At 47.3% G+C, this 72,089-nt stretch overlaps 1 protein-coding gene and 1 long non-coding RNA gene across 3 annotated transcripts; one reads left to right on the top strand and one right to left on the bottom strand.

The window, feature by feature from the left end:
• Positions 1 to 22,409: 22,409 nt before the first annotated feature.
• On the bottom strand, positions 22,410 to 49,878 carry LOC123494179 (uncharacterized). Of its 2 annotated transcripts, XR_006664406.2 has the most exons (3): positions 48,552 to 48,979; positions 45,240 to 45,281; positions 44,990 to 45,154 (listed from the first exon to the last, which is right to left on the bottom strand). It is a non-coding gene; the product is annotated as an uncharacterized lncRNA (long non-coding RNA). The 2 variants fall into 2 exon arrangements; XR_012185067.1 differs by lacking the exons at positions 44,990 to 45,154; positions 45,240 to 45,281 and adding an exon at positions 22,410 to 22,886 and having other exon boundaries at positions 48,552 to 49,878.
• LOC109762058 (putative disease resistance RPP13-like protein 1) lies at positions 43,643 to 48,082 on the top strand. The gene is given in 4 exon segments (XM_073500527.1): positions 43,643 to 44,976; positions 45,119 to 46,937; positions 46,940 to 47,533; positions 47,619 to 48,082. Coding segments are annotated over 4 exon segments (2,811 nt in total). The 5' UTR covers positions 43,643 to 44,667; the 3' UTR covers positions 47,708 to 48,082.
• Positions 49,879 to 72,089: the final 22,211 nt, after the last annotated feature.

Genomic DNA, 72,089 nt, shown 5'->3' with positions numbered 1-72,089 from the left:
AGAATTGTATTAACCGGAAACTTAGTACATGTGTGAATACATCGACAAAATTGAGTGTCCCTTGTATGCCTCTACTTGACTAGCTCATTAATCAAAGATGGTTAAGTTTCCTAACCATAGACATGTGTTCTCATTTGATGAACGGGATCACATCATTAGAGAATGATGTGATGGGCAAGACCCATCCGTTAGCTTAGCATAATGATCATTTAGTTTTTTTGCTATTGCTTTCTTCATAACTTATACATATTCCTCTGACTTTGAGATTATGCAACTCCCGAATACCGGAGTAACACTTTGTGTGCTATCAAACGTCACAACGTAACTGGGTGATTATAAAGATGCTCTATAGGTGTCTCCGAAGGTGTTTCTTGAGTTGGCATAGATCAAGATTAGGATTTGTCACTTCGAGTATCAGAGAGGTATCTCTGGGCCCTCTCGGTAATGCACATCACTATAAGCCTTGCAAGCAATGTGACTAATGAGTTAGTTACGGGATGATGCACTACAGAACGAGTAAAGAGACTTGCCGGTAACGAGATTGAACTAGGTATGATGATACCGACAACCGAATCTCGGGCCAGTAACATACCGATGACAAAGGGAATAACGTATGTTGTTATGCGGTTTGACCGATAAAGATCTTCGTAGAATATGTAGGAGCCAATATGAGCATCCAGGTTCCGCTATTGGTTATTGACCGGAGATGTGTCTCGGTCATGTCTACATAGTTCTCGAACCCATAGGGTCCTCTGATACGTCTCCAACGTATCTATAATGTTTGATTGTTCCATGCTATTATATTATCCATCTTGGATGTTTATGGGCTCTATTATGCACTTTTATATTATTTTTGGGACTAACCTATTGACCCAGAGCCCAGTGCCAGTTCCTGTTTTTTCCCTTGTTTCAGTGTTTCGAAGAAAAGGAATATCAAACGGAGTCGAAACGGAATGAAACCTTCTGGAGAAGTTATTTTTGGAAGGAAAGCAACCGGGGAGACTTGGAGTCCACGTCAAGGAAGCAACGAGGAAGGCACGAGGCAGGGGGGCGTGCCCACCCCCCTGGGCGCGCCCTCCACCCTCATGGGCCCCTCGTGGCTCCCCTGACGTACTTCTTTCACCTATATATACCCATATACCCTAAAACGATCGGAGAACAGAATAGATCTGGAGTTCCGCCGCCGCAAGCCTCTGTAGCCACCAAAAACCTCTCGGGAGCCCGTTCTGGCACCCTGCCGGAGGGGGGAACCCTCACCGGTGGCCATCTTCATCATCCCGGTGCTCTTCATGACGAGGAGGGAGTAGTTCACCCTCGGGACTGAGTCTTTAATGATTTGAGAACACTTGATGTATGTCTTGCCGTGCGTATCTGTGGTGACAATGGGATATCACGTGATTCACTTGATGTATGTTTTGGTGATCAACTTGCGGGTTCCGCCCATGAACCTATGCATAGGGGTTGGCACACGTTTTCATCTTGATTCTCCGGTAGAAACTTTGGGGCACTCTTTGAGGTTCTATGTGTTGGTTGAATAGATGAATCTGAGATTGTGTGATGCATATCGTATAATCATACCCACGAATACTTGAGGTGACATTGGAGTATCTAGGTGACATTAGGGTTTTGGTTGATTTGTGTCTTAAGGTGTTATTCTAGTACGAACTCTAGGGCTGTTTGTGACACTTATAGGAATAGCCCAATGGATTGATTGGAAAGAATAACTTTGAGGTGGTTTCGTACCCTACCATAATCTCTTCGTTTGTTCTCCGCTATTAGTGACTTTGGAGTGACTCTTTGTTGCATGTTGAGGGATATTTATATGATCCAATTATGTTATTATTGTTGAGAGAACTTGCACTAGTGAAAGTATGAACCCTAGGCCTTGTTTCAACTCATTGCAATACTGTTTACGCTCACTTTTACCACTTGCTACCTTGCTGTTTTTATATTTTCAGATTACAAAAACCTATATCTACCATCCATATTGCACTTGTATCACCATCTCTTCGCCGAACTAGTGCACCTATACAGTTTACCATTGTATTGGGTGTGTTGGGGACACAAGAGACTCTTTGCTATTTGGTTGCAGGGTTGCTTGAGAGAGACCATCTTCATCCTACGCCTCCCACGGATTGATAAACCTTAGGTCATCCACTTGAGGGAAATTTGCTACTGTCCTACAAACCGCTGCACTTGGAGGCCCAACAACGTCTACAAGAAGAAGGTTGCGTAGTAGACATCAAGCTCTTTTCTGGCGCCGTTGCCGGGCAGGTGAGTGCTTGAAGGTATATCTTTAGATCTTGCAATCGAATCTTTTTGTTTCTCGTTTTATCACTAGTTTAGTATATAAAAGAAAACTACAAAAAAATGGAATTAAGGTTGCCTCATATTCTTCATCTTTTTAATGTCTTTCGTGAAAATGATGGGAAGGAAAATTGTGCTCAAGTACTAGAAGAAGAATTACATAGAATGCATGGCATAAAATATGTGAATGAGGAGCATGATTGCAATGTTGTTAGTATTAATTCTTTGAATACCCATGATTCTAATGATATGCAAAGCCACAAGCTTGGGATGCTATGTTTGATGAAGATGATATGTTTAGTCCCCCAAGTTTTGATGAGAAAATTTATTATGATGAAAAAATGCCTCCTATTTATGATGATTATTGTGATGACATGTATGCTATAAAGAATAAAGATAACCATGAAACTTTTCATCATGATTTTAATTTTCAATTGGATTATGCTTCACATGATAATTATTTTGTTAAGTTTGCTCCCACTACTAATGATGAGAATAAATTTGCTTATGTGGAGAGTAGTAAAAAATTTATGCTTGTGGCTCATGAAAAGAGTGCTTTATGTGATAGTTATATTGTTGAATTCATTCAAGATGCTACTAAAAATTATTATGAGGGAGGAACATATGCTTGTAGGAATTGCAATAATATCAAGTTCCCTCTCTATGTGCTTAAAGTTTTAAAGTTATGCTTGTTTTGCCTTCCTATGCTAGTTGATTATTGTTCCCATAAGTTGTTTGCTCACAAAATCCCTATGCATAGGAAGTGGGTTAGACTGAAATGTGCTATTCATATTCTTCATGATGCTCTCTTTGTGTTTCAATTCTTATCTTGCGAGCATCATTGAAATCAAAATGCCTAGCTAGGGGCGTTAAACGTTAGCGCTTGTTGGGAGGCAACCCAATTTTATTTTAGTCTCTTGCTTTTTGGTTCTGTTTAGGAATAAATAATCCATCTAGCCACTGGTTATATTTGGTTTTATGTTTTAATTAGTGTTTGTGCCAAGTAGAACCTTTGGGAAGACTTGGGTGAAGTCTTTATGATCATGCTGTAAAAAACAGAAACTTTAGCGCTCACGAGATTAGCTTCAACCTTTTACTGGGGAGTGCTATTTAGTTGATTCTTTTTGCATATGATTACTAGACAAATTCCTCAGGTCCACCAATTTATTTTAGAATTTTTGGAGTACCAGAAGTATACGTTTTATACAGATTACTACAGACTGTTCTGTTTTTGACAGATTCTGTTTTCATTGTGTTGCTTGCTTATTTTGATGAATCTATGGCTAGTAGAAGAGTTTATAAACCATAGAGAAGTTAGAATACAGTAGGTTTAACACCAATATAAATAAAGAATGAGTTCATTACAGTACCTTGAAGTGGTGTTTTGTTTTCTTTCGCTAACGGAGCTCACGAGATTTTCTGTTAAGTTTTGTGTTGTGAAGTTTTCAAGTTTTGGGTAAAGATTCGATGGACTATGGAATAAGGAGTGGCAAGATCCTAAGCTTGGGGATGCCCAAGGCACCCCAAGGTAATATTTAAGGACAACCAAGAGCCTAAGCTTGGGGATGCCCCGGATGGCATCCCTCTTTCGTCTTCGTTCATCGGTAACTTTACTTGGAGCTATATTTTTATTCACCACTTGATATGTGTTTTGCTTGGAGTGTCATTTTATTTTCTTTAGCTTTGCTTGCTGTTTGAATAAAATACCAAGATCTGAAATTCTTAAATGTTAGAGAGTCTTCACATAGTTACATAATTATACAACTACTCATTGATCTTCACTTATATCTTTTGGAGTAGTTTGTCGTTTGCTCTAGTGCTTCACTTATATCCTTTTAGAGCACGGCGGTGGTTTTATTTTGAAGAAATAGATGATCTCTCATGCTTCACTTAGATTATTTTGAGAGTCTTAAATAGCATGGTAATTTGCTTAATCCTAATATGCTAGGTATTCAAGACTAGTAAAAACTTTCTTGTAAGTGCATTGAATACTATGAGAAGTTTGATTCTTTATGATTGTTTTGAGATATGAAGATGGTAATATTAGAGTCATGCTAGTTGAGTGGTTATGAATTTGGGAAATACTTGTGTTAAAGTTTGTGATTCCCGTAGCATGCACGTATGGTGAACCGTTATGTGATGAAGTCGGAGCATGATTTATTTATTGATTATCTTCCTTATGAGTGGCGGTCGGGGACGAGCGATGGTCTTTTCCTACCAATCTATCCCCCTAGGAGCATGCGTGTAATACTTTGCTTTGATAACTTGTAGATTTTTGCAATAAGTATATGAGTTCTTTATGACTAATGTTGAGTCCATGGATTATACGCACTCTCACCCTTCCACCATTGCTAGCCTCTCTAATACCGTGCACCTTTCGCCGGTATCATACACCCACCATATACCTTCCTCAAAACAGCCACCATACCTACCTATCATGGCATTTCCATAGCCATTCCGAGATATATTGCCATGCAACTTTCCACCATTCCGTTTATTATGACACGCTCCATCATTGTCATATTGCTTTTCATGATCATGTAGTTGACATCGTATTTGTGGCAAAGCCACCGTTCATAATTCTTTCATACATGTCACTCATGAGTCATTGCACATCCCGGTACACCGCCGGAGGCATTCATATAGAGTCATATTTTGTTCTAAGTGTCGAGTTGTAATTGTTGAGTTGTAAGAAAATAAAAGTGTGATGGTCATCATTTTTACAGCATTGTCCCAAGTGAGGAAAGGATGATGGAGACTATGATTCCCCCACAAGTCGGGATGAGACTCCGGACAAAAAGAATAAAAAAAGGAGAAAAAAAGAGGCCATAAAAAAGAAAAGGCCCAAAAAAAGAGAGAAGGGACAATGCTACTATCCTTTTACCACACTTGTGCTTCAAAGTAGCACCATGATCTTCATGATAGAGAGTCTCCTATGTTGTCACTTTCATATACTAGTGGGAATTTTACATTATAGAACTTGGCTTGTATATTCCAATGATGGGCTTCCTCAAAATGCCCTAGGTCTTCGTGAGCAAGCGAGTTGGATGCACACCCACTTAGTTTCTTTTGTTGAGCTTTCATATATTTATAGCTCTAGTGCATCCGTTGCATGGCAATCCCTACTCACTCACATTGATACCTATTGATGGGCATCTCCATAGCCCGTTGATACGCCTAGTTGATGTGAGACTATCTTCTCCTTTTTGTCTTCTCCACAACCACCATTCTATTCCACATATAGTGCTATGTCCATGGCTCACGCTCATGTATTGCGTGAAGATTGAAAAAGTTTGAGAACGTCAAAAGTATGAAACAATTGCTTGGCTTGTCATCCGGGTTGTGCATGATTTAAATACTTTGTGTGGTGAAGATAGAGCATAGCCAGACTATATGATTTTGTAGGGATAACTTACTTTGGCCATGTTATTTTGAGAAGACATAATTGCTTTGTTAGTATGCTTGAAGTATTATTATTTTTATGTCAATATGAACTTTTGTCTTGAATCTTTCGGATCTGAATATTCATACCACAATTAAGAAGATTACATTGAAATTATGCCAAGTAGCATTCCACATCAAAAATTCTGTTTTTATCATTTACCTACTCGAGGACGAGCAGGAATTAAGCTTGGGGATGCTGATACGTCTCCAACGTATCTATAATTTTTTATTGTTCCATGCTATTATATTATCCATCTTGGATGTTTATGGGCTTTATTATGCACTTTTATATTATTTTTGGGACTAACCTATTGACCCAGAGCCCAGTGCCAGTTCCTGTTTTTCCCTTGTTTCAGTGTTTCAAAGAAAAGGAATATCAAACGGACTCGAAACGGAATGAAACCTTCTGGAGAAGTTATTTTTGGAAGGAAAGCAACCGGGGAGACTTGGAGTCCATGTCAAGGAAGCAACAAGGAAGGCACGAGGCAGGGGGGCGCGCCCACCCCCTAGGCGCGCCCTCCACCCTCGTGGGCCCCTCATGGCCCCCTGACGTACTTCCTTCACCAATATATACCCATATACCATAAAATGATCAGAGAATAGAATATATCTGGAGTCCGCCGCCGCAAGCCTCTATAGCCATCAAAAACCTCTCGGGAGGCCGTTCCGGCACCCTGCCGGAGGGGGAACCCTCACCGGTGGCCATCTTCATCATCCCGGTGCTCTTCATGACGAGGAGGGAGTAGTTCACCCTCGGGGCTGAGGGTATGTACCAGTAGCTATGTGTTTGATCTCTCTCTCTCGTGTTCTTGATTTGGCACGATCTTGATGTATCGCGAGCTTTGCTATTATAGTTGGATCTTATGTTGCTTCTCCCCTCTACTCTCTTGTAATGGATTGAGTTTTCCCTTTGAAGTAATCTTATCGGATTGAGTCTTTAATGATTTGAGAACACTTGATGTATGTCTTGCCGTGCGTATCTGTGGTGAAAATGGGATATCACGTGATTCACTTGATGTATGTTTTGGTGATCAACTTGCGGGTTCCGCCCATGAACCTATGCATAGGGGTTGGCACACGTTTTCGTCTTGATTCTCCGATAGAAACTTTGGGGCACTCTTTGAGGTTCTATGTGTTGGTTGAATAGATGAATCTGAGATTGTGTGATGCATATCGTATAATCATACCCACGGATACTTGAGGTGACATTGGAGTATCTAGGTGACATTAGGGTTTTGGTTGATTTGTGTCTTAAGGTGTTATTCTAGTACGAACTCTAGGGCTGTCTGTGACACTTATAGGAATAGCCCAATGGATTGATTGGAAAGAATAACTTTGAGGTGGTTTCGTACCCTACCATAATCTCTTCGTTTGTTCTCCGCTATTAGTGACTTTGGAGTGACTCTTTGTTGCATGTTGAGGGATATTTATATGATCCAATTATGTTATTATTGTTGAGAGAACTTGCACTAGTGAAAGTATGAACCCTAGGCCTTGTTTCAACTCATTGTAATACCGTTTACGCTCACTTTTACCACTTGCTACCTTGCTGTTTTTATATTTTCAGATTACAAAAACCTATATCTACCATCCATATTGCACTTGTATCACCATCTCTTCGCCGAACTAGTGCACCTATACAATTTACCATTGTATTGGGTGTGTTGGGGACACAAGAGACTCTTAGCTATTTGGTTGCAGGGTTGATTGAGAGAGACCATCTTCATCCTTCGCCTCCCATGGATTGATAAACCTTAGGTCATCCACTTGAGGGAAATTTGCTACTGTCCTACAAACCTCTGCACTTGGAGGCCCAACAACGTCTACAAGAAGAAGGTTGCGTAGTAGACATCATCCGCACGCTTAACGTTCGATGATGATTTATATTATGAGTTATGTGTTTTGGTGACCAAAGTTTGTTCGGAGTCCCGGATGAGATCACGGACATGACGAGGAGTCTCGAAATGGTCGAGAAGTAAAGATTGATATATTGGAAGGTTATATACGGACACCAGAATGGTTCCGAAGAAGATCGGGGATTTTTCGGAGTACTGGGAGGTTACTGGAACACCCCGGGAAAGTTAATGGGCCTATTGGGCCATAGTGGAGGAGAGGAGGCAGGCCACAGGAGGAGGCGAGCCCCCCCTTGCCTAGTCCAAATTGGACAAGGGGAGGGGGCGCGGCCCCCCTCTTTCCTTGTCCCTCTCTCCCTTCCGCTTTCCCCCTCTCCGTTGATTGGAAGGAGGGGGACCGAATCCTACTTGGACTGGGACTCCAAGTAGGACTCCCCCCTTGGCGCGCCCTCCTTGGCCGCCGGCCTCCTCCTACCCCCCTTTACATAAGGGGGCGGGGGGCACCCCAAAGGCACATCAATTATTCTTTAGGCGTGTGCGGTGCCCCCCTCCACAGTTTACCACCTCGGTCATATTGTTGGGCGAAGCCCTGCGCAGATCACATCACCAACACCGTCGCCACGCCGTCATGCTGACGGAACTCTCCCTCGACCCTCTACTAGATAAAGAGCTCGCGGGACGTCATCGAGCTGAATGTGTGCTGAGCACGGAGGTGCCGTACATTCGGTACTTGGATCGGTTGGATCATGAAGACGTTCGACTACATCAATCGCGTTAACATAACGCTTCCGCTTTCGATCTACGAGGGTACGTGGACACACTTTCCCCTCTCTTTGCTATGCTTCTCCTAGATAGATCTTGCATGATCGTAGGAATTTTTTTGAATTACTACGTTCCCCAACAATTCTATCTGGCATCAAGCTGCGGCTCGTCGAACCGCTCGTCCCTTCACCCGACAACTGGCTCGACGAGTTGCCAGCCGTCCTCTGGAGTCTCCGCACCACGCCAAACCGGTCGACCGGGTTCACCCCGCTCTTCCTCGTCTAGGGAGCCGAAGCCATCATCCTGACTGACATCGAGTTTGACGCACCGCGCGTCGTGATGTACACCGAAGACGAAGCCAAAGAAGCCCGCGAAGACGGCGTCGACCTACTCGAAGAAGCACGCCTCTTGGCGCTCAGCCGACCAGCCATCTATCAGCAAGGCCTGAGGCACTACCACAGCAAGAAGATCAAGCCCCTCGCATTCCGCGAGGGAGACCTCGTCCTCCGACTCGTCCAGCAGCAAGCCGGCAAACACAAGATGTCCTCCCCATGGGAAGGCCCCTTCATCGTCAGCAAGGCCTTGTGTGACCGCAACGCCTACTACCTCATCGACGCCTGCAAGTCAAACAAGTGCAAGAGAGACACCACCGGTGAAGAGACAACCCGGCCATGGAACGCAGAACTCCTCCGCCCGTTTTACAGTTAGCTGTGTGCACGTATGTATCACTGCCTTTTGTAAGCATATGAAACTATGGTGTCGGTGGGAAACGACACCTATGGGATCACAAGAATCCCTACTATGGTTGCCGGGGCGCAGGGTTGTGAGAAGAGCAGGATTAGTAATCAGCACAAGGATCGTTTACCCAGGTTCGGGCCGCAAGGATGCGTAAAACCCTAGTCCTTCTTTGGTGGGTGTATTGAGTGTTCTTGAGCTCTTGAACTAGCTGCGGTGGCTGCGTGGTTCAAAAGAGCCGAATCCCCCTCCAGTACGCCATGGGCCTCCTTTTATAATCGAAAGGGGCTGCCATAGTGGCATACAGGAGGTGGAAAGGCGTACAGTGCTACGAGCTTATCGCTCATATTACAGGACAAGACGCATTTAATGCGCCGCTGAGGTGTCCCCTAGCTTTACAGGGGGCGGGAGCGAGGCCCGTCCCGTCCGTCGCCGCTCCTCCTCGCTTCGACACATGCCCTGGCCAACGACGCATGCGGCGCCATGTAGGCAGGCAGGCAGCTGAGGTGTCGCGGTGGTAGGGTCTTCATGAAGATCTGCATGCCGCCACGCATGCACTTGCTGATCTGGTCTGGGACCTGCATGTTGCCACGCAGGTGCCAGCCCAGCTGGTCGAGCTGGCAGCTGCATGCGAACGGCGGTGGAGACTTGGCTGGTGCGGGCCTGGCAGTGGCCCTGCTGGCGTCCTCGGTGAGGGTCTTGCCGTGGTGCGCTGTCGTCCCCGGCAAGGATCTTGCCGGGGGTCTTGTGGCTCTCCTCGGCAAGGATCTTGCTGAGGATCGTCGTCTTTTAATCCTCATCTGATCTTGAATATTCCTTGGTCTTGACAAAGATCTGCATGCCACCATGGAGGTGCCTCCCGAGCCCTAGTTTCAACGTGGTTGGTTGAGTTGGAACCCGTGGGCTCGAGGGTGGCTCACTCCGCTGGTGTGGGAGAGCCGCCCCAGCAAGGGTCTTGTCGGGGCTGCTGAGGCTGCCCCGGCAAGGGTTTTGCCGGGGGAGCCTGCTTCGCCTACCTGCTTCTTTGTGATTCTTGGCCTTGGTGTTGCCTTAGCTGTCTTGTACTTCGGCTTCTCTCCGGCTTCCCTCCCTTGCCCTGCTTCGTGTAGCCGCGGCGCGTGGCTCTGACTGCCCGTGCACAAGTAAAGGGGTCAAAAGGAGAACCCCTACTTTTGTACACCGACATATGGAGTCCCCGAACGATGCTTGGGGGCTGCCCTTTCCGACCAAGTTATTGTGTCCCACGCACTTGTGCAAATTTTCTTTAAAAAAACCCCTCACCGCCGGCTCGACTCGCTCAACCTGGGGTCTCGGGGGCTGACCGGCTTGGTCGCCACCCGCCACCTTCCTTAGCAACTCTTGGCGTGTTCAGGTCGCCGTGGTCCTCCACTTCGCCCTACGCCACAGAACCGGCTTCGGCTGTAGGCCGGCAAGCAAAATGGCCCAATGCACCAGCATGCCACGAACACTAAGTTAGATCTGCCGGATCGCCCAACCTGGCCCCGCCACCTTAAGTTGTCGCACGACCGGCTGCTCACCAACCGGCTTCCCCGGATTGCCGCTAGCCAGACCAGTGGGTGTTTCGCTCGCGCTCAATGTTGGAAAAGCCTAAGTACTGCTCATCCCTCTCAAGGGCCGAACTCCTTGTCACGGATCGGAGCTCGGCCGTTCGACTCGCGAGGGGAAGCCCAAGAAGGAGGCAAGCAAGAAAACGGCTCAGAAAATAGAAAGCAGGGGCGCAAACACTCACAAAATATTTACATCATTAGTTAAATAGGCCCAAGGCCAGAGTTCATTACACCCAAACACCCCTAGTGGGTTGGTGGACCTGCTACCTAACAGAATTTTTTACTAAGATCAACAGGGCAGCCTCAGACATCTCCAGCGCCGGGTCGCGCAGCTGCCGGCTCCCCCTCGGTGGCCTCCGGTTTCACCGAGGTGCCGGTGTCTCCCTCCTCTGCGTCCCCATCGTGTAGGCGCCCATCTCCTCGGAGCTGCCCTTCGGGTCATCCAGAAGCAGGCCGAAGTCGTCAACAGGCACGACTCCGCCATCGTCTGTTCACTCCGGCTGGAAATCGTCGTGGATGGCAAACCCGACGATGTAGCTGGCCCGAGCGGCGATCCGTCCGACCTCCGCCTGCAGTTGGCGCTCCGCGCCGACTCGCTGGCCCATCAGCGCATCCAGCGCCAGATCCGAATGCCAAGACATCACGAACCTAAGCGCCATCTCGGCGCCGGCACAGGCGGCAGAGACACGCCACGCGTGGAGCCGCTCCGGGCCCGCCTCCAACCACTGCCCCAGCCGCGTGAAGCTGTTCGGCGTAACGACGCAGGCCAGAGGGCCGCCGTCATCGCCGCACCGGCCTCGGAGAGCTGCCCCATCTGCTCGCCCAAGACTCGCAGATGAGCTTCGCAGGTAGTCACGATCTCCGGGAAGGTGCAAGCAACATGCGGATCAGTCTCGGAGCCCACTTCTCCCTGCGGATCCTGCTGGTAGCGGACGGCCTGCTCCGCCAGCATGCGCATTTCTGGGAAGTGCCCTATAAAAAATGAGAGCAAGACAAATCAATAACCAAGGGAAAGAAGCCGGCATTCCAACCCGGCAGAATCCAAAGAAAGCACTTACTGGAGAAGGACTCTTCCAAGTGCTGCGCTTCAAGCAACGTACCACGCCGCTCCCTGGCAATGGTGCGGTCGCGCTCCTGAAGCGTCTTCTCCAAGTTGGCAACCTTGGCAAGGGCCGCCTTCAGCTCGGCATCCTTGGCCTCGGCCGCCTTCTCGTACTCCTGGCGGCACCGAAGTTCCGCCTGGTGGGCCTCCCCCATCGTGGTCCCCAACACCTTCAGGCTTTCCACCTTGGCCTGAACCAAGCCCTTGTCGTCGGCCAGCTTGTCGCATTGCTGGCCGGTCTTGGCAAGGGCCCGCTGGGCCTCCATGACCTTGGCCGCCTCCGCCTTGAGGCGGTCCACCTCGGCCTCAAGCCGGCTCTTGTCGCCCGCCAGCTGCTCCTGCAGCCGGCCGGCTTTGTCAAGCGCCCGCCAGGATCCTGCCGCCTCCGCCTTCACCTCCGCCACCTCGGCCCGAAGCCGGCCGACGTCAGTGATGACCTGGTCGTACTGATAGCCGGCTCGGATCAGCCGGGTTCTCCAGGACGCCACCTCGGCTGCAGCAGCCGCGCGACGAAGACTCAGAAACAAAGGATTACTTTAAGATTCGACCCAACTGCTACGCAGTTGGCCCGAATCTTGGGGGCTACACCCAGTGGGTGCGCTAGCGCGCCCCCACCAAAAGAGCATGCAAGAAAAGATACCTGTGGCGACGCGGAGCGCCTCCTCCTTGGCGGCGAGCTGCTCCTTGAGCTGCCGATACTTCCCCAAGAGCCGGTTGAAGACACCGACCCGGTAGGATTCCAGTTGCTGCAAGGAGCAATGATTGGCAAAAGACAGCAGTTTAAGATTTGACCCAACTGCTACGCAGTTGGCCTGAATCTCGGGGGCTACACCCAGTGGGTGCGGTAGCGCGCCCCCACTAAAAGAAGCAGCGAAAACGAAGATAGAAGACGAAGGGAGAACTTAAAAACACGGCACGCTCCAGCTCCCACGTCCCCTCCAACTCGGCCTGGGCGAAGGCCTGGATCCCGTCCGCGCGGCCTCGAAGGCGCTGGCTCATAGCGGCCATCACCGCCTCCTCCTGGGTCAAGGGCCCGAAGAAGATCTCGCTGGGCCCAGCCCGAGTCGGCTGCGACCCAACGGCCCGACGGCTCCCCGCCCTGGGCACCAGGGCATACTCGCCGCAGACCGCCTCCTCCATGACCGGCGCCCTCTCCGGTGCCCTCTCCAGCATTCTCTCCAGCACGGCGGCCGGAGTCGCCTACGGCGCCCCACCCGTCAGCGCCCGAGGCACCTCCTCCAGCGCCACCCGCGGCGCCTCTTCCAAGGCGGCGTCGCCACCCCCTCCCTCAACTTCCACCCGCTCAACCACGTCGGTCCGCGGCGGGGTGTCGTCCTCAACCACCACGACCTCCCGGTCGAGGTCCACCACGTCCGCGCGGCCGCTCTGCCGCGCTCCCCCTCCGACAATGGCATGAAGACCATCGCCGCCGGCTCCATCCCCGCCGGCCCCATGTCGGTCCGTGCCCACGCCGCTGCGGCGCTGACCCAAGCCGGGGCCGACGCCGCCTCCAGCTCCTCCTCGGCCCTGTTCCGGTCCCGCCAGGCCAGGCCCTCGGTGTCGGCCGGGTCGAGGCCGAGGTCCGGTTCGGCCATCTCCTCGTCCCGGTTGATGGCGCTAGTCCAGGTCTTCCGGAACATGGTGCCCCCGCTGGACGCGGCATCCCCCGCCGCCAGCGCCAATGAAATCGGCGACCTGAAGCTCGACGGAGTAAACAAGCAAAGAACCAAGTGAAGCCGCTCGGCGACTTAAATTCGACAAAAAGAAAACTCACCCGGGCACCACCGGGACGGTGGGTCTCGCCAGCGTCGTCTGTGGAGCGCGACGCCTCCTCTTGGTGGGCGGTTTCGCTCCCGCCGCCGGCTCCGCCGCGCGCTTCACGGCCGGATCTCGGGGCGCCACGTCGCCCTTCCCGTGCGGCCGGCTTGCCGCCGCCGTTCCCCGAGACGACCCGGCTCCGACCACGCCGCCGCATCGTCCACTCGGCACCGCTGCACCAACAACTCACGTCAAAAATCCCCGCACCGCCTCGCGACCGGCAACTCAAGAAACAAAGAACACCAAAACTTACCCGCACGATGCCCTGCGCCGGCATCGGCATCCGCCTCCTCCGCCCCCTCACCGTGGGCCACGGGCTCCTCCGACCCGGCCAGCACCACCTGCGTCGGCGCCTGGTCATATGGGTGCCGGATGGCATTCAAAAGCACCTCCCGCGTCGCCTCAGGATGAACAAGAAGATGGGCGGCGGCAAAATACAGAGACCAAGGACTCACAGGCGGTGCCGAGTTCGCCTGGCTGTACGGAGGCTTCTCGAACTCCCAATCCTCCCTCAGCACGGCCATGGAGATGTCGTTGACCCGGCGGGCGACCTGGTCCGCTCCCAGGCGCAGGTTTGACATCCGGTTGGGGTCCTGAAGACCGGCCATCAGGCCAATGATGTGGGTGCGCTGCTGCAGCGGTAGCACCCGGCGCTTGATGAAGGCGGCGATGAGGTCGGTGCCGGTGAGCCCCTCCCGCTCCCTCATCTCCGTCACGCGCTGGCACAAGTTAAGCACCTCCTGCGACGGGTGCTGGGGGAAGTATTTCCAGTTCTGCTTCCCCTGCAGCGTCGTGTCGATGAAGGGCGGCAGGTTGATGCGGTATGCGCCGAGGTTGCGGACGTAGAAGAAAGAATTCTGCCACTTCTTGGCAGAATCCTCTAGCGGCATCTTGGGGCAGCCCCCGCCTGCCCGCTTGTCGATGACGGCGGCCCTGCAGGCGGACATCTCCCCGTCCTTTAGGCCCTGCTGCTTCAAGGCGAAGAAGCGCACCCAGAGGTCGATTGAGGGCTCGACCCCCAGGTACCCCTCGCACATGGTGATGAAGCCGGAGAGCTACAAGATGGCGTTCGCACCAAAATGATGGGGCTGGAGCCCGAAAAACTCCAGGAAGTTGCGCAAGAAGTGGCTCGCAGAGAGGCCAAACCCGTGCTTGAAGTGCGGGTAGAAGACCACGCGCTCCGTCCCCTCCGGCCGCGGCTCCTGCTCGCCCTCCGGCAGGTGCACCACGACCTCCGTTTCCCTCGGCAAGCGCCTGGTGTCGCGGAGGTACGCGACGTCCTCCGCGGTGATGGAAGAGCCCATCCACGAGCCCGAGGGGAGCGCCATCGGCAAGACGAAGCAAAGAAAGAAAAGAGAAGAGTGGCGGTGAAGCTCCGCTCGAAGCGGCGGGCGTCGCAGCACGCAGCGGTCGCAAGAAGCAGAGGGAGGACGAAGAGACGGGGGAGCGCGAGCGAGAATGATTTCCGCCGCCCCCTCCTCCCAATTTATAAGCCACGGTTCGAAACGTGGGGAAGTGGGATCGTTTGCGCTCGTCCCTCCCACTTCCCTGCAATAAGTGCGCACGTACGCATGCAATAACTGCCTCAAGAATGGCAACCGACTCGCGGACACCGCAATAAATCCGCGCGCATGCGCCGAGGGCACGCAGTGGTGGGCCCCACCCCGTCGCCCTGTCCCGTCACGCGCGTGGCCTATTAGGTCCCTTCGGCTCCCGAGCGCCACATGGCGCCCGCGCAGAGCCCAAAAGATTGCCTCAAGATTCAACGGGCTCCTCGGTTTCCCGCTCGTGCCGGGATGCCGCGATCCGGCTTTCGGAAGCCGGCACACAGTGGGTGTTGCCGGACCCGGCGGTCACAACTTCGCCTCCTCGGGGGGGGCTGCGAAGGCCCACCCACTCGAAGATGGCGGACCTTCACAGCTTCAGGGACTACTGTCGGGGGGATGAACCCCGGGCAGGCAACGGAACCCGGATCCTTTTCAAAAACATCGGGGCTAGCCACACCCCTCAAACCGGCTTGTACTCGGCCGGGTTGCTCAACCCGGCCGAGTCCCACAACCCAGCCAAAATCCTCAACCCGGCTCCAACGGCAGGCACGAAACGGCTGAACCCGGCACAACCAAGACTTCTCCAATAAGCCAGCTCCCCCTTGGCGTATTCCTCAACCCGGCCACGGGTTAGCTCCCGTCTCATCCCGGTCGTACGATGGGACGAGTCTCCATCCAAGGGTGAGCAGGGCAACAGTGCCCCACCAACTCCTCTGGTCAGCCGAGGCATGGCAATAGTGCCCCACCTACCCTGCTGACCAGGGCCGGCGTGGCTACAGTGCACCCGTCGTCACTGCTGACGAGAGCAAGCAGCAACCTGACGGTGCGCCACTGTAGCGGACTCGACCCGGCCACTCCGTGAAGATCGACAAGACGGCTAACAGTGCCCCCTGGTGCACGGGGCCCACGCCCGGAGAACCCGGTGAGTCCTGACACCCGGCGGGTCCCGGCACCTGTTGGGGAACGTAGTAATTTCAAAAAAATTCCTACGCACATGCAAGATCATGGTGATGCATAGCAACGAGAGGGGAGAGTGTTGTCTACGTACCCTCGTAGACCGAAAGCGGAAGTGTTAGCAGAACGCGGTTGATGTAGTCGTACGTCTTCACGATCCGACCGATCAAGTACCGAACGCACGGCACCTCCGAGTTCAGCACACGTTCAGCCCGATGACGTCCCTCGAACTCTGATCCAGCCGTGTGTTGAGGGAGAGTTTCGTCAGCACGACGGTGTGATGACGATGATGATGTTCTACCGATGCAGGGCTTCACCTAAGCACCGCTACAGTATTATCGAGGTGGACTATGGTGGAGGGGGGCACCGCACACGGCTAAAAGATCAAACGATCAATTGTTGTGTCATTGGGATGCCCCCTGCCCCCGTATATAAAGGGGCAAGGGGGGAGGTGCGGCCGGCCAGGAGGGGCGCGCCTGGAGGAGTCCTACTCCCACCGGGAGTAGGACTCCCTCCCTTCCTTGTTGGAATAGGAGAAGGGGGGAAAGAAGTGGAGGAGAAGAAGGAAAGGGGGGCGTCGCCCCCCTCTCTTTGTCCTATTCGCACTAGGGGGGAGGGGCGCGCGGCCCTTGCCCTGGCCGCCTCTCCTCTTCTCCACTAAGGCCCACTATGGCCCATTAACCCCCCGGGGGGTTCCGGTAACCCCTCGGTACTCCGGTAAAATCCCGATTTCACCCGGAACAATTCCGATATCCAAATATAGGCTTCCAATATATCAGTCTTCATGTCTCGACCATTTCGAGACTCCTCGTCATGTCCGTGATCACATCCGGGACTCCGAACAACCTTCGGTACATCAAAACTCATAATATAACCGTCATCGAAACTTTAAGCGTGCGGACCCTACGGGTTCGAGAACTATGTAGACATGACCGAGACATGTCTCCGGTCAATAACCAATAGCGGAACCTGGATGCTCATATTGGCTCCCACATATTCTACAAAGATCTTTATCGGTCAGACCGCATAACAACATATGTTGTTCCCTTTGTCATCGGTATGTTACTTGCCCGAGATTCGATCGTCGGTATCCCAATACCTAGTTCAATCTCGTTACCGGCAAGTCTCTTTACTCGTTCTGTAATACATCATCCCGCAACTAACTCATTAGTTGCAATGCTTGCAAGGCTTAAGTGATGTGCATTACCGAGTGGGCCCAGAGATACCTCTCCGACAATCAGAGTGACAAATCCTAATCTCGAAATACGCCAACCCAACAAGTACCTTCGGCGACACCTGTAGAGCACCTTTATAATCACCCAGTTACGTTGTGACGTTTGGTAGCACACAAAGTGTTCCTCCGGTAAACTGGAGTTGCATAATCTCATAGTCATAGGAACATGTATAAGTCATGAAGAAAGCAATAGCAACATACTAAACGATCGAGTGCTAAGCTAATGGAATGTGTCAAGTCAATCACATCATTCTCCTAATGATGTGATCCCGTTAATCAAATGACAACTCATGTCAATGGCTAGGAAACATAACCATCTTTGATCAACGAGCTAGTCAAATAGAGGCATACTAGTGACACTTTGTTTGTTTATGTATTCACACAAGTATTATGTTTCCGGTTAATACAATTCTAGCATGAATAATAAACATTTATCATGATATAAGGAAATAAATAATAACTTTATTATTGCCTCTAGGGCATATTTCCTTCAGCACCGGCTTCCCGGACAATGACAACCCAGCCCCACGGCCTTGTAATATTACCATTGTATCCCTGGGGGGTTGACCTATAAAACCCCCCAGGAGCCCCCATGCATACGGGCACGAGAACACTTGATCAAACCACTCACACACACACTAGGAGAGAGAGCAGCCTAAGCCTTGGCCTGCCTTCCTTCTTCCTCCATACAGCTCAAGGAGCAACTCTGTACTGTTACATATAAACCACACTCGGCAGGACTAGGGGTGTTATCTCTCCAGAGAGCCCCGAAACTGGGTATGTCTTGCGTCCCTCGCTCGCTCATGCCTACCTCGCCTCTGGAGCCCACCGGTGCCCTCGAGCCTCCTCCTCTCTTTAGCCATCCCTTGGCATAAACCGTGCGCCCACCACGACAATCATGTAAATCGACATACCTGTAATCGTCAAAGCAACTGTGAGTCCACAAACAACATGGGAACAAGGAGATTGGGAAAATGTCAGATTGTACACTCGCGCATCATGTCATCGACAGAAGTCGCGCTGCTTGTACGGGGGCGGTAGCAGACTATGCTTTGAACCGATTGTAGCCCCGCACTAATGTGATCAGGTTCAGTAAGAGAGGCACAAAGGTACCGCATCCACCTTCCTTGAACAACATCTTTGAAGGTGTGGGTACTCTTCCCACAGAGACGGCGGCGTAACAAGAGCCCCCAGGGTTTTCAGTTTTTCACGGTCCATGCAAAGCCTACCATTCTACTCAAAGTCCTAGTGCTAATGTGACCATTTGCGCCAGTTCTAGCACCGGTGGTGTAATCGATTCTTACGAATAAATGAAAAGAAGAGGGAAGGAACTAAACAAACAGAAAACTTGCATGATATGATAAAAAAATAAAATAACTTGATAAGTACGTAATTGCTCCAAAAACATCATCATAGCTTCCTTGAGACAAATGAAAATAAGAGAGTTGCGAAAGAAAATAAACCAAAATGGAAATAGCGGGAGAAACTAAAAAAATAGCCAAAATAAGAAAAATATATGAAAAATGAAAGAAAATACTCCTTATAGTGGCACCTTAGACCTTCCATGCTAGAACAATACCCGATAGAACACACTCGCTTAAAAAACCACAAATGGTAAAATACATCTTATTGAGGGGTCTACCGGATTTCACACTGACGCCACTGTTTCGCTAACCCCACTAGTTGCCCTGCCTCACACTAGTTAGTGCCTAACTACTAGCAAACCAAAACACAAAATAGAGAGACGCCCGTGTCGCTCAGGGGACGGCTCGGGCTGAACCCTAGCCGCCGTCACCGGGGCGTTTCTCCGCGTGCCTATGGTGGGGGAGGCTCGGACCTCCGCGGCTGCGCAATGCGGTTTCTGCGGTGGCTTAGTGGCCGCCCTGGTGCACCTCAAGCGGATCACTAGGCGACGCTCTCCAGCAAGGTGGTGGCTGTGGTGCTCCCTCATGCAGCGACAGCGAGGAGCTCGAGGGCTTCATCCCTCCAGTTCTCTTCTCTGGAGCGGTGGGGTGGCAGCCCACATTCCCTGCCTGGTGGATGCGCCCCTGGTGCGTTGGTGGTGCGCGGTCGTTGGCTCCTCTGCTGACAGCACAACTGCTGGTGATTGTCCGATCTGGCCGTGCTAGGTCAGATCTGGCTCGCGGCCTTTGCTGGCGACGAGGATTGGTGGTGGCTCCTGTGTGTTGATGACGCTGTCAAGGTGCAGGAGGTGTACGGGCCAGCGGATGTGCGGGTTGGCATGGCCGGCTGCGTGTGGGTTAGTAGTTCTTGAGTTGCTCCGAGCAAAGGCTTTCCTGGCTTGCGTCGCCGGTGGTGGCGGCGCCTGCGGCCGCCATTCCCCTTCTTGAAGGTGCCGCCGTGGAGTTCTTCGACCCGCTCCATCCTCGGATCTCGTTCTTCGGGTGAAATTCTAGACCCGTTCTGTGTTGGGCAACGATGTCGTCTCTACGACATTTTCTCCTTGGGGGCGTTGCTTTGAAGACCTGTGATCCTTCTCCGCACTTCCCTTGGGCTGGACGTGCACGACATCATGGTTGGCAGGTGCCCAAACGGTGATGCGAGATGGTTGGCGTTGCGACTTGTGTGGCGACAATGATGGTGGCATGCAAGCTGGGTCGCGACTTGTCCTTCTGATGTCGACGGTCTGATTTGCAATTAGGTGCGCCTATGTTTGTTTCTCATTGTGACAGAGAAGTTGGAGTTGCATGTGGCGGGACCCCTACGACAACGATGACTCCATGAGGGTGGTTTTAGCGGACGGTGCTCTCCGGAGGTTGCACTGGACTAGGTCGGTGCGAGGCTTGTAACATTCTCCTGCAAAGCGCATCAACAAAATCGGAGTTGCCGGTCCTCGATGTCTCAACTGATTGTTTGGCTATTGCCGACGAGGTCCTTGGGTGTCGTTCGTTCGGAGGGATCTTGACGGGTCATCAGCGGCGAAGTCGGAGTCGCCTGCTCGGGAAGAGGTGATGACAAAGACATTGCAGGCAGCCTCGATGGTGTCCTCTCCTCGATGGCGTGCGTGATCTTGTGGGTGCCAGGTCAGCTGGTGTGCCCTTTTCTGTGGGCGTGTTGTAACGGTTTTCGCCCAGATTTCCGTTAATTTTTTTGAATAAAGCTTTTGTTGATTAATTTGGAGCATTACAATTTGCTTGGCATAAGCAACTCTCTTCTTCTTAATCAATGAAAATGGCAAATCTTTTGCCTTGTTTCAATTTTTTTTGTTTCGCCAACATCCTCACGTCCATATCTATCTCACATTTTTCATGCTAAAATGTGGAAAATATATGCAAATTTTTAGAAGGTAAACCCTAAGGATGTCGAAACCGATGTAGACCGCCTTTGACTATTCTCACGCGTTTTAGAGGAGATTTTCTTTTTTCCAATTGAGCGAGGTACTGCACCAGATCGATAATTGAAGGGGCGGTTTAAAATATTAAATGAGGGAGGGAGACTCGAAACTTCACTCTCGCTACACCTCTCGGCGACTCGGTCGGCCTCCAGCGCCCACGTTCCAATATCATCACATAGCCTATACCATGCCAATGCTTTTCCCCCAAATATAAAGGAAAAACATTCTTCTTCACTCCATCTTCGGATAAACCTGCAAGCTTAAATAATCCATAAACTTCATCCACATATACTAAGTGCATATCAGGATGTATTGTTCCATCTCCTGCATAAGGATTATCTAGCAGTTTCTCTATCATACCCGAAGGAATCTCATAATTGAAATTTTCATTAGGTCTAGTAGGTTGAGGGGCAACTCTTTGTGTCTCCGTTCGAGGTGAAGATAACCCGAACAAGCCCCTCAAAGGATTGTTTTCCATAGTAACAAGTGACAGTAAATTCAGCACGTAATATAAATTTTTCCTTACCAAATTCCACTTAGCAAAGGCGCTTCACTCCCCAGCAACGGCGCCAAAAAATAGTCTTGATGACCCACAAGTATAGGGGATCAACTGTAGTCCATTCGATAAGTAAGAGTGTCGAACCCAACGAGGAGCAGAAGGAAATGATAAGCGGTTTTCAGTAAGATGTTGTCTGCAAGCACTGAAATTATCGGTAACAGATAGTTTGGTAGCAATGTAATTTGTAATGAGCAATAAGTAACAATAGTAAAAAAAGGTGCGGCAAGGTAGCCCAATACTTCTGGTAGCAACGGATAGGCAGAAAAAAGTCTCTTATAGCAAGTAAAACGCTCTTGAGGACACACGGGAATTTCATCTAGTCACTTTCATCATGTTTGTTTGATTCACGTTCGTTAATTTGGTAATTTGATATGTGGGTGGACCAGTGCTTGGGTGTTGTTCTTTCTTGATAAAGCCTCCCACTTATGTTTAACCCCTCTCGCAAGCATCCGCAACTACGAAAGAAGAATTGAGATAAATCTAACCATAGCATGAAATGTATGGATCCAAATCAGCCCCTTATGGAATAGCGCATAAACTAGGGTTTAAACTTTTGTCACTCTAGCAACCCATCATCTAATTACTACTCCACAAGGCATTCTCTTAGGCCCAAATATGGTGAAGTGTCATGTAGTCGACATTCACATAACACCACTAAGGGAAACAACAACATGCATATCATCAAAATATCGAACGAATACCAAATTCACATGATTACTTATGACAAGAGTTTTCCCATGTCCTCAAGAACAAAAGTAACTACTCACAAATCATATTCATGTCCAAGATCAGAGTGGTATTGAATATCATCAAGGATCTGAACATATAATCTTCCACCAAATAAACCAATTAGCATCAACTACAAGATGTAATCAACACTACTAGCAACCCACAGGTACCGATCTGAGATTTTGAGATAAAGATTGAATACAAGCGATGAGCTAGGGTTTGAGATGAGATGGTGTTGGCGAAGATGTTGATGAAGATTGATCCTCCCATGATGAGAGGGTTGTTGGTGATGACGATGGCTTCGATTTCCCCCTCCCGGGGGGAAGTGTCCCCAGCGAAATGGCTCCACTTGAGAACAAAAGTGCCCCTGCCCAAGTTCCGCCTCGAGACGGCGATGTTCCGTCCCGAAAGTCTTCTCCTTATTTTTTTAGGGAAAAGAGGATTATATTACGAAAAAGGGTTTCCCCCCGCTTTATATATATAAAGCAACCAACACAGCAACATCCGAGAACACCGATATAAACACACGCCACCACCACACAAACACACACCCCCAAGGCAAGATACAAGGGGGCCGGACACCGAGACACTACCCCAACGACAACGAAGCACACTACAAATAAGCAAAGAAGAACCGCTTTGAGCTGACGGAGACCACCACAAGATGGCCCACGGAGGCGGGCCAGGGGCCCCACAAGCCACCAGGGCGCGCCCAGGGGGTGGGAGCGCCATGGTGCCTTGTGGGCACCTCGGTGGCCTCCTCTGGTATTTCTTTCTTTCTTTCAAATTTTTTTATTTATTCTAAAATAATTGTCCAGGAAATTTCAGCTCATTTGGAGATGTTCACAATAGGTATCTCTGACATAGCTTTTTCAGGAACAGAATTCTAGCTGCCGGCAATCTCCCTCTTCATGTAAATCTTGCAAGTTAAGAGAGAGAAGGCATTAGAATTGCTCCACAAAGTATTATATTGATCAAAAACATTATAAATAACAGTAGGAAAACATGATGCAAAATGGACGTATCAGGGGGCAATTTATCGCGCCCTCAAAAAAGTTTGAGGGTCGGGGGCGTTTAAGGTGTCTGTTCAGGCCGCTTTTTCATGCAAAACTGTAAATTAACGGTTATTTTGCAGTTCGGTGCGGTATAAGGGTTCTGCTAGAGATTCTCTAAGAGCATCTCTAACAGAGTCCATATATCAGCGGCCCTTATATCGCTGATATGGGCCAAGAAATAAGAGGTTTCAGGGGCAAAATCGGCTGCGGCCGAATAGAGCCCTCAATTGAAACCATAAATTTTGAAAAGAAGCATTCCCGGGTGAAATGAAGAACACATACTACATACATAGTTTGATCATCGCTACATTTTGAAAGTTATTTTACATCATGATGCCGCCCTACCCTAAACTAGCCAAAATAGGAACTCACCGGAACTCTTCAGGTGCGGCGGCGACGCTGCGGCGGTGCTCCCTTATCGTCGGAGGAGGAGACAAGATCGATGCACATCTTGTCTTGCTCCTCCGCTTCGTGGTGCCATCTCGCCTGCTTGGCGTCGAACTCATGCGCGGCGGCGAGCGCCTGCTCGTAGAGGAGCTCACGAAGCTCCTCGTCCCGCCGGCGACGCGCGTCCTCCTCCTGGCCGCGTGCACTGCGCTCGGCGAGCGCCGCTTGGAGGGCGTCCGTGTCGGGCCCGATGAGGTAGTCTTCTGGGCCGATGACATCGCGGCCGCGCGGGCGCTCCTCCCCCGGCTCCCTCTTGATGGCGTGGAGCGGAGGAAGCTCGCCGGGCTCCCTCTTCACCGGAAGCAGCGGCGCACCCGAAGAGCTTCCCGCACCGAAGCGTCGCGCATGGCGGCGGTCGTACTCCTCCGTCTCGCGGCGGAGGAGGGACGCCGGCACCTCGAGCACGTAGTTCGTGTACCGTCGGCCCGAGCGCTTGCGCATCGCTTCGGCGGTGACGCCACGCTTGCGCTCTGGGTCTTCGCTGCCACCGCGCCGGCCAGAGCCCCACATTGTCGCAGATTGGTGGGCGGGGCGGCGGATTTAGCTCATCGGCGACGGGAAATCGGAGAGGGGATTGGGGAATCGCGATGGCGGGGGATAGGGTTTCGACCCGTATAGCGACCATGAACCTGTAGTTTTACTGCGCTGGGGGGGGGGTTCTGGGCCACCGTAAAAGCTTTACGGTCCGGGGCAACTATACGGACTCTGGTCTGGCCCAAAAAACGGGCCAAAGCCGTATAGTCGTTGAATATTTACAGCTTGCGCGTTTTTAGGGAGTCTGTTTAGAGCATCTCTAGCAGACCCCATATAATGCCCCGACCCGCAAAATAACGGCCAAAATACGGGTCCGTGCGAAAAAAGCTGGCCGATCAAACCCCGCAAACGTGTCGGACCCGTAAATATTTTTGCGGGGCGCGACAAAATTCCCGAAAACGCTAGTTCTCCCCCTCGCCCCGTCGGTGCCTTGTATATAGCGACAGCGGGTGGCGGGGGGCATTTCAGCCCGCGCTTTTCCTCACCCACCGCCGCCGGGCCGCTGAATGAAATATGCCCTAGAGGCAACAATAAGGTTATTATTTATTTCCTTATATCATGATAAATGTTTATTATTCATGCTAGAATTGTATTAACCGGAAACATAATACTTGTGTGAATACATAAACAAACAAAGTGTCACTAGTATGCCTCTATTTGACTAGCTCGTTGATCAAAGATGGTTATGTTTCCTAGCCATTGACATGAGTTGTCATTTGATTAACGGGATCACATCATTAGGAGAATGATGTGATTGACTTGACCCATTCCGTTAGCTTAGCACTTGATCGTTTAGTATGTTGCTATTTCTTTCTTCATGACTTATACATGTTCCTATGACTATGAGATTATGCAACTCCCGTTTACCGGAGGAACACTTTGTGTGCTACCAAACGTCACAACGTAACTGGGTGATTATAAAGGTGCTCTATAGGTGTCTCCGAAGGTACTTGTTGAGTTGGCGTATTTCGAGATTAGGATCTGTCACTCCGATTGTCGGAGAGGTATCTCTGGGCCCACTCGGTAATGCACATCACTATAAGCCTTGCAAGCATTGTAACTAATGAGTTAGTTGTGGGATGATGTATTACGGAACGAGTAAAGAGACTTGCCGATAACGAGATTGAACTAGGTATTGAGATACCGATGATCGAATCTCAGGCAAGTAACATACCGATGACAAAGGGAACAACGTATGTTGTTATGCGATTTGACCGATAAAGATCTTCGTAGAATATGTAGGAGCCAATATGAGCATCCAGGTTCCGCTATTAGTTATTGACCGGAGATGTGTCTCGGTCATGCCTACATAGTTCTCGAACACGTAGGGTCCGCACGCTTAACGTTCGGTGACGATTTATATTATGAGTTATGTGATTTGATGTACCGAAGGTAGTTTGGAGTCCCGGATGAGATCGGGGACATTACGAGGAGTCTTGAAATGGTCGAGACGTAAAGATCGATATATTGGACGACTATATTCGGATATCGGAAAGGTTCCGAGTGATTCGGGTATTTTTCGGAGTACCGGAGAGTTACGGGAATTCGTATTGGGCCTTAATGGGCCATACGGGAAAGGAGAGAAAGGCCTCAAAAGGTGGCCGCACCCCTCCCCATGGTCTGGTCCGAATTGGACTAGGGAGGGGGGGCGCCCCCTTCCTTCCTTCTCCTTTTTCCTTCCCTTTTTCCTATTCCATGTGGGAGGAGGAATCCTACTAGGACTAGGGAGTCCTAGTAGGACTCCACACTTCTGGCGCGCCCTAGGGGCTGGCCGGCCTCCCCTCCTCCATCCTTTATATACGGGGCAGAGAGGCACCTCTAGACACACAAGTTGATCTGTTGATCTCTCCCAGCCATGTGCGGTGCCCCCCTCCACCATATTCCACCTCGTTCATATCGTAGCGGTGCTTAGGCGAAGCCTTGCGTCGGTAGCAACATCATCACCGTCATCACGCCGTCGTGCTGACGGAACTCTCCCGTGAAGCTCTGCTGGATCGGAGTTCGCGGGACGTCATCGAGCTGAACGTGTGCTGAACTCGGAGGTGACGTACGTTCGGTACTTGGATCGGTCGGATCGTGAAGACGTACGACTACATCAACTGCGTTGTGCTAACGCTTCCGCTTTTGGTCTACGAGGGTACGTGGACACACTCTCCCCTCTCGTTGCTATGCATCACCATGATCCTGTGTGTGCATAGGATTTTTTTTTTGAAATTACTACGTTCCCCAACAGTGGCATCCGTGCCTGGTTTTATGCGTAGATGTTATATGCACGAGTAGAACACAAGTGAGTTGTGGGCGATACAAGTCATACTGCTTACCAGCATGTCATACTTTGGTTCGGGGGTATTGTTGGATGAAGCGGCCCGGACCGACATTACGTGTACGCTTACGCGAGACTGGTTCTACTGACGTGCTTTGCACATAGGTGGCTGGCGGGTGTCAGTTTCTCCAACTTTAGTTGAACCGAGTGTGGCTACGCCCGGTCCTTGAGAAGGTTAAAACAGCACTAACTTGACGAACTATTGTTGTGGTTTTGATACGTAGGTAAGAACGGTTCTTGCTCAGCCCGTAGCAGCCACGTAAAACTTGCAACAACAAAGTAGAGGACGTCTAACTTGTTTTTGCAGGGCATGTTGTGATGTGATATGGTCAAGACATGATGCTATATTTTATTGTATGAGATGATCATGTTTTGTAACCGAGTTATCGGCAACTGGCAGGAGCCATATGGTTGTCGCTTTATTGTATGCAATGCAATCGCCCTGTAATGCTTTACTTTATCACTAAGCGGTAGCGATAGTCGTAGAAGCAATAGTTGGCGAGACGACAACGATGCTACGATGGAGATCAAGGTGTCGCGCCGGTGACGATGGTGATCATGACGGTGCTTCGGAGATGGAGATCACAAGCACAAGATGATGCTGGCCATATCATATCACTTATATTGATTGCATGTGATGTTTATCTTTTATGCATCTTATTTTGCTTAGATCGACGGTAGCATTATAAGACGATGTCTCACTAAATTTCAAGGTATAAGTGTTCTCCCTGAGTATGCACCGTTGCGAAAGTTCTTCGTGCTGAGACACCACGTGATGATCGGGTGTGATAGGCTCTACGTTCAAATACAACAGGTGCAAAACAGTTGCACACGCGGAGTACTCAGGTTAAACTTGACGAGCCTAGCATATGCAGATATGGCCTTGGAACACTGAGACCGAAAGGTCGAGCGTGAATCATATAGTAGATATGATCAACATAGTGATGTTCACCATTAAAAACTACTCCATCTCATGTGATGATCGAACATGGTTTAGTTGATTTGGATCACGTGATCACTTAGATGATCAGAGGGATGTCTATCTAAGTGGGAGTTCTTAAGTAATTTGATTAATTGAACTTTAATTTATCATGGTATTAGCATATCTATGTTATAGATCAATAGCTCGCGATGTTGCTTCCCGTTAATTTTTATATGTTCTTAAAGAAAACTAAGTTGAAAGATGTTAGTAGCAATGATGCGGATTGGATCCGTGATCTGAGGTTTATCCTCATTGCTGCACAGAAGAATTATGTCCTTGATGCACCGCTAGGTGACAGACCAATTGCAAGAGCAGATGTAGATGTTATGAACGTTTTGACAAAAGCTCGGTATGATGACTACTTGATAGTTAAGTGCACCATGCTTTACGGCTTAGAACCGGGACTTCAAAAAAAATTGAACGCCGCGGAGCATATAAGATGTTCCAAGAATTGAAATGGGTATTTCATACTCATGCCCGTGTCGAGAGGTATGAGACCTCTGACAGTACTTTGCCTACAAGATGGAGGAGAATAGCTCAACCAGTGAGCATGTGCTCAGATTGTCTGGGTACTACAATTGCTTGAATCAAGTGGGAGTTAATCTTCCAGATAAGATAGTAATTGACAGAATTCTCTAGTCACTATCACCAAGTTATTAGAACTTCGTGATGAACTATAATATGCAAGGGATGACGAAAGTAATTCCCGAGCTCTTCGTGATGCTGAAATCGACGAAGGTAGAAATCAAGAAAGAGCATCAAGTGTTGATGGTTAACAAGACCACTAGTTTCAAGTAAAGGGACAAAGGGAAGAAAAGGGAACTTCAAGAAGAACGGCAAGCAAGTTGCTACTCGAGTGAAAAAGCCCAAGTCTGGACCTAAGCCTGAAACAGAGTGCTTCTACTTCAAAGGGACTGGTCACTGGAAGCGGAATTGCCCCAAGTATTTGGTGGATAAGAAGGATGGCAAAGTGAACAAAGCTATATTTGATATACATGTTATTGATGTGTACTTTACTAGTGTTTATAGCAACCCCTCGGTATTTGATACTGGTTCAGTTGCTAAGAGTAGTAACTCCAAACGGGAGTTGCAGAATGAATAGAGATGTAACATCCCAAATTTTCAATTTGGAATGTTATACATTAGATCATCATTGCATAGCATATTTTATTGCATTTTGGCAAATCCTCGAAAAATCCTAAGCGACCCAAGGACCCTCGGAGAGAGTTGGGGATTTTCCCGGTTTTCATATTGGATTTTTATCAAATAATAAAACGAGGATTTTTGGTTTTAATTATTTTTCTCTCCGAAAAATATTTCGTATTAAAATAAATGAGAGGAGAAAATATGACTTCTCCAAAATAATTGAAATATTGGAGGAAAAATATTAAAATCAAATATTGGATTTTATTCGGATTTTATTTGCAATTTTAATTGCATTAGAAAATTGCACGTTTTTAAAACTGCATTTTTGGGCCAAGAAAATGTTCATCTCGTTCTAATTATTTTAATTAGACGGTGAAAATTTGTTTTGGCATTTTTGGATTTTTATTTATTTTTCTATGATTTTCTTTAGGTTTGGTGAAATATTAAAAAAAATCGCCCGAGCGCCGACTGGGCCGAAGCCCAGCCGCGCGGCCCAGCAGCCCACCCCTAGTCTTCCCCGACCTGGAGACGGACTCCCGCCACCGCCCGTGTCCCTCCAAGACACGTCGCCGCCGCCGCCTTGCCCCCTCCCCCACGGCACCCCCTCCCCTCCTATAAGTACCGCCCGCCGCCGCCCCTCTCCCTCACCCCGTTCCCGCCCCGACCCGCACCCGCCGACGCCGGAGGAGCCCGACGCCGGAGCCGACCCCGCCGCCCGAAGAAGTCGCCGCCCCGGAGCCCGTACGCCGCCGCTGAAGCCCCGTTTCGCCGCCCCGACGTCGCCCGAGCCCCGCCGCCCCTCGCCGCCCCTCACCCGACCCGCCGGAGCCCCGTCCCGAGCCCCGCCGGAGTTGCCCCAACGAGGTAGCCGCAGCCGCCGCCGACCGTCCGGTTTTTTTCAAAAAACTGCCTCGGTTTATTTTATTTTCGAAACCCTGGGTTTATTTTTTTGGTTTAATTAATTAGTGAACGTTCACCGATCTGTTCGTTTTAACGAACGTGTTCGTCGGTTAGTCGCTGTTAACGAACGTCCGTTCGTTTAACTGTTCGTCAGTTTTCTTTTTCGTCGGATTTTTCCGCGATTATTCCAGACAGCGATTTCTGATCAGATTTTCGTTCTGGTTTATCTTTTAGCTCATTTATCGGAATCAGGCGATTCAAGCGCCTAGAGTTTTGTCTCGAAATTCTCTTTCCGTTTAACCTACTCAAACAAGTTTTTGCTACTGTAAAATTTGACCTAGATTCAGATTAGTAAACGAAGCTTGTTTCTTTCGCCGTTTGACTTTCGTTGCTTCGTTCGATTTGTTTCTTTTTGCAAACCGGAGTTCTTAAGTTGAACTTTCTGGTTAGTTCTTTTATTTGAGTTTTACCTGTGCATTTGATGAGTGCTTATTGTATGCTTGTTTGTTTGCGATAGAGTACCCGGAGTGCGCCGCTTGCTACTTCGTATCTCTAGGTTTCACGGATCATCAGCAAGGCAAGTAACACTTTGATCATACCTTTTTACTACCCAGTTTTAATGCATTAGACCAATCCTCAAACATTGCATGGTTAGGATATAATTAAACTGTGAGAATTGGGAAGTAGTTGAGGTAGTACCTATCACCTGTTTATTATCAAACCCTTGGGAGTTACTTCTACGTTTGCTTATTTTATTATGCTATACTAGTAGACGTGGATTGGGTTTGAGTGTTACCATGACAAATGTGAGATTGTTAATTAATGGTTAAACTTAAGGTGGCAACTAAAACTCACATCTAGGTGGATTGAGGTACCTGGGTATTCCAGGATTGCCTGTTTTTCTAAGGACCGCCACCCAGGCTCAAAGGGATCATGAGATTATTCATGCTAGAAACTTCCGTGTGCAGCCACAAGCTATTATGGGCTCTAGCATAGTTGATTAAGTTGTGTGAGCTCTTGAAGAGGTAGACTAGCAGATGTAGGGGTTGTAGGTGGTACTGTCTACCCGGAGTAGAGAGTTAACGCTTCTGAAAGACTGTGTCTCGGTCATCCGTTTCTCAAACACCATGAAGTGCAAGAATCCCAACGGAGGAGATCGAGTCTTGTGGGGAAAAGTGCACAAACCTCTGCAGAGTGTATAAACTAATCATGGTTAGCCGTGTCCCCGGTTATGGACATCTTGAGTATCTAGTATCTGGATTTTCATGTGAATCTCAACATGTTACTTTAATTAATTTTGTTGGGTTAATGATGATTACTTAATTGGGATTGAGAATGCTGCCAACCATTCTCAATGTTTCACAACCACCATGATAGTTAAATAAAATTTATTCCTTTGTAGTAGGAAAAATTGGCTTTTCGCAAAACTGTAACCATAGAGCTTTCTACCAGCCATATATGCATGTAGTATAGCATTATTATGTTCATTACTCTCTATGTGTTACATTGCCAGCATATTCCATGTGCTGACCCGTTTTCGGGCTGCAATGTTTTATGTTGCAGACTTTTCAGACGACGAGTAAGGTGCCTTAGGTCGTGGTCTTATACTCAGTGATGTCGTTGGAGTTGATGGACTCACTATTCTTCCAAGTCTTCCGCTGTTACCGTATTAGATGGCCTTAAGCCATATTTATCATACTTATTCTTTTTTGAGATACTCGTTGTAATAAGTGTGTGATTGCTACTCTGTTATAAATCCTCCATTTGTACTGTGCGTGCCAGCATTACTGATCCAGGGATGACACTGGTGCACAGCAGCACAGACTGTTTGAGGTCTGGTCACTACAAAGGTGGTATCAGAGCACACGCTGACTGTAGGACACGACCACTAAGCTTAAACCCTAGAACACTACTCTCTTCTCATTTCTGACTCCTCTCCACTTTCTACTCTTTTGGAATGGCGGATGCAAGAAACAAGTTCATGCAACCGGATGAAGAGACACCTTTTGGACGACACTTGAAGGAAGTCACTAAGTACCTGAACATCGGAATACCAAGCTTCACCGGAACGTACAACGCCACACTACCAGAAGAGGAGCGCTGGAAGATTCAAGTTCAAGTTCCAGGCAGGACGTTTACGCCAGTCACTGAGCCTATAGAGTTTTCCTTTGATGCACCAACCTGGAGTTTAGGGAAGAGCATGGCAGCCCACATCTCTATGGGACGCATTGGGAAGTCTACCGCAAGGAGCTTAAGGATACCATTTATCAGATTTGTGGACGCCGAGATGAGCAATGGGAGATGATCAGCACCAAGAAGGATGGATCAATTGCAGCTTTCATCCAGGAGCAAAACCAACACATTGGTCGCCAGGAGAACCAGATGTGCGCAGACATGTTGGATCTGAAGAAGGCATTGACCAAGATCACGGAGTTGGAGGAAGAACTCAAGTCTACGCGCGATGGATATGAGGAGGAGATCGCCACGTTGTTGGAGAAGAATGACGACCTGATAAAGAAGATCGGAGTATTCATGGGAGACCCAGCTCCAGGAGGAGAAGATGACGATTCTACTTGCCCGGATAACTACATCATCATCGACGACACCGACTCAGACCCCAGTGAAGATGACTTTGTTGATGAAGCTGGAGCAGATATCATGGAGTCTTCGACCGATCAAAATTTCTAGTAGACCACCATATCAGTAGTAGTATTCCCCCATGTATATAGTATAGTCCGAGCACTTTTGTAACGATAGTTAGATCGATTGTATGCCTTGTTTGATTGATTGAGTGATATTGATTGTGTTTGTCTCATGAGCATATGGGTAGTGTTTTCTCTCTAGACCTCATTCTATTCTAAATTCTCATCTTTTCTAAACCTATCAGATGCCTCCGAGACGCGACACCGGATTTGTTTTCCCACCGGAGATCACTCAGTTGATTCAGCAGCAGAATGCCCTGATGCAAGTGTTAGTACAGAACCAAGGCAACAACAACAACAACCCACCACCACCACCTGTTGATCACTTAGCCCGTTTCTTGAGGTTGAATCCCCTTGATATGTATGAATGGATTTGTGGATAAGTATAAACTGCCAACCCAAGCCCTTAGGTCACCCATGTTAGTAACCTCGCCAGGATCAGAGTATATGGCTAGTTTATGGTGTGATCGGTTACCATTAAGGATTGGTAACTACGTGTTTCCCTCGGACCTAATAGTATTGGAATCGCAAGGATTGGATGTGATATTAGGCATGGATTGGTTATCAAAGTATGGAGGGAACATTGATTGTGCCAGTAAGACAATTTTGCTTACCACCCCAAAAGGAAGAAGGATTAAGTATGTATCCCGGCATATGCCGAAGAGGACTAAGGTAAATTCCTTATCAGGAATTGTACAGGAGGAAGTACCAGTGGTGAAGGATTTCCCTGACGTATTTCCATAAGAGTTGCCAGGCATACCACCGGATAGAGACATTGAGTTTCTGATTGAACTTTTGCCAGGCACAGGACCAATATCTAAGAGACCGTACAGGATGCCCGCAAACGATTTGGAGGAAATTAAGAAGCATATTAAGGAGTTACTGGATAAAGGCTATATTCGCCCAAGTTCGTCACCTTGGGGGTCACCCGTACTTCTAGTGGAGAAGAAAGATGGATCGTTGAGGATGGATGTTGATTATCAAGGATTGAACGAAGTGACCATCAAGAATAAGTACCCACTGCCGATGATCAATGATTTGTTTGACCGCTTACAAGGAGCTAAAGTATTTTCCAAGATCGATCTACGATCAGGATACCATCAGTTGAAGATTCGAGAGCAGGATATACCTAAGACGGCTTTTACCACCAGGTATGGGCTGTATGAGTATACCGTTATGTCATTTGGTCTGACTAACGCACCTGCCTATTTCATGAACCTGATGAACAAAGTGTTTATGGAGTTTTTGGATAAGTTCGTCGTGGTGTTCATTGATGATATTTTGGTCTACTCAAAGAACGAAGAGAAGCATAAGGAGCATTTGCGTTTGGTACTTGAGAAGCTCAGAGAACATCAGTTATACCAAGTTCAGCAAATGTGAGTTTTGGCTGAAGGAAGTTGGATTCCTCGGACATGTTATATCCGGAGAAGGAATAGCAGTAGACCCCCGCCAAAGTTGACACAGTAACAAGCTGGGAATCACCCACGTCAGTTGGAGAGATCCGGAGTTTTCTTGGACTTGCAGGATACTACCGGAGGTTCATTGAGAATTTCTCGAAGGTTGCTAAGCCCATGACAGAGCTGTTAAAGAAGGACACCAAGTTCAATTGGACTCAGGATTGTGAAGCTAGTTTTCAGGAGTTGAAGAAACGTTTGGTTACATCACCAGTGTTGATTCTGCCAGACCAACGCAAGGATTATGAAGTTTATTGCGACGCTTCTCGTCGAGGACTTGGAGCAGTGCTTATGCAGGAAGGAAGAGTTGTTTCATATGCTTCACGGCAACTTAAACCCCATGAGAAGAATTATGCCACGCATGATCTGGAGTTCGCAGCCGTAGTGCATGCGTTGAAGACATGGAGACATTTTCTCATCGGAAATCACTGTGAGGTGTACACGGATCACAAGAGTTTGAAGTACATTTTCACGCAAAAAGAGTTGAATCTCGGGCAGAGGAGATGGTTGGAACTCATAAAGGATTATGATATGAGATTGCACTATCACCCCGGAAAGGCTAACGTAGTAGTAGACGCGTTGAGCCACAAGAGCCATGTCAACACACTCATGACCGGAGAGTTACCGAAAGTATTAACCGAGGATCTTCGCGAGCTATGTTTGGAGATAGTACCGAGAGGTTACGTAGCAACGTTGGAGATTCAGTCTACCTTGATGGAAAGGATCCGGGAAGCTCAAAAGACAGACAAGGAGATTGCAGAAATAAAGAAAAGGATGAGTAAAGGAAAAGCCAAGGGATTCCGTGAGGATGAGCACGATACCTTATGGTTTGAGGACCGCGTTTATGTGCCCAATGATCCGGAGATCAGGAAGTTGATCTTGCAAGAGGCCCATGATTCGCCATATTCGATTCACCCAGGAAATACCAAGATGTATTTGGATTTAAAGGATACTTTCTGGTGGACCGGAATGAAGGATATTGCGGAGTATGTAGCAGTTTGTGATGTATGTCAGAGAGTGAAGGCAGAGCATCAGAAGCCAGCAGGATTGCTACAGCCATTGCCGATACCCGAATGGAAGTGGGATAAACTAGGCATGGATTTTATCACGGGATTGCCCAGGACTCGTTCAGGCTATGACTCAATATGGGTTGTAGTCGATCGTTTGAAAGTAGCTCAGTTCATCCCAGTGAAGACCACTTACACCGGTGCTAAGTTGGCAAAAATATACATGACCAGAATCGTATGTTTGCATGGAGTTCCGAGGACCATTGTATCAGATAGAGGAACCCAGTTTACCTCGAAGTTTTGGAATCAGTTACATGAAACTTTGGGAACCAGGCTAGAATTCAGTACAGCTTTTCACCCACATACAGATGGACAGACCGAGAGAGTCAATCAGATTTTGGAAGATGTACTGAGAGCTTGTCCGCTAGATTATGGATCTAGTTGGGACGACAATTTGCCGTATGCAGAGTTTTCTTACAACAACAGTTATCAAACCAGTTTGAAGATGGCCCCTTTCGAAGCTTTATACGGAAGGAGGTGTAGAACACCATTGTTATGGGACGAAGTTGGAGACCGCCAGTTGTTTGGACCAGACTTGATTAAGGAATCAGAACAGAAAGTGAAATTGATTCGCGATAGGCTCAAGGTAGCCCAATCCAGGCAGAAGAGTTATGCGGATTCTAAACGCAAGGAGACAGTTTACGAAGTCGGAGACAGAGTTTATCTTCGAGTATCACCACTTCGAGGAGTGAAGCGCTTTGGAGTTAAGGGAAAGTTAGCGCCACGTTTTGTAGGACCATACAGAGTTTTGGAGCGTATGGGAGAAGTTGCTTACAAGCTGGAATTGCCTGAAGGATTGTCAGGAGTTCATGATGTATTTCACATTTCCCAGTTGAAGAAGTGCCACGCAGAGATGGCTGAGATACCACTGAGAGATACAGTGCCACTGGAAGCGATTCAGGTGGAAAGTGATTTGACCTATGAGGAGAAACCAGTTAAGATTCTTGAGTATGCCAGCGGAGTCACCCGCAGCAAGGTTATCAAGTTTTGCAAAGTTCAGTGGAGTCACCATACCGAGGACGAAGCCACCTGGGAGCGAGAGGAAGATCTACGGAAGAACCACTCTCACCTATTTTCTAGCCAACCCGAATCTCGAGGGCGAGATTCATCTTAAGGGGGTAGGTTTGTAACATCCCAAATTTTCAATTTGGAATGTTATACATTAGATCATCATTGCATAGCATATTTTATTGCATTTTGGCAAATCCTCGAAAAATCCTAAGCAACTCAAGGACCCTCGGAGAGAGTTGGGGATTTTCCCGGTTTTCATATTGGATTTTTATCAAATAATAAAATGAGGATTTTTTGTTTTAATTATTTTTCTCTCTGAAAAATATTTCGTATTAAAATAAATGAGAGGAGAAAATATGACTTCTCCAAAATAATTGAAATATTGGAGGAAAAATATTAAAATCAAATATTGGATTTTATTCGGATTTTATTTGCAATTTTAATTGCATTAGAAAAATTGCATGTTTTCAAAACTGCATTTTTTGGCCAAGAAAATGTTCATCTCGTTCTAATTATTCTAATTAGACGGTGAAAATTTGCTTTGGCATTCTTGGATTTTTATTTATTTTTCTACGATTTTCTTTAGATTCAGCGAAATATTTTAAAAAAAATCGCCCGAGCGCCGACTGGGCCGAAGCCCAGCCGCGCGGCCCAGCAGCCCACCCCGAGTCGTCCCCGACCTGGAGACGGACTCCTGCCGCCGCCCGTGTCCCTCCAGGACACGTCGCCGCCGCCGCCTTGCCCCCTCCCCCACGGCACCCCCTCCCCTTCTATAAGTACCGCCCGCCGCCGCCCCTCTCCCTGACCCCGTTCCCGCCCCGACCCGCACCCGCCGACGCCGGAGGAGCCCGACGCCGGAGCCAACCCCGCCGCCCGAAGAAGTCGCCGCCCCGGAGCCCGTACGCCGCCGCCCGAAGAAGTCGCCGCCCCGGAGCCCGTACGCCGCCGCCGAAGCCCCGTTTCGCCGCCCCGACGTCGCCCGAGCCCCGCCGCCCCTCGCCCGACCCGCCGGAGCCCCGTCCCGAGCCCCGCCGGAGTTGCCCTGACGAGGTAGCCGCAGCCGCCGCCGACCTTCCGGTTTTTTTTCAAAAAACCGCCTCGGTTTATTTTTTTTCAAAACCCTAGGTTTATTTTTTATATAGATCGGTTTTTTTGTTTAATTAATTAGTGAACGTTCACCGATCTGTTCGTTTTAACGAACGTGTTCGTCGGTTAGTCGCTGTTAACGAACGTCCGTTCGTTTAACTGTTCGTCAGTTTTCTTTTTTGTCGGATTTTTCCGCGATTATTCCAGATGATTTCTGATCAGATTTTCGTTCTGGTTTATCTTTTAGCTCGTTTATCGGAATCAGGCGATTCAAGCGCCTAGAGTTTCGTCTCGAAATTCTCTTTCCATTTAACCTACTCAAACAAGTTTTTGCTACTGTAAAATTTGACCTAGATTCAGATTAGTAAACGAAGCTTGTTTCTTTTGCCGTTTGACTTTCGTTGCTTCGTTCGATTTGTTTCTTTTTGCAAACCGGAGTTCTTAAGTTGAACTTTCTGGTTAGATCTTTTATTTGAGTTTTACCTGTGCATTTGATGAGTGCTTATTGTATGCTTGTTTGTTTGCGATAGAGTACCCGGAGTGCGCCGCTTGCTACTTCGTATCTCTAGGTTTCACGGATCATCAGCAAGGCAAGTAACACTTTGATCATACCTTTTTACTACCCAGTTTTAATGCATTAGACCAATCCTCAAACATTGCATGGTTAGGATCTAATTAAACTGTGGGAATTGGGAAGTAGTTGAGGTAGTACCTATCACCTGTTTATTATCAAACCCTTGGGAGTTACTTTTACGTTTGCTTATTTTGTTATGCTATGCTAGTAAACGTGGATTGGGTTTGAGTGTTACCATGACAGATGTGAGATTGTTAATTAATGGTTAAACTTAAGGTGGCAACTAAAACTCACATCTGGGTGGATTGAGGTACCTGGGTATTCCAGGATTGCTTGTTTTTCTAAGGACCGCCACCCAGGCTCAAAGGGATCATGAGATTATTCATACTAGAAAATTCCGTGTGCAGCCACAAGCTATTATGGGCTCTAGCATAGTTGATTAAGTTGTGTGAGCTCTTGAAGAGGTAGACTAGCAGATGTAGGGGTTGTAGGTGGTACTGTCTACCCGGAGTAGAGAGTTAACGCTTCTGAAAGACTGTGTCTCGGTCATCCGTTTCTCAAACACCATGAAGTGCGAGAATCCCAACGGAGGAGATCGAGTCTTGTGGGGAAAAGTGCACAAACCTCTGCAGAGTGTATAAACTAATCATGGTTAGCCGTGTCCCCGGTTATGGACATCTTGAGTATCTAGTATCTGGATTTTCATGTGAATCTCAACATGTTACTTTAATTAATTTTGTTGGGTTAATGATGATTACTTAATTGGGATTGAGATGCTGTCAACCATTCTCAATGTTTCACAACCACCATGATAGTTAAATAAAATTTATTCCTTTGTAGTAGGGAAAAATTGGCTTTTCGCAAAACTGTAACCATAGAGCTTTCTACCAGCCATATATGCATGTAGTATAGCATTATTATGTTCATTACTCTCTATGTGTTACATTGCCAGCATATTCCATGTGCTGACCCATTTTCGGGCTGCAACATTTTATGTTGCAGACTTTTCAGACGACGAGTAAGGTGCCTTAGGTCGTGGTCTTATACTCAGTGATGCCGTTGGAGTTGATGGACTCACTATTCTTCCAAGTCTTCCGCTGTTACCGTATTAGATGGCCTTAAGCCATATTTATCATACTTATTCTCTTTTGAGATACTCGTTGTAATAAGTGTGTGATTGCTACTCTGTTATAAATCCTCCATTTGTACTGTGCGTGTCAGCATTACTGATCCAGGGATGACACTGGTGCACAGCAGCACAGACTGTTTGAGGTCTGGTCGCTACAAGAGACTAGTTAAGGGTGAAGTAACGATGTGTACAGGAAGTGGTTCCAAGATTGATATGATCATCATCGCACACTCCCTATACTTTCGGGATTAGTGTTCAACCTAAAATATATGTTATTTAGTGTTTGCGTTGAGCATGAATATGATTGGATCATGTTTATTGCAATACGGTTATTCATGTAAGCTAGAGAATAATTGTTGTTCTGTTTGCATGAATAAAACCTTGTATGGTCATACACCCAATGAAAATGGTTTGTTGGATCTCGATCGTGGTGATACACATTTTTATAATATTGCAACCAAAAGATGCAAAGTTAATAATGATAGTGCAACTTATTTGTGGCACTGCCGTTTAGGTCATATTGGTGTAAAGCGCATGAAGAAACTCCATGCTAATGGACTTTTGGAATCACTTGATTATGAATCACTTGATGCTTGCGAACCATGCCTCATGGGCAAGATGACTAAGACTCCGTTCTCTGGAACAATGGAGCGAGCAACAGATTTGTTGGAAATCATACATACTGATGTATGTGGTCCGATGAATTGAGGCTCGCGACGGGTATCATTATTTTCTGACCTTCACAGATGATTTGAGCAGATATGGGTATATCTACTTGATGAAACACAAGTCTGAAACATTTGAAAAGTTCAAAGAATTTCAGAGTGAAGTGGAGAATCATCGTAACAAAAATAAAAGTTTCGACGATATGATCGCAGAGATAAAATATTTGAGTTACGAGTTTGGCCTTGAGTTAAAACAATGTGAAATAGTTTCACTACTCACGCCACCTGGAACACCACAGTGTAATGGTGTGTCCGAACGTCGTAACTGTACTTTATTAGATATGGTGCGATCTATGATGTCTCTTACCGATCTACCACTATCGCTTTGGGGTTATGCATTAGAGACAGCTACATTCACGTTAAATAGGGCACCATCTAAATCCGTTGAGACGACACCGTATGACCTATGGTTTGGCAAGAAACCTAAGCTGTCGTTTCTTAAAGTTTGAGGTTGCAATGCTTATGTGAAAAAGTTTCAACCTGATAAGCTCAAACCCAAATCGGAGAAGTGCGTCTTCATAGGATACCCAAAATAAAATGTTGGGTACACCTTCTATCACAGATCCGAAGGCAAGATATTCGTTGCTGAGAATGGATCCTTTCTAGAGAAGGAGTTTCTCTCAAAAGAAGTGAGTGGGAGGAAAGTAGAACTTGATGAGGTAACTGTACCTGCTCCCTTATTGAAAAGTAGTTCATCACAGAAACCGGTTCCTGTGACACCTACACCAATTAGTGAGGAAGCTAATGATGATGATCATGAAACTTCAGATCAAGTTACTACCGAACCTCGTAGGACAACCAGAGTAAGATCCGCACCAGAGTGGTACGGTAATCCTGTTCTGGAGGTCATGTTACTTGACCAAGGCGAACCTACGAACTACGAAGAAGCGATGATGAGCCCAGATTCCGCAAAATGGCTTGAGGCCATGAAATATGAGATGGGATCCATGTATGAGAACAAAGTGTGGACTTTGGTTGACTTGCCCAATGATCGGCAAGCCATAGAAAATAAATGGATCTTCAAGAAGAAGACTGACGCTGACGGTAATGTTACTGTCTACAAAGCTCGACTTGTTGCAAAAGGTTTTCGACAAGTTCAAGGGGTTGACTACGATGAGACTTTCTCACCCGTAGCGATGCTTAAGTCTGTCCGAATCATGTTAGCAATTGCCGCATTTTATGATTATGAAATTTGGCAAATGGATGTCAAAACTGCATTCCTGAATGCATTTCTGGAAGAACAGTTGTATATGATGCAACCGGAAGGTTTTGTCGATCCAAAGGGAGCTAACAAAATATGCAAGCTCCAGCGATCCATCTATGGACTGGTGTAAGCATCTCAGAGTTGAAATATACGCTTTGATAAGTTGATCAAAGCATATAGTTTTATACAGACTTGCGGTGAAGCCTGTATTTACAAGAAAGTGAGTGGGAGCACTACAACGTTTCTTATAAGTATATGTGAATGACATATTGTTGATCGGAAATAATGTAGAATTATTCTGCAAAGCATAAAGGAGTGTTTGAAAGGAGTTTTTCAAAGAAAGACCTCGATGAAGCTGCTTACATATTGAGCATCAAGATCTATAGAGATAGATCAAGACGCTTGATAAGTTTTTTTCAATGAGTACATACCTTGACAAGATTTTGAAGTAGTTCAAAATGAAACAGTCAAAGAAAGAGTTCTTGCCTGTGTTACAAGGTGTGAAATTGAGTATGACTCAAAGCCTGACCACGGCAGAAGATAGAAAGAGAATGAAAGTCATTCCCTATGCCTCAGCCATAGGTTATATAAAGTATGCCATGTTGTGTACCAGATCTATTGTATACCCTGCACTAAGTTTGGCAAAGGAGTACAATAGTGATCTAGGAGTAGATCGCTGAACATCGGTCAAAATTATCCTTAGTGGAATAAGGATATGTTTCTCGATTATGGAGGTGACAAAAGGTTCATCGTAAACGGTTACGTCGATGCAAGCTTTGACACCGATCTGGATGACTCAAAGTCTCGATCTAGATACATATTGAAAGTGGGAGCTATTAGCTAGAGTAGCTCCGTGCAGAGCATTGTAAACATGGAAATTTGCAAAATACTTACGGATCTGAATGTGACAGACCCGTTGACTAAAATTATCTCACAAGCAAAACATGATCACACCTTAGTACTCTTTGGGTGTTAATCACATAGCGATCTGAACTAGATTACCGACTCTAGTAAACCCTTTGGGTGTTGGTCACATGTCGATGTGAACTATGGGTGTTAACCACATAAAGATGTGAACCATTGATGTTAAATCACATGGCGATGTGAACTAGATTATTGACTCTAGTGCAAGTGGGAGACTGAAGGAAATATGCCCTAGAGGCAATAATAAAGTTATTATTTATTTCCTTATATCATGATAAATGTTTATTATTCATGCTAGAATTGTATTAATCGGAAACATAATACATGTGTGAATACATAGACAAACATAGTGTCACTAGTATGCCTCTACTTGACTAGCTCGTTAATCGAAGATGGTTGAGTTTCCTAGCCATGGACATGAGTTGTCATTTGATTAACGGGATCACATCATTAGGAGAATGATGTGATTGACTTGACCCATTCCGTTAGCTTAGCACTTGATTGTTTAGTATGTTGCTATTTCTTTCTTCATAACTTATACATGTTCCTATGACTATGAGATTATGCAACTCCCGTTTACCGGAGGAACACTTTGTGTGCTACCAAACGTCACAACGTAACTGGGTTATTATAAAGGTGCTCTACAGGTGTCTCCGAAGGTACTTGTTGAGTTGGCGTATTTCGAGATTAGGATTTGTCACTCCGATTGTCGGAGAGGTATCTCTGGGCCCACTCGGTAATGCACATCACTATAAGCCTTGCAAGCATTGTAACTAATGAGTTAGTTGCGGGATGTTGTATTACGAAACGAGTAAAGAGACTTGCCGATAACGAGATTGAACTAGGTATTGAGATACCGACGATCGAAACTCGGGCAAATAACATACCGATGACAAAGGGAACAACGTATGTTGTTATGCGGTTTGACCGATAAAGATCTTCGTAGAATATGTAGGAGCCAATATGAGCATCCAGGTTTCGCTATTGGTTATTGACCGGAGATGTGTCTCGGTCATGTCTACATAGTTCTCGAACCCGTAGGGTCCGCCCGCTTAACGTTCGGTGACGATTTATATTATGAGTTATGTTATTTGATATACCGAAGGTAGTTCGGAGTCCCGGATGAGATAGGGGATATGACGAGGAGTCTTGAAATGGTCGAGACGTAAAGATCGATATATTGGACGACTATATTCGGACATCGGAAAGGTTCCGAGTGATTCGGGTATTTTTCGGAGTACCGGAGAGTTACGGGAATTCGTATTGGGCCTTAATGGGCCATACGGGAAAGGAGAGAAAGGCCTCAAAAGATGGCCGCACCCCTCCCCATGGTCTGGTCCGAATTGGACTAGGGAGGGGGGCGCCCCCTTCCTTCCTTCTCCTTTTTCCTTCCCTTTTTCCTATTCCATGTGGGAGAAGGAATCCTGCTAGGACTAGAGAGTCCTAGTAGGACTCCACACTTCTGGCTCGCCCTAGGGGCTGGCCGGCCTCCCCTCCTCCATCCTTTATATACGGGGGCAGGGGGCACCTCTAGACACACAAGTTGATCTGTTGATCTCTCCCAGCCGTGTGCAGTGCCCCCCTCCACCATATTCCACCTCGGTCATATCATAGCGGTGCTTAGGCAAAGCCCTGCGTCGGTAGCAACATCATCACCGTCATCACGCTGTCGTGCTGACGGAACTCTCCCGTGAAGCTCTGCTGGATCGGAGTTCGCGGGACGTCATCGAGCTGAACGTGTGCTGAACTCGGAGGTGCCGTACGTTCGGTACTTGGATCGGTCGGATCGTGAAGACGTACGACTACATGAACTGCGTTGTGCTAACGCTTCCGCTTTCGGTCTACGAGGGTACGTGGACACACTCTCCCCTCTCGTTGATATGCATCACCATGATCCTGTGTGTGCGTAGGAATTTTTTTGAAATTACTACGTTCCTCAACAGTCGCCACCTACGATTCCGGCCATACCAGCCGTCGGGATCACGCCGGCGGGCCGCCACACGCCTGAGATTGTCCTCCACCACTTCCTCCTACCTCGGCCGACCGGAAAGTTGCAAATCAACGGTTGTTTGTCGTGCCCACCGGATTTGGTGTTTCCGGCCACCGGTGGCTGCGTCAAGCCATGGATTGGTCGGGGAGCACCCCGTACAGCCCCGGTTAAGCCCCAGCGCCGCATGCAGGTACTGGTTTGTCCTCTAGCCACCGTCGTCGATTTGCCGGCAAGGACTCTGTCGGCCGTCGCCGGGGCTTGGCACTCGCGCAGCGGCTCGCCGATGCCGCTCATACAGTGCGACGACTGCACGCAGACAGTGCCGCGGCTAACATCTAACACGCCGCAACACCCCGGATGGGTATTCTTCAAATGCGAAAACGATGGGGTATGTTCTTGTTTTCATTCGGCTTTGTCAACCTATTCGGTTCAATTTCGATAGCTTATGGAGATGGTCATGTGTGTAGGAACGTGGATGCTCATTTTGGTATTGGGAAGAAGAATACATCGATTTATTGATAGGAAGAAACTTAATAGATGTCGTGCACTCGTTGGTAGAATTGATGCTAATAATGCGGGTGCATGTGCAATTACAGAAGAAACTAGAGGGGAAGCAACGTCTACTTCTTTAGAATCAAAAAAGAAGAATAAAGAATACAAGATCAATAATCCGCAGATCAACAATGAAGACATGGAGAAGATGTTGGTCCAACTAGTGAGGCAGTTATGGAAGTTGGATATTTTCCAAAAATGCCTACTTGTGGTTCTTATTTTCTTTGGTCTTAGCTATTCTAGCAAGGATTTGGCGAATTATTATGTATCCAATGCCCTTGAAGAAAATAAAAATATAACACAAAATTGAAATGCAAATTACTGATTTACGGGCCGGCGCGGGCGGTAGCCAAGCAGACCCCACAAAGCGGACCTGTAGAAGCCGTTTTTCCGTGAACTGTAAACGCATTATACGGGATCTGCTAGAGATGAGATGCTCTAAGGATATCAAGACCGATGATGTAGACCACCTTTGACTGTTCTCACGCGTTTTAGGGGAGGTTTTTCTTTTTTCCAATTGAGCGAGGAACTGTACTGCACCAGATCAATAACTGACGGGGGCAGTTTCAAAAATTAAACGAGGGAGGGAGACTTGAGAATTCAGTCTCGCCACACCTCTCGGCCGGCCTCCAGCGCTCTTGCATTTCCTGCTCCGCTGCCGGGAAGCGAGACACGCCGACCGCCTCCAGCCGGTGAACGCCGTCCCGGACCTCCTCGTCACACGGAATCGACCGCCATCAGCCCATCTCCGGACCTTCAGCCGCCGGATTTGACCTGACCCTCACCGCTTTCGGGCAAGGTAATTTACCCCCATCCGCAACCTCATCTCGATTTTTTGAGTTCCATCTGGATTTACTCCCATCTCGGCAAATAGGCCAACGACTTGCGGTTTCTGATGCCGGATCCGGTGTCCGCTGCTGTCGCGGTAGGATGGGCCATGAAGGCCGCTGGGTGGGTCGCCTCGCCCATCATCTCTGAGCTTTACAAGAACGCCTCCTCCGTCCTCAACTTGGATGCTTCGGGGAAGCTCAAGGAACTGGAACTGTTCGACGATCTTAAGTCTGCTTTCTACGAAGCAGAGGACATCTTGGATGATGTTGAGTATTACCGTCTCGAGAAACAGATACAAGATGACTGTCCCAAGTCAGAGGTGGCCGCGCCTCGACGTGACAAGGATCGCGTCAAGAAGCCCTTACGGCAAAAGGTTGGATGATATTAAAAATAACCTCATTTTGCAAATCAAGCTGAAAATTAGAATGTCCTACAGTTTTTTAGTGCAGGTTTCTTGGATCCGTAGAAATATTTTCTCATTCATCGATTTCCTCACTTGCTATTTTGTTTTGCAGGAGTGTGGCATGTCAAAAACAGAGTTGAAGCAGAGCCTAGAAAAAATAGAAAAGGTCATAAATGATGCATGTGGACTTTTTGAACAGATGAACTTGCCAAACAAAAGTAACGCGAGCAAACCTGCCAACTCACGTGGTGCAGTCACTACGGCGAGGCCTCCATCTGTGGTAATCGGACGAGATAAAGATTGTGATACCATAGTAGCAATGCTTCATGATAAGGAAGATGCTCAACCAGACACCAATAGGGCTCATTGTCGTTATTCCATAATCGGCATTCATGGCATCGGTGGTTCTGGGAAATCAACCCTTTCACAACTTGTTTGTGCCCATGAGGAAAAGGATGGTCATTTCAACTTTGTTATGTGGGTTCACGTTTCTCAGGATTTTAGTGTGGATACCATTTTCAGGCAGATGTCTGAGGCCGCTACCAGGACCCCGTGCCCTCAGTTCAATAATCTTGACGCCTTACAAACTAATTTGGAGAAGATACTGCATGGAAAACGGTTCCTCTTGCTACTAGATGATGTTTGGTACAACAATAGAGATGTGAGGCAGTATGAGAAGCGGCAACAGATACTTTCACCGCTCAACGCTGGAGGGACAGGAAGCAAGATCCTGGCGACTAGTCGTACTAAAGATGCATTGATAGCTCTGGGTGCTGCAGAGCAGAGATGTATTCCCATGCCAGTCCTAGATGAAGATGTCTTCCTGAAATTGTTCAAGCACTATGCATTTCACAACGTGTGCGTTGCTGCTGATGACCGAGTAAGACTCAAAGACATTGCAACTCAGATTGCAAGAAAGCTGAAGGGATCACCCCTAGTGGCCAAAATTGTTGGAGAGCAGCTACGTATGAGACCAAACACTGATTACTGGAGAAGTTCCCAAGATGTGAACCATTTGGATGACACCATGGGAGCTCTGTGGTGGTGCTACCAACATCTTGATGAACAGATCAGACGATGCTTTGCTTACTGCAGTATGTTTCCTCGAAGACGTTACTTGGAACGACATGAGTTAGTTAAGCTTTGGGCTGCAGAAGGGTTTGCGAGAAGTAGCAATGAAGGGAAGGATTTGGAAGATGTTTGCCAGGGATACTTTGATGAACTAGTGTCAGCCTCATTTCTGCAACCTGAAGTAAAGAAGTACTCCAGTAAAAAAGACACTTATATTGTTCATGATCTGTTGCTTGATTTAGCAGATAAGGTCGCTGGAAATGATTGTTTCAGAATAGAGAATCAATGGAAACAGATAGGAGATAGCTTGATAATGGAAGGATGTGAAGAGGAAGTTCCCCCAGACGTCCGCCATCTTTTTGTTCAGACCTATGGTTCAGAATTGATAAATGACAAGATATGTAAATTGGACAACCTGCGCACTCTCATCATTGATAGTGGAGAAAGGAGAAAACCAGTTGAGGAGAAAGTCCTCAAGAATCTGTTTGTGAGGATAAGAAAGTTGCGGGTGCTTATCATCCGTGGCTATAATGGTCAAGGTGCATTGTCAGTCCCAAAATCTATTTGTCAGCTAAGGCATCTACGGTATCTTGCTTTTTTGACCAGATACGATACAGGTGGCAGGCTGGTTTTACCAGGCACTTTGACCAAGCTATACCACATGCAGGTTCTAGATTTTGGTAGTATTGGTTCTTTGGTGTTTAACTCTTGTGAAGGTATTTTTGGCCTCATTAACTTGCGACATATAATCCAAATGCCATGTCTAAAAATTCCAAGCATTGGCAGGCTGACATTACTCCGAACGATGGAAACATTGAAAGTAAGAAGGGAAGAAGGGTGCGGGTTAAAGCAACTCAGCAACCTAACCAGCTTCGTGGCAAACTGTGTATCCGTGGCCTCGAAAACGTTGAAAGCCAGCAGGAAGCTCTTGAAGCCAATCTGGCCGATAAAGAAGGGCTCAGAACATTGGAACTGAAGTGGAAATATAATTGGAGAGCAGAGTTAAAAGAAAAGGAAGATCAGACAGAGGTACTAGAGGGTCTCTGCCCACCGAAGCATCTAGAATCACTGGCTATACACTGCTACCATGGTTTGAGATACCCAAGTTGGATGATGGGTAAGCAAGCACAATGGTGGCCCAAAGTATCCGAAGTTCTGAACACACTCAACCTCTACTCTTGCAGCACAGAACTTGGTGGGTTTTGCCCTCACCTCCGTTCACTCTATATGTACGGTTGCAGCTGGGACACCTTGCCAGATCACATGGAGAGCCTGACGTCACTGAAGGACCTGGAAATCTCCTACTGCCCGAATATTCTGTCGCTTCCAACGCTGCCGCAGTCTCTTGAGCACTTCAGACTGAATGGATGCAATGAGATGTTGATGAGTTGGTGCACAACAGTTGGAGATCCCAACTGGGAAAAGCTTCAGCACGTCCCTACAGCAAATGTTGGAGGTAAATAAAATCGCTCTCACAATATCTTCCATGTTATGATCGCTTCTTAATCTGTTTGCCAAACTGTCAAACACCACTACACCAGGCATGAGGGTGGAGACGAGAGCCCAAGGAGATGGCAGCTCTTCATCATCACAGCCTGAGACCCCTCAAGCGCGAAGTCGTGATCCTTAAACCTGCCTACCAATATACTTCGTCCGTTGCATGTCACTGATTTTGCGAGTGAAGTGGTGCTGCTGCAGTCGCTGCGTCATCAGCTCCACGGCGCAATATTTTCTTTTCTTTTTGAAATGGCAGGATTCCTGCCTTCATTAAACACGGCCAAGATTTGATAACGTATGCAAATGATGCGCACTGGTTTTTTTTTGTTCCCTCCCTATGGGCCATATATGGTCCTTGATAACGTTCAAGTATGTCGTGTAATAATGCTGTGAAACCAATGAACACTGAGCTTGCGTGTTTCCCTTGGTTTGTAACATCCACTTTATTTGTTTCCGATTAGTTTGCAGTGAACTGTTGAAATACTAGGGCTCCATTGTTTCAAATGAATTATAGGATTTTTAGAGGACTGAAATCCTGAGGAATTTTTCCTATTAGCGGTTGTTGTGTAGTTATATGGTATCACATACGAATATTGCATATGGGTCGTACCGGCATATAGTACCATTATCCCAGCGCTTGGTCCTTCTCGAGATGCAGGCTCACGCAGGTATAGACCCATGTATTCAGTTCACCCATTCAATTTTCACCAGTGCGCATGTGGGTTGTCTTTAGTCATTTATGAGGCCCAGCTAGCATTGCTATCACAGTCCATGCAGAAAGCACCAAGAGTTCAGTGGAAGGCACAGAATCAGAGCATGCCTAACTAATTTCCAGTTTTCAATCAATTTTTTAGCTGAACCAATTTCAGAATGTGTTCCGGGCCTTGCATTTTCTTCGACTAAGCACTTGTCCGTTACATCCATGGCATTCTGTACTAGTACAGCAATTCCACAAATTCGTTAGCTTGAAGACGTACCTTCTTATCCGGCCTGTCGACTTCGGATCAGGCTTTATCGCCGACTCCCCCGACTCTGCTGGGGCGTTCTCGGCGCTGCACTCGCCGGCGGCGCCGCCGCAGCTGTCATGGGCGGCCACAGAAGAGGCCGGCACCCAACCTCTCCCCCAGCCCGCGCCCTTGCTGATCTCATCTTGGACGGAGCACGCCGACGCCGCGCCGCCGGGAAAGATGGGCAACCTTGGGCGCACATGAACAGATAACGTAGCTTCACTGCCCCCAGATCTCTTCAGATTTTTTTTCCATCGCTCTAGATTTAGCACAGGGCTCCCAGATCTCTCCAGATGCAACGAGGTGGCATTTTCTTCTTTTTAAATATTTTTTCCCCCAACGCGCCTCGGGGGGAGCATGCGCACAGGCCGCACGTACGCACACACCCCTGAGTTGTTTTTATTTCGCTACCCGTGATGTTCTTAATTTGGACGGAAAATTATGGACCATGGTCCAGGATAGAACTTCAAGAGTTAAATACATCATGGGTGCCTCAACTTGTCCGGTGCGGTCACTTTGGTGCCTAAACTTGTAAAATACATAAAACTGGTGCCGAAACTTGTCCGAGCGTTCAAATACGATGCCTCCGTCCGTATCCGGGCATATGCACTGCCCACATGGCGTGCCAACGTGGCATCGGCCCACATGTCAATGGGTGTGGGAGGAGTGTGCTGGTTGTTTAATAAAAAATCCTTATACTTTATATAATTTTCACAAAAGTTCCTGACATTTTATTTAAATACATCAAACTGCATTGATCCCGTCTATCACATCTTGGCCTCACATGTCAGCACATGGGATAAAATAGTAATAACAAGAAAAAGAGCACCCGGCAGGCTTCGAACTCAGTACAAGGGCGCACAGCCTACACACATGTGCTAATCACTACGCCTATAATAGTTGACTGTGCAATATCCTAATACGCTTCTATTTACCAAGAAACCGGGTAAAATAATAAAGAGAAATAAAAAAGAAAAACTTGATTCGTGGGAAATTGAAAAAAAATATTAAGAAAGCCTCACGTTTGAAAAAAAACTATTCAACATATTACCTGCCATCAACTTAGAAAAGTTTTACTGCTTTTTAAAAATAAGGTTTGTCTAGGGCACATTTAGATGTGCCATAGTTATTGCACATCTAAGTTACACAACCAAGTATGGAAAGAAAAAGAAAAAAGCAAAAAAGAAATTCCCACACGAATCTCCGCGTAAGATCAATGGCATAGGACTTAGATGTGCAATACTTATGGCACACTAGAAGAACGCCCGTGCGTTGCAACGGGGCCACATTAACTTTAAAACTTCAATATCAATTATGTTAATATTACATTTAATATTCTCATACATATTAAGTGACATTGACGACCTTTTTTACCATCAAATTCACACACACACCCTCTCCCTCCCTCTTCCTCACTCTCTCTCCCCCTCTCCCTCACTCGGGAGGTGGGACGAAAATAAAGCCGAAACGGAGACTATCAACTGAGACATTAGGAGTAGGGATCATTTAGTTGATAAGAATAAATAGAAAACGGTGTTAAAAAGGAGAAACAGATTAGAATACATTGAAAAACCAAAAGGACGATGTAAAAGGGGATTCGCCCTGCCCCCCGGGCCTTGCGACCGAACCGGCTCAGCGGTCCAGTCCCCGCGCGGTCGTCTTCTCCTGTTCCCCGAGCCGTGTCGCTACAGAGCCGGGCTCCCACCCGACCACCTCGCTGGCATCGGAGGGGAATGGATAAGGGTGACGCCCTTCCTTCCCTGCCCACATGGCCTCACTCCTCCTCGACGCCCCCTCCCAAATCCACTTCTCCTCCTCGCTCGCTCGATCCCGTCGATCTAGACGAAGTCAGACGCCACGGCCACCATGACCGACCCCGTCCACATGGCCACTGTCCTCCCTGCGGGCTAGGAGCTTGTCGAGGAGCTCCGAACGCCTTCGCTACTTCGTCTGCGCCAACGAGATCAAGTCCAGCACCCCCGCATCGACGTCGCTGCCGTCTTCCTCAACCTTGGGCCACCGCGACATTGCCGTTCGATCCGCGCCGCCCCGAGCTCCCATGTCTTCCCCCTAGGGCGCCATTGACACCGCCATGATCTCCTCTTGCCTTTCCCCTGTTCCCCCTCTCGTTTGCTCTCGTTAGGTATTTCGCCGTGGCCGAGAACCGCCGTCCGCCATGGCCATTGCAGGGGTAGCCACCGAGCTCCTCGGATTGACCCCGTGGCACATGCCCGCTCCTATGCACGCCCATGCCCGAGCCTGCCGCTCTTCTTCCGCGACCGCGGGGCCACTCCCTCTCCATGCCCACGCCCGTGCTACACCGCGTCGGTCGCGCCCGCCGCTGCCGTCGCGCTCGCCGCTGCCACCGCACCGTTGTGCCCCCGCGCGACACACACTCTGGCCGCGCGCCTGTTGGGGAACGTAGCAGAAATTCAAAATTTTCTACGCATCACCAAGATCAATCTATGGAGTAATCTAGCAATGAGGGGAAGGGGAGTGCATCTACATACCATTGTAGATCGCTAAGCGGAAGCGTTGCAAGAATGCGGATGAAGGAGTCGTACTCGTAGCGATTCAGATCGCGGTTGATTCCGATCTAAGCGCCGAACCACGGCGCCTCCGCGTTCAACACACGTGCAGCCCGGTGACGTCTCCCATGCCTTGATCCAGCAAGGAAAGAGGGAGAGGTTGGGGAAGACTCCGTCCAGCAGCAGCACGACGACGTGGTGGTGATGGAGGAGCGTGGCAATCCTGCAGGGCTTCGCCAAGCACCGCGGGAGAGGAGGAGGACATGGAAGAGGGGGAGGGCTGCGCCAGAACTTGGCTTGCTGCTGCCCTCCCACCCCCCCCCCACATATATAGGGGCAAGGGAGAGGGGGCCCGGCCCCCTCAGATCCAATCTGAGGAGGGGCCGGCGGCCAGGGGGGTTGCCTTGCCCCCCAAGGCAAGGGGGGCGCCTCCCCTTAGGGTTCCCCCAAACCCCCAGGCGCATGGGCCCTGGGAGGGAAGGCGCCCAGCCCACTAAGGGGCTGGTCCCTCTCCACATACAGCCCATAGGGCCCTTCGGGGCTGGTGGCCCCTCCCGGTGGACCCCCGGAACCCTCCGGTGGTCCTGGTACATTACCGGTGACGCCCGAAACTCTTCCGGTGGCCAAAACGGGACTTCCCATATATAAATCTTTACCTCCGGACCATTCCGGAACTCCTCGTGACGTCCGGGATCTCATCCGGGACTCCGAACAACATTCGGTAACCACGTATATCTATTCCCTATAACCCTAGCATCATCGAACCTTAAGTGTGTAGACCCTACGGGTTCGGGAACCATGCAGACATGACCGAGACGTTCTCCGGCCAATAACCAACAGCGGGATCTGGATACCCATGTTGGCTCCCACATGTTCCACGATGATCTCATCGGATGAACCACGATGTCGGGGATTCAATCAATCCCGTATACAATTCCCTTTGTCTATCGGTATGTTACTTGCCCGAAATTCTATCGTCGGTATCCCGATACCTTGTTCAATCTTGTTACCGGCAAGTCTCTTTACTCGTTCCGTAACACATCATCCCGTGATCAACTCCTTGGTCACATTGTGCACATTATGATGATGTCCTACCGAGAGGGCCCAGAGATACCTCTCCGTCATACGGAGTGACAAATCCCAGTCTCGATTCGTGCCAACCCAACAGACACTTTCGGAGATACCCGTAGTGCACCTTTATAGCCACCCAGTTACATTGTGACGTTTGGTACACCCAAAGCATTCCTACGGTATCCGGGAGTTGCACGATCTCATGGTCTAAGGAAATGATACTTGACATTAGAAAAGCTCTTAGCAAACGAACTACACGATCTTGTGCTAGGCTTAGGATTGGGTCTTGTCCATCACATCATTCTCCTAATGATGTGATCCCGTTATCAACGACATCCAATGTCCATGGTCAGGAAACCGTAACCATCTATTGATCAACGAGCTAGTCAACTAGAGGCTTACTAGGGACATGGTGTTGTCTATGTATCCACACATGTATCTGAGTTTCCTATCAATACAATTTTAGCATGGATAATAAACGATTATCATGAACAAGGAAATATAATAATAACCAATTTATTATTGCCTCTAGGGCATATTTCCAACAGTCTCCCACTTGCACTAGAGTCAATAATCTAGTTCACATCACCATGTGATTAACACTCACAGGTCACATCACCGTGTGATCAACATCCAAAGAGTTTACTAGAGTCAACAATCTAGTTCACATCACTATGTGATTAACACTCAATGAGTTCTGGTTTGATCATGTTATGCTTGTGAGAGAGGTTATTAGTCAACGGGTCTGAACCTTTCAGATCCGTGTGTGCTTTACGAATATCTATGTCATCTTGTGGATGCTACCACGCGCTACTTGGAGCCATTTCAAATAACTGCTCTACTATACGAATCCGGTTTACTACTCAGAGTCATCCGGATTAGTGTCAAAGTTAGCATCGACGTAACCCTTTACGACGAACTCCTTTTCACCTCCATAATCGAGAAAATTCCTTAGTCCACTAGATACTAAGGATAAGTTCGACCGCTGTCATGTGATCCATTCCCGGATCACTATTGTACCCCTTGACCAACTCATGGCAAGGCACACTTCATGTGCGGTACATAGCATAGCATACTGTAGAGCCTACGTCTAAAGCATAGGGGACGACCTTCGTCCTTTCTCTCTCTTCTGCTGTGGTCAGGTCTTGAGTCTTACTCAATACTCACACCTTGTAACACAGCCAAGAACTCCTTTGCTGATCTATTTTGAACTCTTTCAAAATCATGTCAAGGTGTGCGTTCTTTGAAAGTATCATCAGGCGTCTTGATCTATCTCTATAGATCTTGATGCCCAATATGTAAGCAGCTTTATCCAGGTCTTCCTTTGAAAAACCCCTTTCAAACAACCCTTTATGCTTTCCAGAAATTTTACATCATTTCGGATCAACAATATGTCATTCACATATACTTATCAGAAATGTTGTAGCGCTCCCACTCACTTTATTGTAAATACAAGTTTCTAACAAACTTTGTATAAACCCAAAAACTTTGACCACTCCATCAAAGCGTATATTCTGACTCCGAGATGCTTGCTCTAGTCCATGGAAGGATCGCTGGAGCTAGCATACCTTTTAGCATCCTTAGGATCGACAAAACCTTTCTGATTTTATCACATACAACCTTTCCTTACGAAAACTGGTAAGGAAACTTGTTTTGACATCCATCTGCCAGATTTCATAAATGCAGCTAATGCTAACATGATTCCGACGAACTTAAGCATCGCTACGGATGAGAAAATCTCATCGTAGTCAACTCCTTGAACTTGTGAAAATACTCTTTGCCACAAGTCGAGCTTCATAGACGGTAACATTACCGTCCATGTCCGTCTTCTTCTTAAAGATCCATTTATCTCAATGGCTTGCCGATCATCGGGCAAGTTCACCAAAGTCCATGCATTGTTCTGATACATGGATCCTATCTCGGATTTCATGGCTTCTAACCATTTATCGGAATATGGGCCCACCATTGCTTCTCCATAGCTCGTAGGTTCAGTATTGTCTAACAACATGATATCTAAGACAGGATTACCGTACCACTCAGGAGTAGTACATATCCTTGTCGACCTATGAGGTTTGGTGGTGACTTGATCCGAAGTTTCATGATCACTATCATAAGCTTCCACTTCAATTGGTGTAGGTGCCACAGGAACAACTTCCTGTTGTTGGAAATATGCCCTAGAGGCAATAATAAATTGGTTATTATTATATTTCCTTATTCATGATAATCGTTTATTATCCATGCTAGAATTGTATTGATAGGAAACTCAGATACATGTGTGGATACATAGACAACACCATGTCCCTAGTAAGCCTCTAGTTGACTAGCTCGTTGATCAATAGATGGTTACGGTTTCCTGACCATGGACATTGGATATCGTTGATAACGGGATCACATCATTAGGAGAATGATGTGATGGACAAGACCCAATCCTAAGCATAGCATAAAAGGTCGTGTAGTTTCGTTTGCTAGAGCTTTTCCAATGTCAAGTATCTTTTCCTTAGACTATGAGATCGTGCAACTCCCGGATACCGTAAGAGTGCTTTGGGTGTGCCAAACTCACAACATAACTGGGTGACTATAAAGGTGCACTACGGGTATCTCCAAAAGTGTCTGTTGGGTTGGCACGGATCGAGACTGGGATTTGTCACTCCGTGTGACGGAGAGGTATCTCTGGGCCCACTCGGCATGTGATGTTTATCATTGAACAACCGGCAGGAGCCATAGGAGTTGTCTTTATTATTTTGCATGACCTACGTGTCATTGAATAACGCCATGTAATTTACTTTACTTTGTTGCTAAACGCGTTAGCCATAGAAGTAGAAGTAATCGTTGGCGTGACGACTTCATGAAGACACAATGATGGAGATCATGATGATGGAGATCATGGTGTCATGCCGGTGACGAAGATGATCATGGTGCCCCGAAGATGGAGATCAAAGGAGCATGATGATATTGGCCATATCATGTCACTATTTGATTGCATGTGATGTTTATCATGTTTTTGCATCTTATTTGCTTAGAACGACGGTAGTAAGTAAGATGATCCCTTATAATAATTTCAAGAAAGTGTTCACCCTAACTGTGCACCGTTGCGAAGGTTCGTTGTTTCGAAGCACCACGTGATGATCGGGTGTGATAGATTCTAACGTTCGAATACAACGGGTGTTGACGAGCCTAGCATGTACAGACATGGCCTCGGAACACACGCAATACACTTGGGTTGACTTGACTAGCCTAGCATGTACAGACATGGCCTCGGAAGACGGAGGACCGAAAGGTCGAGCATGAGTCATATAGAAGATACGATCAACATGGAGATGTTCACCGATCTTGACTAGTCCGTCTCACGTGATGATCGGACACGGCCTAGTTAAACTCGGATCATGTTTCACTTAGATGACTAGAGGGATGTCTATCTGAGTGGGAGTTCATAATTAGATGAACTTCATTATCATGAACATAGTCAAAAGGTCTTTGCGAATTATGTCATACGCTTTAGTTCTACTATTTAAAATACAGTCCTAGAGAAAATTTAGTTGAAAGTTGGTAGTAGCAATTATGCGGACTGGGTCCGTAAACTGAGGATTGTCCTCATTGCTGCACAGAAGGCTTATGTCCTTAATGCACCGCTCGGTGTGCTGAACCTCAGCGTCATCTGTAGATGTTGCGAAACATCTGACATACACGTTTTGATGACTACGTGATAGTTCAATGAGTAATGCTAACAGTTTAGAATTGTGGCACGAGAGACGTTTTTTGAAACGTCGCAGAACATATGAGATGTTCCGAAGACTGAAATTGGGATTTCGGACTAGTGCCCACGTCAAGAGGTATGAGACCTCTGACAAGTTTCTTAAACCTGCAAACTAAGGGAGAAAAGCTCAATCGTTGAGCATGTGCTCAGATTGTCTGAGTACTACAATCACTTGAATCGAGTGGGAGTTAATCTCCCAGATGAGATAGTGATAGTTATCCATAGTCACTGCCACCAAGCTAGTAGAGCTTCGTGATGAACTATAACATATCAAGGATAGTTATGATGATCCTTGAGCTATTCGCGATGTTTGACACCGCGAGAGTAGAAATCAAGAAGGAGCATCAATTGTTGATGGTTAGTAAAAACCACTAGTTTAAGAAGGGCAAGGGCAAAAGGGATACTTCATGAAACAACAAGTTGTTTGCTGCTCTAGTGAAGAATCCCAAGGTTGAACCCAAACCCGAGACTAAGTGCTTCTGTAATGAGAGGAACGGTCACTGAAGCAGTACTACCCTAGATACTTGGTAAATGAGAAGGCAGGCAAGGTCGACAGAAGTATATTGGATATACGTTATATGAATGTGTACTTTACTAGTACTCCTAGCAGCACCAGGGTATTAGATACCGGTTCGGTTGCTAAGTGTTAGTAACTCGAAATAAAAGCTGCGGAATAAACGGAGACTAGCTAAAGGTGAGATGACGATATGTGTTGGAGGTGTTTCCAAGGTTGATGTGATCAAGCATCGAATGCTCCCTCTACCATCGAGATTTGGTGTTTGCGTTAAGCATGATTGGATTATGTTTATCGCAATACGGTTATTCATTTAAGGAGAATAATGGTTACTCTGTTTATTTGAATAATACCTTCAATGGTCTTGCACCTGAAATGAATCTTGATCGCCATGATACACATGTTCGTGCCAAAAGATATAAGATAGTAATGATGGTACCACATACTTGTGGCACTGCTACTTGAGTCATATTGGTGTAAAACGCATGAAGAAGCTCCATATAGATGGATCTTTGGACTCACTCGTTTTGAAAAGATTGAGACATGCGAACCATGTCTATTGGTATATATATGCATGAAGAAACTCCATGCAGATGGATCGTTTGGACTCACTTGATTTTGAATCACTTAAGACATGCAAATCATACCACATGGGCAAGATGACTGAAAGTCCTCGTTTTCAGTAAGATAGAACAAGAGAGCAACTTATTGGAAGTAATACATTTTGATGTACGCAGTCCAATGAGTGCTGAGGCATGCAGTGGATATCGTTATGTTCTTACTTCACAGATGATTTGAGTAGATGCTGAGTGTATTTACTTGATGAAACACTAGTCTGAATTATTGAAAGGTTCAAGTAATTTCAGAGTGAAGTTGAAGATCGTCGTGACAAGAGGATAAAATGTCTGTGATATGATCATAGAGATGAGTATCTGAGATACGAGTTTGGCACACAATTGAGACATTGTGGAAAGTGTTTCACAATTAATACCGCCTGGAACACCATAGTGTGATGGTGTGTCCGAACATCATAACTGCACCCTATTGGATATGGTGCATACCATGATGTTTCTTATCGAATTACTACTATCGTTTATGGGTTAGGCATTAGAGACAACCGTGTTGGAAATATGCCCTAGAGGCAATAATAAATGGTTATTATTATATTTCTTTGTTCATGATAATCGTCTATTATTCATGCTATAATTGTATTGTCCGGAAATCGTAATACATGTGTGAATGCATAGACCACAACGTGTCCCTAGTAAGCCTCTAGTTGACTAGCTCGTTGATCAACAGATAGTCATGGTTTCCTGACTATGGACATTGGATGTCATTGATAACGGGATCACATCATTAGGAGAATGATGTGATGGACAAGACCCAATCCTAAGCATAGCATAAAAGATCGTGTAGTTTCGTTTGCTAGAGCTTTTCCAATGTCAAGTATCTTTTCCTTAGACCATGAGATCGTGCAACTCCCGGATACCGTAGGAGTGCTTTGGGTGTGCCAAACGTCACAACGTAACTGGGTGACTATAAAGGTGCACTACGGGTATCTCCGAAAGTGTCTGTCGGGTTGGCACGGATCGAGACTGGGATTTGTCACTCCGTGTGACGGAGAGGTATCTCTGGGCCCACTCGGTAATGCATCATCATAATGAGTTCAATGTGACTAAGGCGTTAGTCACGGGATCATGCATTGCGGTACGAGTAAAGAGACTTGCCGGTAACGAGATTGAACAAGGTATTGGGATACCGACGATCGAATCTCGGGCAAGTAACATACCGATTGACAAAGGGAATTGCATACGGGATTGATTGAATCCTCGACACCGTGGTTCATCCAATGAGATCATCGTGGAACATGTGGGAGCCAACATGGGTATCCAGATCCCGCTGTTGGTTATTGACCGGAGAGGCGTCTCGGTCATGTCTGCATGTCTCCCGAACCCGTAGGGTCTACACACTTAAGGTTCGGTGACGCTAGGGTTGTAGAGATATATGTATGCGGAAACCCGAAAGTTGTTCGGAGTCCCGGATGAGATCCCGGACGTCACGAGAGGTTCCGGAATGGTCCGGAGGTGAAGAATTATATATAGGAAGTCAAGTTTCGGCCACCGGGAAAGTTTTGGGGGTTACCGGTATTGTACCGGGACCACCGGAAGGGTCCCGGGGGTCCACCGGGTGGGGCCACCTATCCCGGAGGGCCCCGTGGGCTGAAAGTGGAAGGGAACCAGCCCTTAGTGGGCTGGGGCGCCCCCCTTGGGCCTCCCCCCATGCGCCTAGGGTTGGGAACCCTAGGGGGGGAGCTTCCCCCTTGCCTTGGGGGGCAAGGCACCCCTACCCCCCACTTGGCCGCCGCCCCCCCCTTTGGATCTCATCTCCAGGGCCGGCGCCCCCCCCAGGGGGCCTATATATAGGGGGGGAGGGAGGGCAGCAACCTACAGCCTTGGGCGCCTCCCTCCTCCCCTGCAACACCTCTCTCTCTCCCGCAGAAGCTCGGCGAAGCCCTGCCGGAGACCCGCTACATCCACCACCACGCCGTCGTGCTGTTGGATCTCCATCAACCTCTCCTTCCCCCTTGTTGGATCAAGAAGGAGGAGACGTCGCTGCACCGTACGTGTGTTGAACGCGGAGGTGCCGTCCGTTCGGCACTCGGTCATCGGTGATTTGGATCACGGCGAGTACGACTCCGTCATCCACGTTCATTGGAACGCTTCCGCTCGCGATCTACAAGGGTATGTAGATGCACTCCTTTCCCCTCGTTGCTGGTAGACTCCATAGATGCATCTTGGTGAGCGTAGGAAAATTTTAAATTATGCTACGATTCCCTACAGTGGCATCATGAGCCAGGCCTATGCGTAGTTACTATGCACGAGTAGAACACAAAGCAGTTGTGGGCGTTGAGTTTGCCAATTCTTCTGGCCGCTACTAGTCGTTTCTTGTTTCGGCGGCATTGTAGGATGAAGCGGCCCGGACCGACCTTACACGTACGCTTACGTGAGACAGGTTCCACCGACTGACATGCACTAGTTGCATAAGGTGGCTAGTGGGTGTCTGTCTCTCCTACTTTAGTCGGAACGGATTCGATGAAAAGGGTCCTTATGAAGGGTAAATAGAAATTGGCAAATCACGTTGTGGTCATACGTAGGTAAGAAAACGTTCTTGCTAGAAACCTACAAACCACGTAAAAACTTGCAACAACAATTAGAGGACGTCTAACTTGTTTTTGCAGCAAGTGCTATGTGATGTGATATGGCCAGAAGATGTGATGAATGATATATGTGATGTATGAGATTGATCATATTCTTGTAATAGGAATCACGACTTGCATGTCGATGAGTATGACAACCGGCAGGAGCCATAGGAGTTGTCTTTATTATTTTGCATGACCTGCGTGTCATTGAATAACGCCATGTAATTTACTTTACTTTGTTGCTAAACGCGTTAGCCATACAAGTAGAAGTAATCGTTGGCGTGACGACTTCATGAAGACACAATGATGGAGATCATGGTGTCATGCTGGTGACGAAGATGATCATGGTGCCCCGAAGATGGAGATCAAAGGAGCATGATGATATTGGCCATATCATGTCACTATTTGATTGCATGTGATGTTTATCATGTTTTTTGCATCTTATTTGCTTAGAACGACGGTAGCAAGTAAGATGATCCCTTATAATAATTTCAAGAAAGTGTTCACCCTAACTGTGCACCGTTGCGAAGGTTCGTTGTTTCGAAGCACCACGTGATGATCGGGTGTGATAGATTCTAATGTTCGAATACAACGGGTGTTGACGAGCCTAGCATGTACAGACATGGCCTCGGAACACACGCAATACACTTAGGTTGACTTGACGAGCCTAGCATGTACAGACATGGCCTCGGAACACGGAGGACCGAAAGGTCGAGCATGAGTCGTATAGAAGATACGATCAACATGGAGATGTTCACCGATCTTTACTAGTCCGTCTCACATGATGATCGGACACGGCCTAGTTAAAGTCGGATCATGTTTCACTTAGATGACTAGAGGGATGTCTATCTGAGTGGGAGTTCATTAAATAATTTGATTATATGAACTTAATTATCATGAACTTAGTCTAAAATCTTTACACTATGTATTGTAGATCAAATGGCCCACGTTGTCCTCAATTTCAACGCGTTCCTAGAGAAAACCAAGCTGAAAGATGATGGCAGCAACTATACGGACTGGGTCCGGAACCTGAGGATCATCCTCATAGCAGCCAAGAAAGATTATGTCTTAGAAGCACCGCTAGGTGAAGCACCAATCCCAGAGAACCAAGATGTTATGAACGCTTGGCAGCAGCGTGCTGATGATTACTCCCTCGTTCAGTGCGGCATGCTTTACAGCTTAGAACCGGGTCTCCAAAAGTGTTTTGAGAAACATGGAGCATATGAGATGTTCGAGGAGCTGAAATTGGTTTTCCAAGCTCATGCCCGGGTCGAGAGATATGATGTCTCCGACAAGTTCTTCAGCTGTAAAATGGAGGAGAACAGTTCTGTTAGTGAGCACATACTCAGAATGTCTGGGTTGCATAACCGCTTGTCTCAGCTGGGAGTTAATCTTCCGGATGACGCGGTCATTGACAGAATCCTCCAGTCGCTTCCACCAAGCTACAAGAGCTTTGTGATGAACTACAATATGCAGGGGATGGAAAAGAACATTCCTGAGGTATATTCGATGCTGAAATCAGCAGAGGTGGAAATCAGAAAAGAACATCAAGTGTTGATGGTGAATAAAACCACTAAGTTCAAGAAGGGCAAGGGTAAGAAGAACTTCAAGAAGGACGGCAAGGGAGTTGCCGCGCCCGGTAAACCAGTTACTGGGAAGAAGTCAAAGAATGGACCCAAGCCTGAAACTGAGTGCTTTTATTGCAAGGGAAGTGGTCACTGGAAGCGGAACTGCCCCAAATATTTAGCGGACAAGAAGAAGGCCGGCAACACCCAAGGTATATGTGATATACAAGTAATTGATGTGTACCTTACCAGTACTCGTAGTAGCTCCTGGGTATTTGATACCGGTGCAGTTGCTCATATTTGTAACTCAAAGCAGGAACTACGGAATAAACGGAGACTGGCAAAGGACGAGGTGACGATGCGTGTCGGGAATGGTTCCAAGGTTGATGTGATCGCCGTCGGCACGCTACCTCTGCATCTACCCACGGGATTAGTTTTAAACCTCAATAATTGTTATTTAGTGCCAGCTTTGAGCATGAACATTGTATCTGGATCTCGTTTAATTCGAGATGGCTACTCATTTAAATCCGAGAATAATGGTTGTTCTGTTTATTTGAGAGATATGTTTTATGGTCATGCCCCGCTGGTCAATGGTTTATTTTTGATGAATCTCGAACGTGATGTTACACATGTTCATAGTGTGAATACCAAAAGATGTAAAGTTGATAACGATAGTCCCACATACTTGTGGCACTGCCGCCTTGGTCACATTGGTGTCAAGCGCATGAAGAAGCTCCATGCAGATGGACTTTTGGGGTCTCTTGATTACGAATCATTTGACACGTGCGAACCATGCCTCATGGGTAAGATGACCAAGACTCCGTTCTCCGGAACAATGGAGCGAGCAACCAACTTATTGGAAATCATGCATACCGATGTGTGTGGTCCAATGAGTGTTGAGGCTCGCGGAGGATATCGTTATGTTCTCACTCTCACTGATGATTTAAGTAGATATGGGTATGTCTACCTAATGAAACACAAGTCTGAAACCTTTGAAAAGTTCAAGGAATTTCAGAGTGAAGTTGAGAATCAACGTGACAGGAAAATAAAATTCTTACGATCAGATCGTGGTGGAGAATATTTAAGTCACGAGTTTGGTGCACACTTAAGGAAATGTGGAATAGTTTCACAACTCACGCCGCCTGGAACACCTCAGAGAAATGGTGTGTCCGAACGTCGTAATCGCACTCTATTGGATATGGTGCGATCTATGATGTCTCTTACCGATTTACCACTCTCATTTTGGGGTTATGCTTTAGAGACTGCCGCATTCACTTTAAATAGGGCACCGTCTAAATCCGTTGAGATGACACCGTATGAATTATGGTTTGGGAAGAAACCTAAGCTGTCGTTTCTAAAAGTTTGGGGATGCGATGCTTATGTCAAGAAACTTCAACCTGAAAAGCTTGAACCCAAGTCGGAAAAATGCGTCTTCATAGGATACCCTAAGGAAACTATTGGGTATACCTTCTACCTCAGATCCGAGGGCAAGATCTTTGTTGCCAAGAACGGGTCCTTTCTAGAGAAGGAGTTTCTCTCGAAAGAATTGAGTGGGAGGAAAGTGGAACTTGATGAGGTGATAGTCACCCCTTCCGAACCGGAAAGTAGCGCAGCGCGGGAAAATGTTCCTGTGGTGCCTACACCGACTAGGGAGGAAGTTAATGATAATGATCATGAAGCTTCGGATCAAGTTACTGAACTTCGTAGGTCCACAAGGACACGTTCCGCACCAGAGTGGTACGGCAACCCTGTCCTGGAAATCATGTTGTTAGACAACGGTGAACCTTCGAACTATGAAGAAGCGATGGCGGGCCCGGATTCCGACAAATGGCTAGAAGCCATGAAATCCGAGATAGAATCCATGTATGAAAACAAAGTATGGACTTTGACTGACTTGCCCGATGAGCGGCGAGCCATAGAAAACAAATGGATCTTTAAGAAGAAGACGGACGCAGATGGTAATGTGACCATCTACAAAGCTCGACTTGTCGCTAAGGGTTATCGACAAGTTCAAGGGGTTGACTACGATGAGACTTTCTCACCCGTAGCGAAGCTAAAGTCCGTCCGAATCATGTTAGCAATTGCCGCATACTATGATTATGAGATATGGCAGATGGACGTCAAAACGGCATTCCTTAACGGCTTCCTTAAGGAAGAGTTGTATATGATGCAGCCGGAAGGTTTTGTCGATCCTAAGAATGCTAACAAAGTGTGCAAGCTCCAGCGATCAATCTATGGGCTGGTGCAAGCATCTCGGAGTTGGAACATTCGCTTTGATGAGATGATCAAAGCGTTTGGGTTTACACAGACTTATGGAGAAGCCTGTGTTTACAAGAAAGTGAGTGGGAGCTCTGTAGCATTTCTCGTATTATATGTGGATGACATACTATTGATGGGAAATGATATAGAATTCTTGGAAAGTATTAAGGCCTATTTGAATAAGTGTTTTTCAATGAAGGACCTTGGAGAAGCTGCTTATATATTAGGCATCAAGATCTATAGAGATAGATCAAGACGCCTCATTGGTCATTCACAGAGTACATACCTTGACAAGATATTGAAGAAGTTCAGTATGGATCAGTCCAAGAAGGGGTTCTTGCCTGTATTGCAAGGTGTGCAATTGAGCACGGCTCAATGCCCGACCATGGCAGAAGATATAGAAGAGATGAGTGTCATCCCCTATGCCTCGGCCATAGGGTCTATTATGTATGCCATGTTGTGTACCAGACCTGATGTAAACCTTGCCGTAAGTTTGGTAGGAAGGTACCAAAGTAATCCCGGCAAGGAACACTGGACAGCGGTCAAGAATATCCTGAAGTACCTGAAAAGGACTAAGGATATGTTTCTCGTTTATGGAGGTGACGAAGAGCTCGTCGTAAAGGGTTACGTCGACGCTAGCTTCGACACAGATCTGGATGACTCGAAGTCACAAACCGGATACGTGTATATTTTGAATGGAGGAGCAGTAAGCTGGTGCAGTTGCAAGCAAAGCGTCGTGGCGGGATCTACATGTGAAGCGGAGTACATGGCAGCCTCGGAGGCAGCACAGGAAGCAGTCTGGATGAAGGAGTTCATTACCGACCTAGGGGTGATTCCCAATGCGTCGGGCCCGATGACTCTCTTCTGTGACAACACTGGAGCTATTGCCCTTGCGAAGGAGCCCAGGTTTCACAGGAAGACCAGGCATATCAAGCGTCGCTTCAACTCCATTCGTGAAAGTGTTCAAAATGGAGACATAGATATTTGTAAAGTACATACGGACCTGAATGTAGCAGATCCGTTGACTAAACCTCTCCCTAGGGCAAAACATGATCAACACCAGGACGCAATGGGTGTTCGATTCATCACAATGTAACTAGATTATTGACTCTAGTGCAAGTGGGAGACTGTTGGAAATATGCCCTAGAGGCAATAATAAATGGTTATTATTATATTTCTTTGTTCATGATAATCGTCTATTATTCATGCTATAATTGTATTGTCCGGAAATCGTAATACATGTGTGAATGCATAGACCACAACGTGTCCCTAGTAAGCCTCTAGTTGACTAGCTCGTTGATCAACAGATAGTCATGGTTTCCTGACTATGGACATTGGATGTCATTGATAACGGGATCACATCATTAGGAGAATGATGTGATGGACAAGACCCAATCCTAAGCATAGCATAAAAGATCGTGTAGTTTCGTTTGCTAGAGCTTTTCCAATGTCAAGTATCTTTTCCTTAGACTATGAGATCGTGCAACTCCCGGATACCGTAGGAGTGCTTTGGGTGTGCCAAACGTCACAACGTAACTGGGTGACTATAAAGGTGCACTACGGGTATCTCCGAAAGTGTCTGTTGGGTTGGCACGGATCGAGACTGGGATTTGTCACTCCGTGTGACGGAGAGGTATCTCTGGGCCCACTCGGTAATGCATCATCATAATGAGCTCAATGTGACTAAGGCGTTAGTCACGGGATCATGCATTGCGGTACGAGTAAAGAGACTTGCCGGTAACGAGATTGAACAAGGTATTGGGATACCGACGATCGAATCTCGGGCAAGTAACATACCGATTGACAAAGGGAATTGCATACGGGATTGATTGAATCCTCGACACCGTGGTTCATCCGATGAGATCATCGTGGAACATGTGGGAGCCAACATGGGTATCCAGATCCCGCTGTTGGTTATTGACCGGAGAGGCGTCTCGGTCATGTCTGCATGTCTCCCGAACCCGTAGGGTCTACACACTTAAGGTTCGGTGACGCTAGGGTTGTAGAGATATATGTATGCGGAAACCCAAAAGTTGTTCGGAGTCCCGGATGAGATCCCGGACGTCACGAGAGGTTCCGGAATGGTCCGGAGGTGAAGAATTATATATAGGAAGTCAAGTTTCGGCCACCGGGAAAGTTTCGGGGGTTACCGGTATTGTACCGGGACCACCGGAAGGGTCCCGGGGGTCCACCGGGTGGGGCCACCTATCCCGGAGGGCCCCGTGGGCTGAAAGTGGAAGGGAACCAGCCCTTAGTGGGCTGGGGCGCCCCCCTTGGGCCTCCCCCCATGCGCCTAGGGTTGGGAACCCTAGGGGGGGAGCTTCCCCCTTGCCTTGGGGGGCAAGGCACCCCTACCCCCCACTTGGCCGCCGCCCCCCCCTTTGGATCTCATCTCCAGGGCCGGCGCCCCCCCCAGGGGGCCTATATATAGGGGGGGGAGGGAGGGCAGCAACCTACAGCCTTGGGCGCCTCCCTCCTCCCCTGCAACACCTCTCTCTCTCCCGCAGAAGCTCGGCGAAGCCCTGCCGGAGACCCGCTACATCCACCACCACGCCGTCGTGCTGTTGGATCTCCATCAACCTCTCCTTCCCCCTTGCTGGATCAAGAAGGAGGAGACGGCGCTGCACCGTACGTGTGTTGAACGCGGAGGTGCCGTCCGTTCGGCACTCGGTCATCGGTGATTTGGATCACGGCGAGTACGACTCCGTCATCCACGTTCATTGGAACGCTTCCGCTCGCGATCTACAAGGGTATGTAGATGCACTCCTTTCCCCTCGTTGCTAGTAGACTCCATAGATGCATCTTGGTGAGCGTAGGAAAATTTTAAATTATGCTACGATTCCCTACAAACCGCATTCACTTTAAAAGGGGCACCACGCAATTCCGTTGAGACGACACCGTTTAGAGAAACCTAAGTTGTCGTTTCTTAAAAGTTTGGGGCTGCGATGCTTATGTGAAAAAGTTTCAGGCTGATAAGCTCGAACCCAAAGCGGATAAATGCATCTTCATAGAATACCCAAAAACAGTTGGGTATACCTCCTATTTCAGATCTGGAAGCAAAAGTAATTGCTTCTAGAAACGAGTCCTTTCTCGAGGAAAAGTTTCTCTCGAAAGAATTGAGTGGGAGGATGGTGGAGACTTGATAAGGTTATTGAACCGTCGCTTCAACTAGTGTGTAGCAGGGCACAGGAAGTTGTTCCTGTGGCACCTATACCAATTGAAGTGGAAGCTTATGATAGTGATCATGAAACTTCGGATCAAGTCACTACCAAACCTCGTAGGACGACGAGGATGCGCACTACTTCAGAGTAATGCGTGATCCTGTCTTGGAAGTCATGTTGCTAGATAACAATGAACCTACGAGCTATGGAGAAGCGATGGTGGGCCCATATTCCGACGAATGGCTCGAGGCCATGAAATCCGAGATAGAATCCATGTATCAGAACAAAGCATGGACTTTGGTGAACTTGCCCGATGATCGGCAAGCCATTGAGATAAATGGATCTTTAAGAAGAAGACGGACATGGACGGTAATGTTACCGTCTATGAAGCACGACTTATGGCAAAGAGTATTTTCACAAGTTCAAGGAGTTGACTACGATGAGTTTTTCTCATCCGTAGCGATGCTTAGGTCCGTCGGAATCATGTTAGCATTAGCTGCATTTATGAAATCTGGCAGATGGATGTCAAAACAAGTTTCCTTACCAGTTTTCGTAAGGAAAGGTTGTATGTGATACAATCAGGAAGGTTTTGTCGATCCTAAGGATGCTAAAAGGTATGCTAGCTCCAGCGATCCTTCCATGGATTAGAGCAAGCATCTCGGAGTCAGAATATACGCTTTGATGGAGTGATCAAAGTTTTTGGGTTTATACAAAGTTTGTTAGAAACTTGTATTTACAATAAAGTGAGTGGGAGCGCTACAACATTTCTGATAAGTATATGTGAATGACATATTGTTGATCCGAAATGATGTAAAATTTCTGGAAAGCATAAAGGGTTGTTTGAAAGGAATTTTTCAAAGGAAGACCTGGATAAAGCTGCTTACATATTGGGCATCAAGATCCATAGATCAAGACGCGTGATGATACTTTCAAAAGACAGCACACCTTGACATGATTTTGAAAGAGTTCAAAATAGATCAGCAAAGAAGGAGTTCTTGGCTGTGTTACAAGGTGTGAGTATTGAGTAATACTCAAGACCTGACCACAGCAGAAGATAGAGAAAGGACGAAGGTCGTCCCCTATGCTTTAGATGTAGGCTCTATAGTATGCTATGCTGTGTACCGCACATGTAGTGTGCCTTGCCATGAGTTGGCCAAGAGGGTACAATAGTGATCCAGGAAAGGATCTCATGACAGCGGTCGAACTTATCCTTAGTACCTAGTGGATTAAGGAATTTTCTCGATTATGGAGGTGGAAAGGAGTTCGTCGTAAAGGGTTACGTCGATGCGAACTTTGACACTAATCCGGATGATTCTGAGTAGTAAACCGGATTCGTATAGTAGAGCAATTATTTGAAATGGCTCCAAATAGCGCGTGGTAGCATCCACAAGATGACATAGATATTCGTAAAGCACACGGTTCTGAAAGGTTCAGACCCGTTGACTAATAACCTCTATCACAAGCATAACATGATCAAACCAGAACACATTGAGTGATAATCACATAGTGATGTGAACTAGATTGTTGACTCTAGTAAACTCTTTAGATGTTGGTCACATGGTGATGTGACCAGTGAGTGTTAATCACATGGTGATGTGAACTAGATTATTGACTCTAGTGCAAGTGGGAGACTGTTGGAAATATGCCCTAGAGGCAATAATAAATTGGTTATTATTATATTTCCTTATTCATGATAATCGTTTATTATCCATGCTAGAATTGTATTGATAGGAAACTCAGATACATGTGTGGATACATAGACAACACCATGTCCCTAGTAAGCCTCTAGTTGACTAGCTCGTTGATCAATAGATGGTTACGGTTTCCTGACCATGGACATTGGATGTCGTTGATAACGGGATCACATCATTAGGAGAATGATGTGATGGACAAGACCCAATCCTAAGCATAGCATAAAAGATCGTGTAGTTTTGTTTGCTAGAGCTTTTCCAATGTCAAGTATCTTTTCCTTAGACCATGAGATCGTGCAACTCCCGGATACCGTAAGAGTGCTTTGGGTGTGCCAAACTCACAACGTAACTGGGTGACTATAAAGGTGCACTACGGGTATCTCCGAAAGTGTCTGTTGGGTTGGCACGGATCGAGACTGGGATTTGTCACTCCGTGTGACGGAGAGGTATCTCTAGGCCCACTCGGCAATGCATCATCATAATGAGCTCAATGTGACTAAGGCTTTAGTCACGGGATCATGCATTGCGGTACGAGTAAAGAGACTTGCCAGTAACGAGATTGAACAAGGTATTGGGATACCGACGATCGAATCTCGGGCAAGTAACATACCGTTTGACAAAGGGAATTGCATACGGGATTGACTGAATCCTCGACATCGTGGTTCATCCGATGAGATCATCGTGGAACATGTGGGAGCCAACACGGGTATCCAGATCCCGCTGTTGGTTATTGACCGGAGAGGCGTCTCGGTCATGTCTGCATGTCTCCCGAACCCGTAGGGTCTACACACTTAAGGTTCGGTGACGCTAGGGTTGTAGAGATATATGTATGCGGAAACCCGAAAGTTGTTCGGAGTCCCGGATGAGATCCCGGACGCCACGAGAGGTTCCGGAATGGTCCGGAGGTGAAGAATTATATATAGGAAGTCAAGTTTCGGCCACCGGGAAAGTTTCGGGGGTTACCGGTATTGTACCGGGACCACCGGAAGGGTCCCGGGGGTCCACCGGGTGGGGCCACCTATCCTGGAGGGCCCCATGGGCTGAAAGTGGAAGGGAACCAGCCCCTAGTGGGCTGGGCGCCCCTCCTTGGGCCTCCCCCCATGCGCCTAGGGTTGGGAACCCTAGGGTGGGGGACTTCCACCTTGGCTTGGGGGGCAAGGCAACCCTTTCCACCCCTTGGCCGCCGCCCCCCAACCCTAGATGGGTTTTGGCCGGCCCCCCTCCCAAGGGGGCCTATATAAAGGGGGGGGAGGGAGGGCAGCAACCTACAGCCTTGGGCGCCTCCCTCCTCCCCTGCAACACCTCTCTCTCTCTCTCGCAGAAGCTCGGCGAAGCCCTGCCGGAGACCCGCTACATCCACCACCACGCCGTCGTGCTGCTGGATCTCCATCAACCTCTCCTTCCCCCTTGCTGAATCAAGAAGGAGGAGACGTCGCTGCACCGTACGTGTGTTGAACGCGGAGGTGCCGTCCGTTCGGCACTCGGTCATCGGTGATTTGGATCACGGCGAGTACGACTCCGTCATCCACGTTCATTGGAACGCTTCCGCTCGCGATCTACAAGGGTATGTAGATGCACTCCCTTCCCCTCGTTGCTAGTATACTCCATAGATGCATCTTGGTGAGCGTAGGAAAATTTTAAATTATGCTACGATTCCTGACACCTGTGCCCTGCTACACACTAGTTGAAGTGACGGTTCAATAACCTTATCAAGTCTCCACCATCCTCCCACTCAATTCTTTTCGAGAGAAACTTTTCCTCGAGAAAGGACCCGTTTCTAGAAACAATCACTTTTGCTTCCAGATCTGAAATAGGAGGTATACCCAACTGTTTTGGGTATTCCATGAAGATGCATTTATCCGCTTTGGGTTCGAGCTTATCAGCCTGAAACTTTTTCACATAAGCGTCGCAGCCCCAAACTTTTAAGAAACGACAACTTAGGTTTCTCTAAACGGTTTCGTATCAACGGAATTGCGTGGTGCCCTATTTAAAGTGAATGCGGTTGTCTCTAATGCCTAACCCATAAACGATAGTGGTAATTTGATAAGAGACATCATGGTATGCACCATATCCAATAGGGTGCAGTTATGATGTTCGGACACACCATCACACTGTGGTGTTCCAGGCGGTATTAATTGTGAAACACTTTTCACAATGTCTTAACTGTGTGCCAAACTCGTAACTTAGATATCTCTATGATCATATCATAGACATTTTATCCTCTTGTCACGACGATCTTCAACTTCACTCTGAAATTACTTGAACCTTTCAATAATTCAGACTTGTGTTTCATCAAGTAAATATTCTCAGCATCTACTCAAATCATCTGTGAAGTAAGAACATAACGATATCCACTGCATGCCTCAGCACTCATTGGACTGCACACATCAAATGTATTACTTCCAACAAGTTGCTCTCTTGTTCCATCTTACTGAAAACGAGGCCTTTCAGTCATCTTTTGGCACGAACATGTGTATCACTACGATCGAGATTCATTTTAGGTGCAAGACCATTGAAGGTATTATTCAAATAAACAGAGTAACCATTATTCTCCTTAAATGAATAACCGTATTGTGATAAACATAATCCAATCATGTTTATGCTCAACACCAAATAACAATTATTTAGGTTTAACACCAATCTCGATGGTAGAGGGAGCATGCGATGCTTGATCTCATCAACCTTGGAAACACTTCCAACACATATCGTCATCTCACCTTTAGCTAGTCTCCGTTTATTCCGCAGCTTTTATTTCGAGTTACTAACACTTAGCAACCGAACCGGTATCTAATACCCTGGTGCTGCTAGGAGTACTAGTAAAGTACACATTCATATAATGTATATCCAATATACTTCTGTCGACCTTGCCTGCCTTCTCATCTACCAAGTATCTAGGGTAGTTCTGCTTCAGTGACCGTTCCCCTCATTACAGAAGCACTTAGTCTCGGGTTTGGGTTCAACCTTGGGATTCTTCACTAGAGCAGCAAATGATTTGCTGTTTCATGAAGTATCCCTTTTGCCCTTGCCCTTCTAGAAACTAGTGGTTTTACTAACCATCAACAATTGATGCTCCTTCTTGATTCCTACTTTCGTGGTGTCAAACATCGCTAGTTGCTCAAGGATCATCATGTCTATCCCTGATATGTTATAGTTCATCACGAAGCTCTAATAGCTTGGTGGCAGTGACTATGGAGAACCATCACTATCTCATCTGGAAGATTAACTCCCACTCGATTCAAGTGATTGTAGTACTCAGACAATCTGAGCACATGCTCAACGATTGAGCTTTTCTCCCTTAGTTTGCAGGCTTAAGAAACTTGTCAGAGGTCTCATACCTCTTGACGTGGGCATTAGTCTGAAATCCCAATTTCAGTCTTCGGAACATCTCACATGTTATGCGACGTTTCGAAACGTCTTTGGTGCCACAATTCTAAACCGTTAGCATTACGCACTGGACTATCACGTAGTCATCAAAACGTGTATGTCAGATGTTTCGCAACATCTACAGACGATGCTGAGGTTCAGCACACCGAGCGGTGCATTAAGGACATAAGCCTTCTGTGCAGCAATGAGGACAATCCTCAGTTTACGCACCCAGTCCGCATAATTGCTACTATCAACTTTCAACTAAATTTTCTCTAGGAACATATCTTAAACAGTAGAACTAAAGCGCAAGCTATGACATAATTTGCAAAGACCTTTTGACTATGTTCATGATAATTAAGTTCATCTGATTAATGAACTCCCACTCAGATAGACATCCCTC

The sequence above is a fragment of the Aegilops tauschii genome, chromosome 5 (assembly GCF_002575655.3).
Source record: "Aegilops tauschii subsp. strangulata cultivar AL8/78 chromosome 5, Aet v6.0, whole genome shotgun sequence".
Classification (NCBI taxonomy): Eukaryota; Viridiplantae; Streptophyta; class Magnoliopsida; order Poales; family Poaceae; genus Aegilops; species Aegilops tauschii.
This window is presented reverse-complemented; position numbering and strand designations above follow the sequence as displayed.